This window comes from Gossypium arboreum, chromosome 8, assembly GCF_025698485.1.
Source record: "Gossypium arboreum isolate Shixiya-1 chromosome 8, ASM2569848v2, whole genome shotgun sequence".
Taxonomy (NCBI): Eukaryota; Viridiplantae; Streptophyta; class Magnoliopsida; order Malvales; family Malvaceae; genus Gossypium; species Gossypium arboreum.
This window is the reverse complement of record NC_069077.1, coordinates 80,259,345-80,331,433: the sequence shown is the minus strand read 5'-3', so window position 1 is coordinate 80,331,433 and position 72,089 is coordinate 80,259,345. Positions and strand designations below refer to the sequence as shown.

General features: G+C 34.4%; 2 protein-coding genes across 9 annotated transcripts; one reads left to right on the top strand and one right to left on the bottom strand.

Moving 5' to 3' along the window:
• Window positions 1-24,398: 24,398 nt before the first annotated feature.
• On the top strand, window positions 24,399-48,595 carry LOC108461970 (NADH dehydrogenase [ubiquinone] 1 beta subcomplex subunit 10-B-like). Of its 8 annotated transcripts, none has more exons than XR_008269414.1 (4): window positions 24,399-24,773; window positions 25,134-25,188; window positions 34,953-35,036; window positions 35,800-36,035. XR_008269414.1 is itself a non-coding variant. In XM_053017942.1 (3 exons), exons 1-2 carry the CDS (start codon window positions 24,485-24,487, stop codon window positions 25,163-25,165), a joined length of 321 nt encoding a protein of 106 aa, XP_052873902.1. In that variant the 5' UTR covers window positions 24,399-24,484; the 3' UTR covers window positions 25,166-25,188; window positions 35,800-36,035. The 8 variants fall into 8 exon arrangements, 6 of the variants coding, with proteins under 6 accessions (XP_052873902.1, XP_017617495.1, XP_017617463.1 ...); XR_008269415.1 differs by lacking the exons at window positions 34,953-35,036; window positions 35,800-36,035 and adding exons at window positions 28,159-28,227; window positions 28,809-31,085; XM_053017942.1 differs by lacking the exon at window positions 34,953-35,036.
• An 11,149-nt stretch (window positions 48,596-59,744) lies between these two features.
• On the bottom strand, window positions 59,745-60,317 carry LOC108466396 (uncharacterized). Its single transcript, XM_017766721.1, has 2 exons — window positions 60,228-60,317; window positions 59,745-60,056 (listed from the first exon to the last, which is right to left on the bottom strand). The coding sequence occupies exons 1-2, from the start codon at window positions 60,315-60,317 to the stop codon at window positions 59,745-59,747; spliced, it is 402 nt and encodes a 133-aa protein (XP_017622210.1).
• Window positions 60,318-72,089: the final 11,772 nt, after the last annotated feature.

The window sequence follows — 72,089 nt, the reverse complement described above, 5'->3', positions numbered from 1 at the left end:
AAGTAACATTATCTATATTTTTTTATTATTTACTTTTATGAATACTCAAGCTGTCTATCTGTGTCATAATCACTAAATTATTCATATCTGGAGCTATAGAACTCCAAATTAAGATCCGATAATTTTCCCTAAAACTATACTCATATATATCCTTACCATAAAATTTTAATAATTTTTTGTTTATCCAATAAGTACATTTTATTCTTTAAAGTTACCCCTATTCTGCTGTCTGACAGTTCTAAACCTTCTTCACTAAAAACTAATTATCTCCTCATACAAAATTCAAATGAAGTTTTCGTTTGTTTCTATTGAAAATATACTCATTTATGATTCTAAACATATAAATTTAAGCTCATAATTATTTTTATCCAATTTTTTATGATTTTCCAAAGTCAGAACAGAGGAACCCGAAATCATTCTAACCTTGTCTCACAAAATTTATTATATCTAATGATTTACAATTTCATTGCTTACATAATTTATTCTATAAGAAACTAGACTTAATAAGATTTAATTTCATATTTTATTCATCCTATAATTAGATTTCTAAAATTTTGATGATTTTTCAAAGTTAGACTACTATCGCTATCCAAAACTGCTTTTAGTACAAGATATTAATTACCATGTTATAACACCCTTATTTTCTTTTTCTGCACCATTTCTCATCACTTTCTCTTATTTTCTCTTCACTAACATATCAACAACATAGGACCTTATGTAAGAAAACTCTACTATAACATTATTTCCATGCTTTGTCAATAATAACAAACTTAAAAACATATTGAAATCTTGATATACTTACCTTGTTCTATTGATACTAATCTTTAACTTGATTTTCTCTTTCCTCCAGCTTCTATTTCTTGAAACCAACTTGATATTTTAACTCCCCATGGTCTCCTTAACATTTTTCTCTCTTGGTAGCTATGGAAATTCTTTTGATTTTTGGGTGAAAATGGTGAATTTTTTATAAAAGGACCAAATTGTAAATAAAGTAAAATTTTCTTTCTTCCTCTCTTTCTCTCACGTTAGTGCATGAGAAATATGGATGAGAATTTCTCATCTTTCTTTCTTTATATACTAATAAAATAATAAAAAATATATCATTAAAATATTAATAAAATAATATTTATCTAATTAAATAATTATAAAATATCAAAATATCTCTAGCATCATTATTACTTTCTAGATTTCTCTCTCTTCTAATTGACCATTTTGCCCTTCATTATCTTTTAAAATTCCATCCTTGAGTCATCATTTAATTTGGTAAAATTGTAGTTTCGTCCCTCATAGTTATTCATCTATTCAATTTGGTCCTAATTCATCCATTTTCCTTAGTTTCTAGATCATTCCACCCTTAAAATATTTACACTATTGGTCCTTCAACTTTTTCATATTTACACTTTAACCCCTCAAATTTTGAGTATTTACTCTTGTGCAACAAAACTTTTCACTTTTACAATTTAGTCCTTTCTTGAATTAATATATCATAATATACTTCCCAATATTGACATAACTCAAAATTTCCCTTTTTGTCACTTTATTTCCTTATTTTACTATATCACGGATAATATTTTACTGTAAAAATTTTCGGAATATTACAGATACAAAATGATGAAGACAAGCTTAATCCCCGTAAACTATGTTCTTACCCCGATCAAGACCTGAATCACGTTTCTCTTGATCTAAATTAATAAAATTCATTTATTTCATCAGCATATCAATCTAAATGCCTGAAAGTTCATAACTGGGCAAAATGACTATTTTGTCCCTAGACTTTCACAAAATGACCATTTTACCCCTATGCTCAAAAATTGATTTTTATCGAATTTCTTCATATTATAAACCTAGCTGATTACTTTATATACTAGAAGCAATAAAAAATTTCTATTATTTCACACATTTATTATCTATTTTACAACTCATGCAAAATAGTCTCTATTAGGGTTTTCATGAGAAATTCCTTCACAAAAGTTGTTTATTACTCACCAAAGGATCATATTCTTCCATAAAAATTCAGAAAACAACCTAAATTCTCTCAAGGAAAAACCTTAAACCTTCAACATTTTGCAAAATAGTCCCCTCATTTAAAAGCTCTTGCTTCAAGGGGTCCAAAAATGTAAAAATCATCAAGAAAAGTTATGAAAACCACTTACTTGTGAAGGCTTAAAGTAGCCGAAATTTTCAAGCTTCAAAAACCCTTCTAATGGCCAATTTTTTGGTGGAAGAAGAAAGTGTGAAAAAAAATGAAACCTGTTGTTGTTTTATTTTATTCAAGCTAGTCAAAATTGGTGACCAAACACCACCTAATTTTGACTTTCCCATCAATTTGTCCCCTATGGCTAGCCAACCTAAGAATTAGGGTGTCTAATTGCTCTTTACGGCCCCCAAATTAAGTTCTTTAGCTAATTGACACTCTTATCTAGCAAAATAGGACTTTTGCACTTTATGCAATTTAGTCCATATCGCTAAAATTACTTCACCAAAATTTTCATATACTTATCTAATCATGCTACAATACATGAAATAATATTTTAAAAAATTTCCTCGACCTCGGTTTAGTGGTTTTGAAATCACTATTCTGACAAGCCCCAAAATCAGGCTGTGACAATTCTCCCCCTTAGGGATTTTCGTCCTCGAAAATCTTACCGGTAAAAAGGTTTGGGTATTGGCTTTTCATGATCTCTTCGGGCTCCCATGTCGTCTCTTCAACCCCATGTCGCTGCCATAATACTTTCACAAGGGGAATGCTCTTATTTCTCAGTTTCTTAACCTCTCGAGCTAGGATCTTAACAGGTTCCTCATCATAAGATATAACTGGATGAATCTTAACCTCTGTTGGCGTAATCACATGCGAAGGGTCTGATCTATACTGACGTATCATGGACACATGGAACACGTCATTTATCTTTTCCAATTCGGGTGGTAAGGCCAATTGATAGGCAAATGGCCTTACTCTCTCGATAACTTCATAGGGTCCTATGAAACGAGGACTCAACTTGCCTCTTCTACCAAATCTGAGAACTTTTCTCCATGGGGATACTTTCAAAAACACACGATAGACAACTTGAAACTCGATCTCTTTCCGTTTCAAATCCGTATAGGATTTCTGCCTATCCGAGGCGGACTTCAACCAGTCGCGAATCACTTTAACTTTCTCTTCAGTCTCCTTAACTAGATCGACCCCGTGAATCTGACTTTCTCTAAGCTCGGTCCAATATAAGGGTGTTTGACACTTTCGCCTATATAAAGCCTCAGAAGGTGCCATATTCAAACTTGACTGATAGCTATTATTGTAGGCGAATTCATCCAATGATAAGTACCTTTCCCAACTACCTTGAAATTTGAGAACACAATGCCACAACATGTCTTCTAAAATCTGAGTCGCTCTTTCAGATTGACCGTCGGTTTATGGGTGAAATGCCGTGCTGAAACTCAACTTTGTTCCCAATACCTCTTGTAACTTTTTCCAAAACCTCGAGGTAAATCTTGGGTCCCTATCCGAAATAATCGACAAGGGCACCCCATCTAGTCTCACAATTTCAGAAATGTACAAGTTAGCCAATCTCTCAAGGGAGTAGTCGGTACGCACTGGTATAAATGTGCCGACTTTGTTAGCCTATCCATAATAACCGAAACAACATCCTTTTTCTTTGGGGTTACCGGCAAACCTATCATAAAATCCATAATAATCCGATCCCACTTCCGCTAGGGAACCGTGATACGCTGAAGGTGACCCGAAGGCACTTGCTGTTCAGCCTTCACTTGCTGACACACAAGACACTTGGAAACGAACTCTGAAATGTCTCTTTTCATTCCCGACCACCAATACATTTTCTTCAAATCGTTATACATTTTTGTACTCCCGGGGTGTACTGATAAATAACCACTATGTGCCTCATCTAATATCTTCCGAATCAATTCAGTGTCCTTAGGAACACAAACCCTATCCCGAAATCTCAAGTAACCATCGGAACTGATCTGAAAATCTGATTCAACATCCGATTCGCACAGGGTTTTCTCAGATAGTAATTCGTTATCACTCTTCTGAGCCCCAAAAATTTCTTAAAGAAATGTCGGTCTAGCTTTTAACTCTGCTAGAACCGAACCATCCTCTGACAAGGTCCATCGGCCATTCATTGCTCTCAAGGCAAACAATGATTTTTTACTTAATACATCAGCAACCATATTCTCTTTCCCCGGATGGTAATCTATAATCAACTCATAATCTTTTAATAGTTCCAACCATCTATGTTGCCTTAGATTTAAATCATTTTGGGTTATCAAGTACTTAAGACTTTTATGTCGCCAGATCTTTAGAGCAAATATTATGGCGGCCAACTCTAGGTTGTGTATCGGATAGTTCTTCTCGTGAGGTTTCAATTGTCTCGAGGCATAAGCCACAACTTTGCCCTCTTGCATAAGTACACATCCCAACCCATTCAAAGAAGCATCGCTATAAATCACAAACTCTTTTCCTGATTCGGGTTGTACTAGTACGGGAGCCTCAGTCAACAACATCTTCAGCTTCTCGAAACTCTGTTGACACTTATCTGACCATTCAAACTTGACTCCTTTTTGAAACAACCTTGTCATAGGAGTCACAATCATAGGGAAGTCCTTTCCAAATCGCCTGTAATAACCAGCCAACCCTAAAAAACTCCTAACTTCAGTCACACTTTTTGGTGGTTTCCATTCAATAATAGTAGAAACTTTGTTGGAATCAACCCTAATATCATCACTCAAAACAATATGGCCCAAAAAGCTGACTTCTCTAAGCCAAAACTCACTTTTACTAAATTTGGCATACAATTGATTGTCCCTCAGAGTCTGTAAAAGGGTTCTCAAGTGTTCGGCATGTTCTTCCCTGTCTCTAAAGTATATCATGATGTCATCGATGAATACAACTACAAACTTATCTAGATATGGCCAAAATACTTTATTCATTAAATCCATAAACCCGATGGGAGCATTTGTTAAGCCGAAAGGCATGACGAGAAACTCATGTGGCCATACCGCATCCTTAAAGCGGTTTTAGGCACATCTGCTTCTTTAACCAGTAGTTGATAGTAGCCAGACCTCAAGTTTATCTTAGAAAACCATTCTGCTCCCTTCAGTTGGTCAAACAAGTCGTCAATTCACGGCAAATGGTATATTTTCTTGATCATCCTCTTATTTAACTGCCAGTAATCTATGCACAACCTCATAGATCCATCTTTCATTTTCACAAATAACACTAGAGCACCCCACGGTGAAAAGCTTGGTCTTAGGAAACCCTTGACGGTTAATTCTTACAACTGTGACTTTAGTTCTTTCAGCTCAGTCGGGGCCATCTGATACAGAGTAATCGAAATAGGTGTGGTCCCTAGCATTAACTCTATACGAAATTCCACCTCTCTGTTAGGGGGTAACCCAGGCAATTCTTCTAGGAATACATCCACATAATCACTTACAACCAGTACTGACACAACCTTCAACTCTGATTCCTTAGTATTCATTACAAAAGCTAAATAAGCTTCACATCCTTTCCTAAAACACTTCTGGGCAGACATGGAGGATATCACCATAGGCGAGTTCTCTGGGTCACCTGATTCAACCCAAAGGGTTTCACCATTTTCACATTTTAATTTAATAGTCTTAGTTTACAGTTTACTACAACATCATGGAATGTCAACCAGTCCATACCCAATATGACATCAAACTCATCGAATGGTAACAGCATCAAATCGGCCAAAAAACAATGACCATTAACTACTAAAGGACATTCCTTACATACCTTATCGACTATCACATGTTTGCCTAATGGGTTTGACACTTGAATCATAAACTCTATAGACTCAACAAGCATATTAATGCTAGACACCAACTTCATGCACACATACAAATGAGTAAAACCAGGATCAATCAAAGCAATAACAGTATTACCATAGAGAGAGAATGTACCCGTGATCACATCAGGAGAGGATGCAGCTTCACGTGCATGTATGGCATAGGTTCTAGCCAGAGCACTAGCTTCAGACCTTACGGTAGTGTTTCTCTTCACATTCTTGCTACCAGTCCCAACTCTATCATTCTTCTAAGGTGCCACTTAGCCTTGTACCCTAAAATTTTTCTTTATCATTCATCTTAGGGCAATCTTTAACAAAGTGGTCTTAAGAACCACATCGAAAACAAGATCCATCATTCATTCTACACTTGCCGAAATGATTTCGACCACAATGCTGGCATTCTGGTTTGAAATATCTAACATTGCCCACGCTAGCCACTGATGTAGCCTGAGACTTAAAATTCAAATTTTGCTTCTTACAATCTCAGTACGAATATCCAGTAGATGCGTGGAAACGAGAGTAGACGTATCTAGATTTCTTAGACTAAGAAGGAAATGCCTTGCTCGCATGACTCTTCCTTGCATCTCTAGTTTTAGCTTCGTTTTTCTTCTTTTCCTTGATTAATTCCTTGGCTTTATAGGCTCGATAAACAAGTACTACAAACTCTTTCAACTCAAAGACACTCACTGAAAGTCTAATGTCCTCATTAAGTCCGTCTTCGAACCTTCTACACATCTTAGCCTCGGAGGATACACACTCCCGAGTGTACTTACTAAGTCGGACAAACTTTCTTTTATATTCAGTGACCGTCAAGAGGCGTTGTTTCAAGTCGGGAAATTCCTTACATTTGTTATCCATCAATCTTTCACTGATGTATTTCTTCGAGAATTCCTCTTGAAAGAATTCCCATGTGACCCTTTCTTGAGGCACCACTGAGACTAATGTATTTCACCAATAGTATGTCGAGTCCCTCAAAAAAGATATGGCACACTTTAAGCATTCTTCGGAAGTGCAAGATAATTCATCGAATACCCTGATGGTATTCTCAAGCCTAAATTCTGCCCTTTCAGGGTCATCATCTTTATTAGCATGGAACTCCTCGGCTCCATGCTTTCGGATCTTATCCACTGGAGGTCTATTCCGCCTCTCAAGGTCCATACCCTGGGGTACTACGGGGATAGGTTGAGGGATAGGTGGGGGTGGAAGGATTGAGCATTTGGGTTCGTTCGAACGAACTCCGTGTACCACTCATTCATCATGTAGAGAAAGGCCTCTCGAGGCTCTTCTCCTACTCCCTGACTAATCGTGGAAGGCCAATTATCGGATGGCACTGCCTCTTCAGCAGGGGCTGGCGCATTACTTTCGACGTCGTTAGCCATAGTTCCATCGGGATCCATTACTATATGAAAACACAATTTAAAAGGTCAGGAGTCGTCACACTATCACAATCTATTTATGGCATGTATAGCTAGACTCGTACAAACGCTACGTCAGTCCAAGAATCGACTAAACCATAGCTCTGATACCACTAAATGTAACACCCACACTTGTACCCCACGCTGGGTCAGAGTATGAGGCATTACCTAACTTGAACTTATGCATATAGACATTTTCATAACAACAAAACATGGTCAAACCAAAACTCTTTCAATTTTATTTATAAACTCTTTAATAAAAGCCTACTAAACCCAAAACATCTATTGGAACCCATTCAGAAACAACCTGAGTCCTTTAAAGAACTCTGAAAAGAACTTTTAACATAGGGGCACACACCCGTGTGGGAGGGGCAACACGCCCGTGTGATATTTCAACATGGTCGTGCCATTGGCCCATGTGGCTCACACGGCCTAAGCAATACAGGGACATGCCCGTGTCATATACCCGTGTGGAATTAATTCTAAATGCACACCTACAGAGGTTTTCACACGGCTTGGAAGATGCCCGTGTCTCAGGCCCATGTCCTTCACACGGCCAGGACACGCCCGTGTCTTAGCCCGTGTGTAAAAACTTGGACATTCTATTTCTGACATCAGCAATCCTTAAGGGCCACATGGCCAAGGCACACGCCCGTGTGCTAGGCTGTGCCCTTCACACAGTTGGGACACACAGTCATGTCTCTGCCCGTGTATTTACTACCATGCATGCTGACTTACAATTCTTACGTGCAGGGGACACATGGCCATATCACACGCCCATGTGGTGAACCGTGTGTCACACACGGCCTAGACATAAGCCCGTGTGTCTACCTGTGTGGACAAAATAAGGCTATTTACCAGCTTTTTGTCAACCTTACTTAAGTAACCTGCACAAAAATCACTCTATACTAACATAAGGGCACATCACATAGCCAAAATAACCATAATGTACAACATTTCATTTATGCAATTTACTCATCCAAGAAAATATCATCTTCTATTTATAAATCAAAATGGGTATTGAACATTATCCATGGCCTCATACAAAATGAGTATCATATTCATCATATGAGCCAACACATTATGGCTAACTAACAAAACACTAAACAAAGACTCGAGTCCCTATACATGCCAGAAAAAAAATAATGAAACTAACTATACCAAGGTCTTGAGTGATAGTGTGATCGAAGATTTTTCCTCGATGCTAGCTTGGCGGCACTATAAGGAAAGAAAAGAATGGAGGGTAAGCGTGGAAGCTTAGTAAGTACATATATGCAAATAAACTGTAATTATAAGAAAATCATATTCATCCAACGGTAGCTTGTCATGCTCGAAAGATATAAATCACTTAACGTCTCTATCTTACACTTCTTTTCATTCATGTATACTTAATACACCCAGTTCTTTACTCAGGTCCTAACCATGAGCTCGATACACATACCTCATCAAAGTATTCACCAACTAAATCTTTGGGTTACCTGTTGAACTCTCAAAATAATATGGATACGTGAGGACTTTGTGTCTAAATGCCTTATAACAAATCAGGGCTACCTCGTGCTATGAAATGCTCACATTTGAGCTACTCATGGGCTGTTTTATCAAGTCAAGACCCGAACCCATAGCTACCATGTAACGTATGCTCATTGAGCCACTCATGGGTCTGTACACAAAGTCAATACCCGAACCCGCGTTACCCATAGCATTTATCTCATGAACTCAAACTCAACTCATGAGTTCAAACCACATAATTTTCATAACATGCCCCTTTGTATCCTATACTATGTCTAAGGTTCAACGGAATTCATATCTCATCGACTAGCATCGCATTTGCTCACATTGTAATTTACTCGCATAACATGTCATTTAAACATTTATGGCAACAATTAGAATTTAGATACATAACAATAATAAGCTAATTACACCTGTATATTATTAAAATATACCAAAGTAAGCTTCAATAACACATTATTTACATATGTACTTACGTCAATACAAAATGATGAAGACGAGCTTAATCCCTATAAACTTTGTTCATACCCAAATCAAGACCCGAATCACGTTTCGCTTAATTTAAATTAATAAAATTCATTTATTTTATCAACATATCAATCTAAATGCCCAAAAGTTCATAATTGGGCAAAATGACTATATTTGTCCCTAGACTTTCACAAAATGATCATTTTACTCCTATGTTCGAAAATCAATTTTTATCGAATTACTTCATATTATAAACCTAGCTGATTACTTTATATACTAGAAGCAATCCAAAATTTCCATTATATCACACATTTATTATCTATTTTACAACTCATGTAAAATAGTCCCTATTAGGGTTTTCATGAGAAATTCCTTCACAAAAATTGTTTATTACTCACCAAAGGATCATATTCTTCCATAAAAATTTAGAAAACAACCTAAATGCTCTCATGGAAAAACCCTAAACCTTCAACCATTTTGCAAAATAGTCCCCTCATTTAAAAGCTCTTGCTTCAAGGGGTCCAAAAATGTAAAAATCATCAAGAAAAGTCATGAAAACCACTTACTTGTGAAGGCTTAAAGTAGCCGAACTATTCAAGCTTTAAAAAGCCCTCTAATGGCCAATTTTTCGGTGGGAGAAGAAAGAGTGAAAAAAAAAATGAAACCTTTTGTTGTTTTAATTTATTCAAGCTAGTCAAAATTGGTGACCAAACACCACCTAATTTTGACTTTCCTATCAATTTGTCCCCTATGGCCGGCCAACCTAAGAATTAGGGGGTCTAATTGCTCTTTAAGGCCCTCAAATTAGGTTCTTTAGCTAATTGACACTCTTATCTAGCAAAATAGGACTTTTAAACTTTATGCGATTTAGTCTTTTTTCACAATTAGGCAAGGAATCGCTGAAATTAATTCACCAAAATTTTCATGTACTTATCTAATCATGCTATAATACATAAAATAATATTTAAAATAATTTCCTCGACCTCAGTTTAGTGGTTTCAAAATCACTATTCTGACTAACCCCAAAATCAGGTTGTTACAGTCCCTATGCAAATAATAAGCATCATACCCACACATTTAATATACAATTAACATGATGAAGATTAGCTTAAATGTTATTAAAATCTCATAATCATAACTTACTCAATCATAATCCTACCAAGATTTCTTCACATGTCGAGTCATTACTTATGAGTTTTACGTACATACCTGTAACACCCCTTACCCATATCCGATGCCGAGATAGAGTTCGAGGCATTACCGGACTTAAACATAAACAAACATACAAAATCGAGCCATAAAATTTCATCAAAATCTAAAACCTTTCAATCATATGCAAATTGTCCCTTATAAAGGCCTACAAGGCCTAAAACATACACCAAGAGCGGTTCAGAACTGAACCGAGAACTTTCGGTACCTTTTTGACACTTAGAAAATTTTCTTGTTTTAGTGAGTCACATGCCCGTGTGGATAGGCCGTGTGGCTACGCACACCCGTGCAGATTGGGACACGCCCGTGTCCTCAGCCCGTGTAACTCTTTGACTATGATGTCATCAGTAAAATGAGGTTACACGGCCACAGCACATGCACACGACCTGGGTACACGCCCATGCCCTAAGGTCGTGTCCTCCTCACGGTTGAGACACACGGTCGTGTCTCTGCCTGTGTGTTTACTACTGGGCATTCTGTTTTGCTTTAATTAGGGTGCAAGGGACACACGGCCGAACCACACGACCATGGGGCAGATCGTGTGTCACACACAGCCTAGACACATGCCCGTGTGTCTAACCATGTAGACAAATCTTAATCTATTTTCCAAGCCATTTTCCACCCTTAAACACTCATCCAGCTAAACTATCTTCATGGCATGCAACATGGCACATTGGTTTACTCAAGCATTTACTTCCATGGTTGGATTATATCTATAATGTCTCATAATATATATATTTAACCTATCATGCCTTCTTATAGCATTCCACATCAATTTCATATTTATTCACCCTTATAAATCTTCTTTCAATCTGCTCAATCCTACCAAGTTTATTGTCATACACATTAATCATATTCCATACATTAAATATACATGCCATCCACCACTCTCATTAACATAAATAACCACATCAAGCATAAACACATTCACATGCATGTATAACTAATTAGGGTTACAACCCAATTAATCAATATGAGCCACCTCTTATGGCCATATACAAAATGAATCATAACACCATCATGAGCCAACACATTTGGCTAATCAATATGACATAAAACCAAAAAGACCAAGTCTCTATACATGCCATATTCAAAATGTTGAATTTAACTATACCAAATTTTCCAATTGATAGTGTGATCGAAAACTCCGGTATCCTCTGATCCCTGAGCTAGCTTGGCGACACTATAAGGAAAGAAAAGGAAAGAGGGTAAGCTTTAAAGCTTAGTAAGTTCACATGCAAATAATAAGCAACATAAATTATAAATTAACATAAGGCTAAGTTTCATAAATGTCATCAAGTCTCATAAGCATAACTTTCTCATATGCATTCTTACCACATGTTCATAGCATACTGAGATCTTTAATCATAAGTTTATGTACATACCTTTACCAACTTGCACATAAATACTTACTTTCTCGTCTTTGACATGTTCATTTAGATTACCCATGGAACTTATCTTTGAACTACCCATTGAACACTTGGAATACTATCAGATACATCGGAGTCTCGCACCTAAGTGCCTCATATGTAGCCAACGCTACCTCATATCACATATCACATGTTGCTCACTTTCAAGCTACCCACGGGTTTGCTCACACAAGCTATCGGTCAGGATGTAGCTAGTCGGGTTGCTCACACAAGTTGTCAGGTATCCCCAACACATGCTGGTAGACATACAAGACAAGAATCCGAAACGCCAAAACATGTGTCACATATATCATGAACTCATACCACAACTCATGAGTTTAGATCACATATTTCATGAGCTCAGACCACAACTCATGAGCTCAGATAACAAAGTTCCTAGTGACATGTCACTTGTATCCTAAACTATCCCAAAGGTTCAAACGGGATTCTTCGATACCACATTTCTGTCGAACTTGCTCGTAACGCTGATTTCAATATCCATAGCACCGATCATATACTCATGGAACAATCATGGCATCATTCATAATAAAATTTCAGCATTAAAGACATAATACAACATCACATTTAAATATATATATACTTACCATACATGCAATATTAAAGCATTTAAAGCATGGTACACATTGCATATTTTGCAAATGAACTTACCTCAGTACAAAATATTGAAACGAGCCTAATCCTCGTAAACTTTATTTTTCCCCCGATAAAGACTCAAATCACGTTTTTCTTAATCTATAATGTCAAATTTAGCTTTTTTAATACATAGAGTATTCAAATCGACCCATAACACACACTTTGGTAAAATTACCTTTTTACCCCTAATTTTTCACTTATTTACACTTTAGTCCCTAAGCTCATAAAATAAAATACATGCATTTTCTTGGTTATCCAAGCCTAGCCGATTCATATACTAACTCATATCAGCCCAAATTTCTCATTAAATTACATTTCTACTACCCATTTCTACATCTTTTTACAAATAAGTCCCTTTTAGGTGTTTTCAATAAAAATCACTTAGTAAAAGATGCTTATCACACATCAAACATTCATGTTCCTCCATTAAACATCAAAATACATGCATGTCACACATGGGTAAGTTTTTGAACATGAACCCTAGCTTAAAATAATGGTAGAAATAGCTAGATCGATAGATAACAACTTCAAATATGTAAAGAACATTAAAAACGGGGCTTAAGAGCACTTACAATCAAGCTTGAAATGTTGAAAACCCTAGCTATGGAGACTCCCCAAATTTCAGCACCCTTAGAGAAGATGGACATTATTTTTGCTTGATTTTTCCCTTTTTATTCTTTTATTTACCAAATGACAAAAATGCCCTTTAAGCCTTTCTTTCTAATTTTTCCTATTCATGCCCATTTTTGTCCAAAATTTTAGAACTTGGTCAAATTACTATTTATGGACCTCTAATTAATAATCCTATGCAATTTCATGCTTGAAGGTTCTAGAACAAAAGTTTTACAACTTATTCAATTTAGTCTCTAAAGTCAAATTGAACACCTTAGGCATAGAATTTCTTCATGAAAATTTCACACAAGCATGGAATCATATCATGGATCATCAAATAATCATAAAATAATTATTTCTATTTTGGATTTGTGGTCTCAAAACCACTGTTCTGACTAGACCCTAATTCGGGATGTTACAATACCATTACCAACTCACAAAATAACCATATCCTTTCACAACTTTGTCATTCCCGTTGAACACTCGAAATATTAATGGATACTAGGAAATCTTGTACATAAGTTCCATATATGTAGCCGAAGCTACCTCATATCTCATAATACATATGGGCTCATTTTCGAGCTACTCACGGGCCTGCTTACACAAGCTGTCTGTCAGGATGTAGCTACACAATGCTGCTCATACAAGCTATTAGGTATCTGCAACACATGCCGGACTACCTAGCCACTGGTAGGACGTACGAGACTAGCATTCGGATTACATAATCGCTTATACACATGGGTTCCTATTGACATGTCACTCGTATCCTATTCTATTCCTAAGGTTCAACTAGGATTTCTCGCTTGTCAAAACTTTGTTGAATACATCCAAAGAGTCAATCACAATTCATACAATATTAAATCATTTAAAACATAATTATCACAATGCATTATTTACATATGAACTTACCTTGATACAAAAATAGTAGAATTGGACTTAATAGTCAAACACTTTGTTTTTCTACTGATCTAGGTCCGAACCTCGTTTTTCTTGATCTATAATAACAAATTTAACTCATTTAATACTCACATTATTCAATTTAGCCAAAAATTCATATTATGAAAAAGTTACATTTTTGCCCCTAATGTTTCACATTTTTACGATTTAGTCCCTAGGCTCGTAAAATAAAATGTATTCAATTTCTTCATAACCCAAGCCTAGCTTAACCATTTTCATACTTATACTTGCCCACATTTTCCACTTAATCACACTTTTACTACTTATTTTATAACTTTTACAAATAAGTATCACTTAGCAAAAGTTGTTTATCTAACACCAAACATGCATTTTCTACAATTAGACATCAAAATACACAAATATCTAACATGATTAAAATTTTAAACTTCATCTATCTTTCTAATTAGTCCTTAAAATAGCTAGATTAGGTTACAAGGATCTCAAAAACATGAAAATCATTAAAAACGGGGCTAGAACGGACTTACAATCAAGCTTGGAAGCTTAACAAACCCTAGCTATGTCTTCCTTTTGTAAATTTCAGTGATGGGGTAGAAGATGAGCAAAAATTGGCTTTTATTTTGCTTATTAATTCATTTATTAACCAAATGACCAAAATGCCCCAACTTAAAACATAAAATTTCTCTTACTTCATGTCCATTTTTGTCCACTAACTTAACAAATGGTCTAATTACCATCTAAGGACCTTCAATTTAAAATTTCATGGCAATTAGGCACCTCTAGCTTTTAGAACACACATTTTGCACCTATTGCAATTTAGTCATTTTTGCTAAATTAAGTGCCCAATCGATAAAATTTTCGAACGAAATTTTCACAAAATCATCCCATAAAATTGTAGACCATAAAAATATAATAAAAACAAATCTTTCTACGTCTGATTCGTGGTCCCGAAACCACTGTTCTGACTAGACTCAAAATTGGGCTATTACAAAAAGTCCCTAAGAAGAACTCCCACTTAATCAGTCCCCAATAGCTCCTTGCTTCACGGTATTCCACCAAGAGTGAGCTTCACCGATGAGTAGGGACATAGTGCACCTTAGCTTCTCTTGATCAGTATGTGCCATTTGCTCAAGGATTTTCTTAACACCCTCAAGCCAATATTCAGCATTAGTGTGGTCAGCTCCTTGAACACTATTAAATTCCCTACCACCGAAAGCTCATAGATGCTTCAGTGGAAAACCATGGCTTGCAGGTGTAGGATTGGCACCAGCAACTCATTGACAAGCTCCAATCATTGCTTGAACCAAAGGTTCCTTGCCTTTTTCCAAGATGTTCACCTTGTGGGGTCGCTCGTGCGTAGTTGAAGCCCAATTACCTTATAAGGGGTTAGCAGCTTCATTCACACGGTTTGTATTCACTTTACGAGGAGGCATTCTTGCTCACTCTAAATGTACATTAGATACTGACTTAGGTAAAACTTCAAACATACGTAACTGGGTATCCATAATTTAACAGACAGACTTGTGAACATAATTTGCCAAACACAACTTACACGTGAACACAGTTTGTACAACTTACTTATTGGATTTAAGAGTAGTAGAGGGATGATCTGAAGCGTAATCCTGCAAAAGATATGGTTAAACCAAAGGTGATGTTGTTCCCAGTCCTACCCTAAATAAGTAATTTCACACACATAACACTTCAAAATCTTAGTGAACTTACTTTATCAATTTTGGTGGACTCACTTTGCCAATTTTGAAGAACACACATTGTCACCTTGGTGAGCTTATTAGTCAGATGATTAGTCCGGCAAACACAGCTCTGATATCAACCAATGTAACACCCCAAATCTAGTCGAATAGGTTCAACCCACATTTGGTGTGCCATATTAGCCCCCAAATTGACTCTTAATTAACTCCCAAACTAACCTCCAACACACCACTTAATTATAGCATGTAAAATGCTAAGTCATTACATAACAGCGAAATTTACTCAACAAAATAACATATGAGTTCATGGTATAACATAAAACACAAGTTCACAGAATAATTGCAGTTCACATACTTTTCTAAGTTCACATAAAAACACGTAAATCACGAGTTCACAACTTAACAAGGTTCATAATTTAGCAAACTTCGCGTGTAAAAAGGAATCATGCATGCATGGTTTCCATACTTCAATAGGGTTCGCATAACAATATGGGCTTGCTAGGTCAGGGGTATGCATGTAATTTTTTGTGGTCGTCAAGAACAGTACTTTAAAATAAATCTAACTCGTATATTAAGGCAAAACACAACGTAATAAATATGCATAAAGAAACATCAACTTTATTAATAATAAAAGACAATAAAGTATTTTAGGTCATAGTTCACTAAACAAAATAGCTAAAACTTCAAAATAACTATTCGGATAATAGAATCAAAATATAATAAGTCTAAAGCCCTCATAAAATGAACCCCATCGCCTATGTTCCCAGGTTCGCCAATATCTAGTCCAGAATGAGCCTCGCCAAGTCATCTACCTTGCCTCTGCTATCCACGACCTACTTAACTGTGAAGTAAGAAAGGACTGGGTGAGTTCATTTTGAACTTAGTGAATAATCAATAATCATCAACATGTGCTTGAAAACCAGAGTTTTTAAAACAGAAGAGGAACTAGTCTGAAAAAATCATTTTACGTGTTGGGTTTGCAGAGGAGTTTGCGAGACCCGATTCACAGATTCTATCAGAAAACATAAGCTTTGTCAAGTAGTTTCACATGTTTTTTTGAAAATCATAGTTGAAAACTTAGCTTGTTCTTATTTGAAAATAGATATTAAAAATAGCATAAAAAAAGCTCTCACACTTGTCTTATCAAAATGGCAGAGGAACATTAAATAAACATTTTCTCGCCCACACTTAATAGAATGGTTAAGTAACATAATATATGTTCAAGCCCAAACTTATCTTAGTCTCGTTGGATATGCAAATCTCCTTATAACACCATAGAATAACTTAAACAGTCCTTATAACATGTCTTAAAAATGCAGCGTGAGGCAATACACTCTCTTGTATAGCAATATGTCCCACTAAATGGAGTGCAGCTCGACAATCCCTTATCTCTCCATATGCCCTAAGGTATCAACACCCTAAAATCATAAAAACAGTGGGTGAGTACTTGCAATCCTTTTGTATACCAATATATCCAACATAGAGCTTGCAAAGGAGCACGCACAGAGACTTATCATAGAGAACTTGCATAGAAAGCTTACTTGAAAACACTTGCCCACGTAGAGCTCGCATCAGAGTACGTAAAAACACAATTTATAAAACCATACTTCAAAAACATATCTTAAAACATAGGCTCAATTAAGAGCACACATAAAACATATCTTTAAAATCATAACTTATAAACATCTCTTGAAAATAGAGTTTTTTCGAAAACTTACTTTTAGAACATAGCTTAAAAACAAAGTTCTCTAAAATTATAACATTTTATACATGAGATATGGACCATAAACATTCATGCTGAAAAATATTAGTTAACACACTTATGGCAATTCTTAACCACTTACTGATAAAGCGGATAAACTAAGCAAGCTTGGCTTTGCCTTTATCCTTGTTGGTAGATGGTCTGACTGGTTCACAATATAAACAAACACACAGATTACTAAATAAACAGAACTTACAGAATTCACAAATGCAAGCGAAACTAGCTTTTCTGGACAATCAAACCTAACAGGATAAATGCTTACCTTATTTGCTCTAAACTTGGTTTAGAAACAATGACTTAATAATAGAATATTTAGTGAGAGAATTATCATGAACTAAGGGTCGATTTATAGATCTAAGTGTCCTAAAAATCTTAGGATACCCTACTTGAATTAGGAAATCTGTTACTTGCACATAAAGTATCCTTAGATATACCAGATCTTTATTCCTTAATTCAAGTCTAACTCAATATTTGGCTAGCAAACCCCAAGTTCGCAACTCAACTAGTGAACACCAGTTCTTCAAACAAATTGCAAGTTCGCCAAACACACTAGTGAACCCTTTTACCATGTCTTTTGGCGTATATAGTAGTGTTGAAATACTTGGCAAACTCATTATGTCGAGTACTTCTTCATCGCAATGTGAACTCTATTTTGTCTTTTCCTAGCATCTGTCTTCGATGTCACAACTTCCATGATTTGTTGTCAAGACATTGGTAGCAGTTTTGACCCCAAAATTGCTTTTGTAGCTCCCGATCTATCTTACATAACCACATAATCTTTATTAGTTGTAACATAACCTAAAAACTACTAAAAATCATACTAGTACTACTTAGACTCTAAAAACATAAAATATTACTACATTGAATTGATTTTATTATTAAACATGCTAGAATTATGTAAAAAGGGATAATAAATAACATGATAAATCATGGCAGGTCACCGAACAGAAAGATGATGACCCATTCATTTGATGTAGCTATGCAAAGTACTAATTCCAAGCTCTAAGAAATAACTATGAAATCTTAAATGGATTTTATGCAACCCAACTTAGTATATAAACTTGTAAACTTACCAAAAAGGATAAAACCTATATGGTGTAAGTGGATCTACAAGAAAAAAAAGAAATGCGGATGGAAAAGTGGAAACTTACAATGACAGAATTGTAGCAAATGGTTATACTAAAAAAGAAGGTACTGATTACAAAGAAACCTTCTCTTCAGTTGCCATGCTCAAGTCAATCTTCATATTGTTATCCATTGCTGCAATTGTTGATTACGAAATCTGGTAAATGGATGTCAAAATAGTGTTCTTGAACGACTATCTTGAAGAGAGAATCTACATAATGCAACCTACCAAATATATAGTTAAAGAAAATGACCATAAAATTTTGCAAATTACTTAGATCTATATATGGACTTAAGCAAGCATTTCGCTTATTGAATCAATGGTTTGATCAAACGATAAAAAATTTTGGATTTGAGCAAAACGTAGATGATCCTTGTGTTTATAAACATATTGAGATTAGAAAGGTGGTCTTTCTCATTCTATATGTTGATGACATTTTACTCATTAGAAATGATGTAGGGATAATATCATTGGTTACATGAAGGACTTGGGAGAAGCTAACTTTGTTCTAGGTATTCAAATCCTAAAGGATCTAAAGAACAAACTAATAGCATTATCACAAGCATCATACATACACAATATGTTAGAATATGCAATTACCAATTCAAAGAAGGGAACTCAACCTTCTATATCAGAATTTCATCTTTCTTTGAAGGACTGTCATAAGACAATAGAAGAAAGAGAAAACATTTAAAAGATTCTTTATGCTTCTATAGTAGGAAATCTCATGTATGCCATATTATATGCATGTCTAGATATCTATTTTGTTGTAAGTTTAGTGAGTCGATATCAAGCAAATCCCGGTCCAAGATACTAGCAAGTAGTTAATCATATACTCAAGTATTTATGAAGAATTGGGGACTTTAAACTCGTGTATTCCGGAAGAGATCTTACTCCTATCGGCTATACTAATTTAGACTTCCAAACACGTTGGGATTTGAGAAAATCGACATTGGGCTGTGTCTTTGTCCTAAGCGAGGGGTTCGTAGTTTGAATAAAATTATTAGTACAAGTTCAAATATGAATTGTTTATAGACTAAAATTAAACTATCAATTAAACTAACTAATTTAATTTTCTTCCTTGTTGTTTTAGAAAATGTAAATGATAAAACAATGGTTGATTGATTCGTTAATCACAAATTGAGTTAATAAATCTATATCGATTATAATGAATGTCACTCTTAACTAGGAATCTTCTCTTGATCTCATCCTAAACTAAAAGATGCCACCTAGTTTCTCCTCTTAGTCTCACCTAAGGATATAGATCTTCTCTCGGTTTCACTATTCGACAGAATTATATCGAACTATCTAAGGATAAACTCTCCCCTCGGTTTCATTTATCTAGATTTTCCACTAGAGGCATCAATTATAGAGTATTAAGCATTTTGATATAGTCGAACAATCAATTAATCAAACATAAACATAAACTTAAACTAGCAAATAACTGATCAACCAACCATCAACAAATTTAGCCCATAATCAAGCTTAAATTCCAAACAAGCATTTTATCAAACATATGAGAGGTATAAATACAGGTGAAAGGTTTAAGAAAATGCTCATTCAATTTATTGGAATTTATGAAGCCCAAGAGTTTGATCCTTTCCCTTTTACACAGTATTCAACAAGAAGAAAAATATAAAACAACAAAAAGAATATCTACTCTAAAAAGAAAAGAGAAAATCTAATTTAAAAAAGAAAAAGAAAAGAAAAGAAAAGGAAACCAAAGGACAGTTGTTCAACCACAAAAAACTTAAATCAAAGGCTTATAATGTTGTATTTGTAGCCAACAAGCATTTAACCTAAATTGACCATTATACCCTTAAATGAAAAAAATAGACTTAAGCTTGTTAAAGATAAAATTGCCCTTATGGTTTTTCATATGTCATGTAGTAGTATAACGATACCCATAGCAGTCTTGAAATTGGGGGGATTTGAGTGTCTTGGTATTGCTATACCAATGTATATGGCCTCAATTTTCCTCATTTCAACACTGTTAAGGGTATTCCGACTTCCGTGCTTCGACATCACAATACCTACCTTCTAAGTGATATTTTCTTTATATTCGAGCCAACATCAACTCCCTACAACACTCAATCACAATTTTAGGTTTCCCACGGTACCGTTTGGCCAATTTGAGTCTAAAAAAAGTGCAAAACAAAACAAAAAAAATTTATTAATAGTTGAAACTAAAATTGATAAAAAATATAAAAATACTTAAATTGCTCACGAATAAGCTCTTCAAGTGTATTGGAGAGCCTAAGTTGGCTATCAAATTATGATAAATTAGTATAGTTAAAGTGTGCTTGAAAACTCATCCGAGATTCCCAATAGTAGGGCAACTTTGTAGGCTTTGGACAAATGAAGGAGAGAAAGCGCACCCAGCTAGACATATTCTTTACTGACATGTCAGGGAAAACACACCCAATTGGATGCATTTCTTCAAAAATATCATAAAAAATGTTTAGCTAGGTGCGCTTTCCCTGACAGGTCATCTGGGCACACTTTCTCTTCTCCACTTGTCCAAAACCTATGAAGATACCTTGTGCCCGAGAATCCTGGGTAAGTTTTCAAACATGCCTCGAACATACATTATTATTCGATGAAAACAGGCCTAAGACGACGCATTTTTAATGTATCCCTCCCTTTGTCCATTTTTTTCTATTAAACTACCCAGCATTCCACCGAAGTATTCAATACTCAAACACCAGCAAATTATGTTTGTTAAAGAGTTGCATTTCGAGTTTCATCTCCTATTTCTTTAAATAACCATCTAAAGATTATTTTTTTCTAAATATTTATTTCATTTTAAATTGAGAACCTGATTATTGTAGGGGAGGAGATAAGTTGATAAGTCAAATCTGTAATTTATTACAACGATCAAATTTGCAATATGGATGTCGGGGTTGTATTTGTAGGAGCCCAATCAACAGACTTGGCTTTCAATTATAGCATTAAATTTATGAGCTACGAACAAGAATGAGGAGGAAAATGGGGGGGTTCAAGACAGAGAGGAATTTTGAGCTTGAAATGTAGATATTTGGCCTTACTAGACCCTTTTAAGTATGAGCTCTTTAACGTGAAAGGCAAGATAAAGATCAAAGCAGTGTTGGATTCATATTGCTCAAGTGGAAATGTTATACTTTAGTTATATGTCAAATTTTTCGAGGTTGATAAAGTAGTATTTTCATCAATATACACTTGTAATTTTTCAATTAGATTGCTTAACAGAACAAATTCATTAATTAATATTAATATACTTTGTATTATTGTCCTTAAATGGTTTTTGCACACAAAGTAGAATGGAAGCAAATGTTGCTCATTGGTTGTCTAATGTTTAACTAGTATTTAGTGATATTACGTGGTTGAATCCTAATACAAAAAGACAACTAGTATTAGTAGATGAACCTAAACATGTCGTTAGTCAAATAAAAAATGAGCAAACCAATTGAAAGACTAATATGTCTTCTATCAAGCCCAAAGGGGGAGATACCTTGTCTTTGGCATTGGAGCAAATGACTTCTAGAAGATGAAGACATAGATATGATTGATTGGCTGATAGTACATCATATAGGACCCAAGCAGAATAGATCCTGAATCTATTTACGGATTTATTCACTTAAGACATTCATAGTGTACCATACCTAAATCCTGAGTGGATGGCGGACTATGTATGGGTGACTCGTACACTTTAATGTAAGTAAAAGCCTAAGTTCAAATAGATAAGGAACCTAAAACTAGTGTGTTGGGTGTACGACTTCTGTAGTATGTAGTGTCATTCACAGCAGCGGAATTCATAGCCCAAAACATGGTTAAATAATATCCTCTCATTGGTATTTCATGGTTGGTGAAAAGTAAACATGGCCATGAGTCATCTGTCTTTGTGATGGATGACTTGATCACTAATTGATAGTGATTGACTTTTCATGAAGGAAGATGTCATGGTTACCATAAGATAAAAAAGGATAATATTAGGAGAATGGATATTATCCCAAAGAGATCAATGATATCTTATGAGGGTAACACACTAATGACAAGGTCATTGGACGAGCACTAAATAGTTGTTGTCATAATGGTATGTCGTTGGGGAAAGCTCAGTCACGATACTATAGTGGAATGACTTCGTGACTAAATGAGTTTATAATTAATAGGCGAAAAGTCAAGACCTATTTCTAAATCATTTGAGCCTCAACTTCACATGTCTAATTGATCCCTCTGCTAGCTCATTGAAACCAAAAATGAATTGTATGTTTGAATAAAAATGAACAGAATGAATAGAAAAAGAGAAATGAGAAACATTTAAGAATGATTATGGTTTTCTCCAAAATGGAGAAATAGAATCATTTGGAAATGAATGTAGGTTTTCAAAAATGGAAATGGAAATGAAAATAGAAATTTGCAATCCTATATCAGATTACTTAAAAAATAGAAGAACGAGTTTATGTTTTTGGACTATTTTGAAGCCTAAAAATGAAAATAAACCATTCGGTCATAATGAACAAGTTAAGTTGTGACATATTGAACGAAATTTCTCCAAATTTTATCTAGGGTAAAATTGTCAAAATTTTATTGGAGTAAAATTGGGATGAAAAAATTATTTAATATGTAAATATTAAAGTTTATTTTATGAAATAGAATAACTGAACTAGGTTGGATCACATTATAGAATACTGGGTCAAAAAGACTCAAGAAGTGCTCGTAATTAGACCTGATGTGAAAGAGACCCAAAACCCCTCATATAACATGAAGGAGGCAACAACCCTTTTAGAAATATAAGGGTGAGTCATTCACCCCTCTCCTACTCTTAGTAGAATGTTGTTTTTCTATTTAAAATAAACTTTATCATACAATATACTTTTCAATATTATAAAAACTAAACCTTTATTCGTTAAACTAGCTTAAATATAGTATACCATAACATACAATCACTACTTTAATATCGACTACAACTTACCTATGCATCCCATGAAAATGCACACTAGTATTTTAATATACTACTTATGTAAATTGAAAACAATAAAAATTAAAAACTAATTAAGAATTAAATTTATATATAATATATTAAAAATTTTAACTTATATGCTAATTGAGTTAAAACTCAATCAACAAATTATTATATATTAATTTTTATTGTTTATGACATTTAATATTAAAATTTTAATCATATTATTTTTAACAAATTTAATTTTAAACAAAACTTAAATACAATAGATGAGACTCACGTCATTATTAAAGTCAACCTAATAGTGATATGAGAAGAATTAATTTAGAGCTAAAATTTACCTTAATTATTTCAATATTTTGCTTATATATATATATATATATATATATTGTAGATATTAGATATATGTAGTATTTTTCTTTACTCTCAAATTAAATAAAAAATCATTTTAGTTATATATATTTATATTATGTATAAAATGATTGATTGAGTTAATGCCACAATTTAACTTGAAATTAACTCAATTGTAAAATTATTAGGTAATTAAAATTATTATAAGAATAAATTTATCTTTTCACACTTCTTTATAGTTTTAAATAAAATAATTAAACCATATTATTTGAGAATCGAATACAAAATTAATAAATTTATATAAAATTTATTGTCATTTCACCAATAATTATTTATTAAAATAATTTTATAATAATATAAAATATTTTCATTCCTCCATGTCATGAACTTAGAAAACTTCTGAACAGTTAAGAGTTGGGTGGAAGAACTTATCATGTTTTAAGCCCAACAATAAATAAAACAACTGAGCAAAAAATAATTATGTTTAAGCCCAACAAGAAAATCCCAAACCCCAAATACGAGACTTAAAATCCCCCGCAAATCTGGAGGAAGCACAGCGCAAAACAAGAGCATAGAGAGAGATGGGGAGAAAGAAGGGAGTGCTAGAGTTCGAAGAAACCGGGCCAGATGACTTCGACCCGGCCAACCCCTACCAAGACCCAGTTGCCATGCTGGAAATGAGGGAGCATATAGTTCGAGAGAAATGGATAGACATTGAGAAGGCGAAGATCTTACGAGACAAAGTCAGGTGGTGTTACCGCATCGAAGGAGTCAACCATCTCCAGAAGTGCCGCCACCTCGTTAGCCAGTACCTTGACGCCACCCGCGGCATTGGTTGGGGCAAGGATGGCCGCCATCCGTCCCTCCACGGTCCTAATCTTTTTTATTTTAAATATATGCTACTTTTATTTTCTTTATTTTATTTAAGCTCGATTGATTGTTAATTTTATTACTTGCTATTTTACTTCCTGAATAAATTTGAAAAAAAAAAAAAGATGAATAATTTTCGCCTATTTAGCTCGTTTTCAATTGATTTTTTTTTTCGTTTACTACTTCCTTTTAATTTTAACAAGGTTTGAGGAAGTCAAAAGCAACGCTAGGGGTAAAAGTAACGAAACGATTGAATGTTAAACCATTATTTTATTTGTTTTGGAATGAGTCAACATTGTTGTTTGGGGGAGGGAATGTCTGAACTGTATTGATCATTGTGTTTAATGATTTCGGATATAGGTCCGAAGGTTGAGGAGGTTGAGTCAGAATGAGTGGCTGCATTCAGCTAAGGAAGGTAATCTGAGGCCCTAATTCATTCTTTATATTATCTATTGAACCTTCTTTTTACCATTGTCTTGATCAAATTATTTCTTACTATATTGTTGTTTGTGAAACTGTTTGGCTGAATTATGGGATTTGTGTAAAGAAAAAGCCTAAACCTACTTAGCTGAATCGTGCGACAAGTATATGCATTCTAAAGCAGAAATAGGTGGGAAAAGGAATGATTTATGTGGTGGCAAAAGCCCTTAGGAAATAACCAAATTTAGATGTTTTCTTTTTTCTTAATCATCTTTGTGAGCGATGACTGTTCTGAATTCGGATCTACTTTGAGAAAAAGAGAACTGCAAACTGGCTTATTGAGACTCTTGTAATATTGACTATTATTCAGTGTGAGGCTACTACAACTACAGAGATGTTCATTCACTTAAACATGATACGTAGTTTTATTAATAAGTCATTTTGCTTTTGGTGGGATTGGGGGTTTAAGGACTCTTGCAATGAGCTTATGTAATCAGTTAGGTGCAAACTGTAAGAATCTTTAATCATCTGGTAGTAGGACCAATGCATTATTAAGTATTAGGCCATTGAACCAAATAAGCTCATAAGTCAGAAACCTTAAGTCTCTTCTTATTACTTTTCAAGGTTAGTGAGCTCCAAATATTTAATGTAATCTTTGGGGGAACATCACATGGGTGTGATAACTGTGCATGCAATTGGAATGGCTTCAATATACGTGATGTGTGCACTAGGTGCAGTAAATACATCTAGCAGGTTTGAGCAAATTATTCGGGAATCATTTTCAAGAAAGTTCAAGCTGCGATACTGTTCAGTGTGGTTTTTTGTCAATGAGGATTGAATTTGATTACTAGGACATTGGTTGCTATAAGCTTTGAGAACGGAAATGCAGGTTGCAAATTGATGGAAAGGAGATTCATACATTTGAGAGTTATCTTAACTTCATGGACAGACTTTAGAGGATGTAATTCATGTAATGGAGTAGTTTGGATAAATTGAACTACAGCAATTGAGAATGTAATTTGATACTTGGTGCATGCATGGTCTTTTATATGGATCACATAATTAGAGACTTAGGTGGGTGCATTGAAACACCATATTTTTGTGTTCATAATTTGGTTGTATATGTGCCTAAACTTTGCATAACGTTGCTCTTTGGACAAGTTTGTTTTGCGGAAAATAGTTTTCATAAGATCATTTATGCATTTTTTGGTGTTTCTTTTGAGGAAGGGTTGAGAAAAAATGAATTTCGAGTCAATGAACAGCATAAGACATCGTCTAGAAGTGAGATGTGATTTCCATTCTATTTCAGCAAGGGCATTCAAATTCCATCCATAAGGCATTTGAATGCCAACCCATTTTCTAGAAATTATTTTAAAGATTATCAAGAAAATAGAAAGTAAGTTTTCATAATCTTGGAAGACTATTAGGATCATCAAGAAAACAATATAGTTTTAGTACTCCTGCACCATTCTCCCCGGTTTGGAAGTCTACCCTAGCAAGAAAATTTTACCACTTCCAACATAAGTTTCCAGATAATCTCTCTTAAGCTCTTCTTCAACTATTTCAACAAGGGCATTCAAATTCCATCCACAAGGCATTCAAATTAGTTTTAGTATTTTTAGGATCATCAAGAAAACAATATAATTTTAGTACTCTTGCACCATTCTTCTCGGCTTGGAAGACTCAACCCCTCCGTTACCCAGACTCAATAGTTGGGGGTGTTATACCAATGTCGACACGATTTGACATGGATTTTAACATCGAATACGAAATCAGATCCGACGAAAATCGACGGACGTGGTAGCAGGCAAACTGAGAAGAAAAACTAGGAGGAAAAGGAAACAAAAGGAGGAGGATACACGGCAGCAGCGGAGATGATCGTCGGCACGTTTTGATCAGGTAGGTGTTGGTAGAGGAAAAGAAAAAAAAATGATAGGGGAGACAGCCTAACGATGGCCAACACTCAACAGTAACAGGGAAAAAGAGAATGTGTTTAGTTGTTAGGGTTTTCCTTTACAAGGCTTTTTTTATTTTTTATTTTATGTTGGTTGGACCAATAGTTATTAATAGGCCAAAATAATGTAAAGGTGAAGCCTTAAAAAATTTTAATTATTATTATAAACTGGTTATTACATATTAGGTTATAAAATATTAATATAAAGTTGAGGTTAATTTATATAAATATGCTGAAAAAAAATTATTTTAAAAACTAGTATGAATTTCTTTAAATTTATCGATTTACGTTGTTTTTTTGAGAGAAAAAGGAAAACCTGCCACATAAGATGTGTTTTCAGGAGAGAACAAAAGCGCGTCCTATAAGACGTTTTCATTGAAGCGCGTCCTATAAGACGTTTTCATTGCCTCATCAATGAAAGCACGTCTTATAGGATGCGCTTTCCTTTCAATGGTACTATTCCAACAGTAATTTTTCCAATGACTAGTAGGTCACTTAGCTTCACGGCACCACTGTAAATCAGGTTATTTGTTTTTTATATATGTTATAGATATATTTGATGATGCTAAGGTAGGTATGACAACGAGTCTTCTAATAAGAAGAGCATGTTTCATAAAACTCAAACATTGGTGCGAGGAAGGAAAATGGAAGGGGTTTTCTAGTATAATCAAGTTATGTGTTGTCTATCTCCATCTAATGAGGTGGTCCTGTTAGTTTAACTTGTTACACCCGAATGCTGTCACAAGTTATAATAACGAGGCCACCGCCTTCGGTGGTGGTGGATAAGATGCATTACTTGATTGTACTAAAACGTCACTATGTTTTTCTTCTTTATATTTATGTTTTGAGTTTTATAAAGTATTTACTTTTGATAAAAAAACTCATTGTCATGCCCACATAACCACTGTCAATTACAGCTCCATTTATGTTCCATCCCTTAATAGTTTAACATTTGTAAATTTCAAGCCTTAGTTACACGTCAACCCCAAATCATATAATTATCGTCAACAGGGACCTTGAGTTGCTACGCGATTCGGCTTTCCGGGTGATGGTTCCATACTCACATGGTAAATGAATTTTGTAAGTCACCCAGCTCCACGACACCACCATAAATTCAAACATTCTTTAAAATTATAACTATGTCTATCTAAAACATGGACAAAAATAAATCTACAAACTTTTAATTTCCAGTCACAAGAAAGAGAAAAGAAAAAAGAAAAAAACAATTTTTGTCAAAGTGAAAATGTGTCTTACAGAGCACGTTTTCACTAACACATTAGTGAAAACATGCTTTGTAAGATGTGTTTTTCTCTCTCTCCAAAATAAAGCGTAAATTGGTAAATTTTCAAAAAATTAGCTTGGTTTTTCAATTAATTTTTTTCAGTATATTCACATAAATCAGCCATAAAGTTGATACTTGTCGTAAAAAAAAGAATTTAAAATATTAATATACTTTGCATAAAATTAGAGAGTAATAAATTTTACAATATAAACTTTCCAAATTTATTGAAGTGAATATGATTGTATTATTTTTCTCAAATTTATTATGCATTTGTCTTTTACCTTATGATTCATAACAAAAAAAAAAACCAAGTGAAATCATTGATAAAAAAAATATAAAGATGTTAGCAACCAACGAACTAACACTGCTGTGGAAGCAGGTGGAGCTGATAGAAAGAGCCAAATTTGGTGGTAATAAAAAGTTTTGTTGCCAGTATTGCGGTGCTGTGAGAGCAGGATCATACACAAAAGTGAAAGCTCACTTATTGAAGATTGCTAATCAAGGCATTGAATAGTGTAAATTTGTTATTGATGAAATACTTCAAGAGCATAGAAGAGAGCCTGCAGCTGTTGAACGGAAGAAAGCAAACATAGTTATACAATCAAAACAGAAAACATATTACATGTCACTTCCCCAAGGTCTGATCTAGTTCAGCCTAAAAAAAGGAGCTTTGGAGTTGTCTTTCACCGCAACAGACAAAGATAGAGTAGATAAGGAGTGTGCCCGAGCATTTTACACTATTGCCATACCTTTTAATTTCGTAAGAAATCCTTGGCTTTGAAGTTGGGTTCTAAAGTTAACAACTACAAATTTTGCCGATTATGTACCTCCTACATTTGATCGACTTCAGATGACATTATTAACTCAAGAAAGGACACATGTTGATAGGCTTCTTTTACTTATACGAGACACATGGAGAAAGAGGGGAACTTTTATATGTTTAGATGGGTGGTCTGATCTTCAACAAAGGCCTCTAATTAACATAATGGCAGCTTCTTTGAGTGGTTCAATGTTTATCATGGTTGTTGATTCAAATGACAAAACTAAAGATGTTGAATATATAGCAAGCTTGTTCATTGAGGGCATTGAAGAAATCAGAGTAGAAAATATCGTGCAACTCTTATCAGATAATGCATCCAATTTCAAAATGCAGGTGCGTTGATTGAATCAAAGTTTTCTCATATTTTTTGGGCTCATGTTGTTCATTGCTTGAACATGGCATTAAATGCTATTTGTGAGCCTTTTGATAAATCATCTCATTATTTGGAATGTAAATGGGTGAAAGATTTGGTGGTTGAGGTGCATAAAGTGAACTGCTTTATCCTAAATCATAACTTGTCAGGATTTATTTTCAATAGATATTCAAATGTGAAATTATTGAAGGTCGTCGAGACTAGGTTTGCTTCTAACATTATCGTGGTTGAGTATTTGATGAAAGTGAAAGAAGCTTTGGAAAAAACGATGACGGACCTAGAATGGAAAGAGTTTAAGGTTAATGGAAAAAGCCTTGTTGAACTGAATGTAATGAAGATTAGAGATTTATTACTTAGTGAAACATGGTGGGACAAAATTGATTTTTTGTTAAAGTTCACATAGCCTATGATTGATTTTTTGAGGGAAGCTGATAAAGATGGAGCTATATTGCATCTAATCTATGACAAGTCGGACTCAATGATAGAAAAAATTAAGGAAATAATTTTTTACCGTGAGGACCAAGACTTGATAATTGGGCATTCAAAATTTTTTGATGCAATCCAAAAATTTCTTGAGAAGAGGTTATTAGATGTAAACACCTATTCCCTACATGACTCACTCGCTAGTTCCTAAAATTATACTACAAAATGGCTTCAAGTGGGAAGTAGTGGCTTTCCAAGAAAAGCTCCAAATGAAGACGAAGAAGTCACATTGCTTAGAGATAAATGTTTTTGAGAGTTCTTCACTGATGAAGTTGATATTCGAAAGGTGTGCTCTAAATATGGTGTCCTTTCTTGTGGGCTGGGTTACTTCAGTTAACCTCATGTCATTCCAACGAGAGGGTATGGAGACCTTTTGTCTTGGTGCGCTAACAATGGTGCAACCACAACCTTGCTTCAAGGCCTTGCTTTTAGGCTTCTTTCTCAACCTGCATTTTCTTCTTATTGTGAAAGAAATTGGGGTACTTCTTCCTTGATACAAACGGTCAAGAGGAACAAATTGTTATCATCTACCCTTGAAGATTTGGTTTTTGTACATTCAAATCTTCGTTTTCTGTTGGTACAAAATAGGTCCAATTTCATTTTGGGATATAGGAATGCAAATCATTTTTATAATTAATTATATTTAAGCAAATTATTAAACTATTATTACTAGGTGGAGATAATATGAAGAGAATTTGCTCGAAGTTGTAGATCTTTCATTGAATGATCCTAAAATAGAAATTGTAGCTTTCAACTTAGTAGGGAAGAAAGAAACGACGATGACTGTGGCAAGTGAGTTGAATAATTTTGAAGACTTGTATATTTTTATTAGCTTAAAATTTTAGTTTATTATATTTTTTTTACTTTTACCAAATGTGTTATGCTATTATGATACATTAAATCTTTTGGGTTTTGGTATTTCAAACTTTGATCATATTAAAATGTTTAAATTTAAATGTTATTAAAGTATATTTTTTAAATGTTAGATGTGTCCTATTACCGTGTCCAACTTTTGGTAAGTGTCTCCGTGTTCGAAATTTCAAGAATTACTATGTTCGCCACTTGGATTCGTACCTGTGTTGCAAGTCTAATTAACATAGCTCGACCCTGATAAGAAAACTTTCACCATTTCATAAATTTCTGGATAATCTCTCTTGAGCACTTTTTTCAACTATCCAACTGCTTCATGCTAACAAGTTTACCCAGCCCTTTCACCAAAAATCTCCTATACTGATTACTTTAGTTTTTTTAACAACGAATAAGTCTTCAAGAACATTTATTTAGCCTTAGGAAACTGCGGAAGCTTATCTGAAATTTCACCAGCATATGCACCAAGACCTTTACAGATAAAAATTACAAACATGGAAAAATAGGTTGCCATTCAAATAATCATTTGTCCTTGGGTAAGTATCAAAAAGTTCACACTAGTGACCATATTTAGAAGTTGAGCATCAAGTTGGGCATTCTATTTCAGAAGCAAGATGCGACTGCCATTTTATTCAGCAAGAGCATTCAAATGCCATGCATAAGGCACTTGAATGCCAACCCATCTTCCAGAAATTAGTTTCAAGATCATCTAAACCAACAACAAAAAGTATTGTTATTGGTCAAAATAGGTAGTTGTGTTGAAATATGTATATATTTTAAATTTATTTAGGTAGATAAATCTTATTTAGGTAGATAGGTTTTATTCATATTCTAGGAATATTTTATTTTATCTTTTAGTAGTTTATTAGAATAAGGGAATTATTTTTCTAATTAGGATTAGAACTCTTCTCTCTATTTAAGTTAAGTTTTTTAGTTAATAATAACAGAACAGTTTTATTAAATGCTCTCTTGAAAACTTTCATGGCAACTGAGTTAAGTTTTCTTTAGTAGCATCATGGTTAAAACAATCTTCATTAGAGATAAGAGATCCAACAATCAAACAGAGGAAGAAAGTTTTACCGTTGAAACAAGTAATGAAAATTATGAGAGCCAAAGTTCTCTAGAAGGGTCTCCATTGACTAAGGAACAACTAGAGCATCTACACCAGCTTTTTCAATCACTACAATTTCAGATGAATTCTTATCTTTCTAACTCATCCAATAATCTTCTTCCTCCTTTGCCTAATCAGGTACTAATTTTTCTATTTTTTTAGTGCCAAGCCTTGTAAAACAAACACGTGGATTGTTGATTTTGGAGCTAGTGATCACATGACTAGTAGTTATTTTCTTTTTTCAACTTACACACCTTGTGCAGGAAATAAAAAAAATCAAAGTAGTAGATGGGTCATTCTCGACAATAGTCGGGAAAGGCATTGTTAAAATTTCGCATTCCTTGATTTTATGTAATGTTTTAGATGTGCCAAATCCAGCTTGTAATCTCATATCGGTCAGTAAATTATCTCAGTCCTCGAATTGTCATGTTATATTTGACTTCTCTATGTGTAAATTTTAGGACATAATCTCAGGGAGGATAATTGGCAATGCTAAAGAATCTGGTGGAATTTACTTTCTTGATGATGACCATCTAAGTCAACCAACAACTATTTTATGTTTAAATTCTGCTTCTATTTTTGATAAGGTTATGATTTGGCATTATAGGCTTGGACATCTTAATTTTTAATATTTAAGATATTTGTTACCTAATCTATTTAAAAATAAAAGTCCTTCATATCACTGTGAATTTTGTGAATTGGCTAAACATCATCAGTCATTTTTCTCACCTTAAAAATATAAAGCTTCCAAACTTTTTTCGTTAATTCATAGTGATATTTGGAGACCTTCAAGAGTCTCAACTTTTTCAGGAAAACGTTGGTTTGTCACATTTATTGATGATCATACTCGCATTTGTTGGGTGTTTTTATTAAAATATAAGTTTGAAGTTAAAAATGTGTTTCAGTTTTTTATGCTATAGTGAAAACACAATTTAGTGTGGAAATAGAAGTACTTCGGAGTGACAATGGTGAGGAATTTTTTAGTGATCAATTAGGTGTTTTCTTAACCAAACATGGTATAGTCCACCAAAGCTCTTGTACAAATACACCACAACAAAATGGGGTTGTAGAAAGAAAAAACCGACATCCTTTGGAAGTAACTAGAGACTTGATGTTCACTAGTCAGGTACCACATTATCTTTAAGGCGAAGCCTTGTTAATAGCTACATATCTTATTAATAGAATGCCTAGTAAAACTCTAAACTATAGAAATCCTTTTAGTCTCTTTAAAGGTAACTTTTCTAACTCTAAATTGATCACAGATTTATCCCTCTGAATTTTTGGGTGTAGTGTTTTTGTTCATTTTCACAACCAAGATAAACTAGATCCTAGCATAAAAAAATGCGTCTTTGTTGAATAAGTTTATAATAAAATGGGTTACAAATGTTACGATCCAATTGATAGGAAGATTATTGTTATCATTAATGTTACATTTGTTGAAACGCAATCTGTGACAGCCCAAAATTGACCCTAGTCGGGAAGTGGTTTCGGGACCGCTAAACCAAGTCACCGAAATGTTTGAGCGTAATATTTATTGTCTAGAATATGTAATTATGAATGTGTGAAAATTTCAAGCTTCGATTTAGTCGAGTGCATGTGAATTCAGTTAGTAGGACTTGTGTGACACTTTTGAAAAGTGATAGGCTAATCTATAAGGACCTAATAGTGCATGTAGTCAAAAGGGAGGACTTGCATGTCAAATTTCCCCCCCCCCCAAGTGCTAGTGGCCGGCCATGACAAGGGATTATGGGCAAAAAACATGTCATAAAACATGTTGTGACAATGGGGTATGTAAGAAAAAAATAAAATAATGAGCATGGGAATTGAATAATGAAAGGGAAGAAAAAAAAAAGAGGATGGTGAGTGCCCCCCCCATTGCCGTGAGTTGAAGAAAAGAAAAGAAAAATTTTTTTTCATCCTTTCCATTCTCTCTTGACCGAAAATTCTAAGGAAGAAGAGGGAGTTCTTGCTTCATGCTTGGTTTGGAAGAGGATTAGGAGGAGGTTTGGCCATACTTGTGTCTAGATTAAGGTATGTTTGAGGTTGTGCCATGAAATTCATGCATGTTTTTAGTTGCTAGCTTGATGTTCTTATTAGCCCATGGTTCAAATCCTTGCTATGTCATGGGGATGATATTCGGCCAAGGTGGATTTTGTGTTCATGCCATTGCATGCTAAATATGAAGCTTGTTGATGATATATGTGATGGTGGGTTGAGGACTCTTGGATTTTCTTTTAGCATTTTTGGGTGAGACATTAAGTTCTTTGGTTAACCATGACCAAAATTGAAACGGTATGGTGTTGTGGTGTATTCGGCCATGGCATATCCATAAGTATGATTTATGCATATTGCATGGTAGGTAAGATTTGAGCTTTGGATATATGTTTATATTTGGATATAAGCAACTTGAGATTGACCCTTGCACCTACATGTATATATGTTTGCACATGATGTATTGGTATGACATATATACTATTTCAAGGTATATATTTGCTTGTGATGATGTTTCGGTTATGAAGTAAATGATAGATGTGTATTGAGCTACAATATGTAATGCATTAGTTAGTAAAATGTATGCCATTTATGTGTGGTATTAAACATGTAATTGGCCTCAACACCAACATGCATAATCGGCCACATGAATGAGTACCAAGGTTGATGTGTTGTTCGGCCATGAGTAAGCATGTTGAAGGCTTTATCTTGACTTAGAAAATTCGGCTAAGGAAGAGTACTAACTAATGTGTTGAGTTTGATTCGTGATTTCCGTACATATGTGACTTTAAGGTCTAATGAATATATGTGGGCTAAGTACCTTGAATTCCTCTTTTCGATGCTCAAATGATTAAATCAATTTATTTGTTAAATTAAGCTCAAGAGCAAAGGGGAGCTAAATCCGATAAAGGGAAGGAAAAAGTAGTCGAATAGCCGTCGAAATCGCTCGACCACGTCCGAGGTAAGTCTTCGAGTAATGACCCTACTTGAATTATATTGAAATGATTTGTCATATTATGGCGGATAGCCGAATGTGCGTAGGGACTACGTTGTAAAGTCAATTGAAATCATGCTCTTTGTGTGTGGCTATTGAGTCGAAATTGGAAAGGTTGGATAAATGTTTTGTGTTTGAGCCTTAGTAACGAAAATGAAATATGGATGTGTCGTGATTATTGATATATGTGTACATGAGCATTAGAATGATACCCGGGCTAAGTCCGAAGGCATTTATGCTAGTGATTATATCCGGCTAAGACGAAGGCATTCGTGCGAGTTGTTATATCCGGGCTAAGACCCGAAGGCATTTGTGCAAGTTACCAAATCCGGGTTAAGACCCGAAGGCAATTGTGCTTGTGGATTATATCCGACTAAATTCCGAAGAAACTCGGTTTGAAGGTGAGCGTTTTGGTGCTGTAATAAATTCAATTAATACGCTCGAAAAACCCATACGATAAGGTATGTTTACATGTGCATCGGAAAAGTCGATTCGTTTGATATAGTATTCGTTCAATCGACTAACGAACTTTCAGCTCTTAGATAGGTTGATACCTTGTGTGTGTATATACTGATGATGTGTGAAGTAAGTATGATTATGAGAATGTGTATTACTAAAGTGATTCATTTAGCTATGTGAATGTAATACTTTAGTCAAAGCTGATTTCATTACTTGAGACTTACTAAGCATTAAAATGCTTACCCCGTTGCTTTGGCTCTCTGTTTTATAGATTTTGCTCGTTAGCTATCGGATTCGGGATCATCGAAGTCGAAGTCATCCACACTATCAAAGCCCTTTTGGTACTCTTTTAGTTGAACTCTGGATATGGCATGTATAGGACTACCCTTTGCTGTTTTTCAAGTACGTTTTGTGATGTATGTGTGTACAGCCATGCGAAAATGGCTCGTAAAAGTGGAGTATGGCATTAGATCATTTGTGTTTATGTATATAAGTATGGTTTCAGGATGTGACTACGGACTGAATGGAAGTGTTGGGCAAATGATCAGCCATTGGAATGGCTAAATATGATTATATGTGGACCTATGTATGACAAAACTCTAGTTGGTTCATGGAAACCACGAAATAGGTAAAATTTACCTTGAAAACAGATGCTGACAGCAGCAGTGGTGTGGATTTGAAAAATCACTAAAATTTGTAGTAATGGAATTAAATAGTGAATAAATTATTTAAATGAACCTTGATGAATCTACTTTCATATGGAAGAAACGAAACGGTCATATGAGTTATATGTTAAGAGATATTAAAGTTCTCATGAAACAGGGCCAGAACGGTTTCTGGATCCCCTGTTCCGACTTTGGAAATTCATTATAAATTAACCAGAGATAATTAGGAGTCATGCCATATATGTATATATTCCTCTTTGAGTCTAGTTTCTATAGAAACAAACGGCATCAGTATTGAAGCCCTGTACAGGGAGATATCCAAGTCGTAATGCGCGAAGGTCAGTGTAGTCGATCCCTGTAAAAGGTGAGACTTTAACTAATAAACTGTACTAATTGGCCCGACCAAAAATTCTAGGAAAAAATATGTAGATGGACATATGAGTCTAATTTCAGGGAAAAATTACGAAACTGATTTTCGAGCTTTGAAACTCAAGATATGATTTTTAAGGCGACAGTGATGCAGTAACCAGCTTGTCTGGAAAATTTTAAATGGATTGTGAAAATAATTAAGTTAAGTCTGTGTGCACCTTGTGTTCGACTCAAATAACAGACTCGGGTACGGGGTGTTACAATTTTATTGGTATTAGAGCTACGGTTTAGTCGATTCTAGGACTACCGTAATGCGTTTGGGTCTAGCTATACATGCCATTTTATGTGATTATTTGATAGTGTGGTGATTTCTGACAATTGCAAATGTGTTTATTTATAGTAATGGATCCCGATCCCAACCGAGCGATAGCTGATGATGTGGAGAGTATGGCGTCTGCTCCCGCACAAGGGACAGCGCCGGCGGACTCTCAACCTATTGCTAGCAATCCGAATGATGAGGCTAGGCAAGCTTTTTATAGCGTGATGAATGATTGGTTCAACCAATACATTCGAACTAATCTACTGTTCCACAACCTCCATTCCCGACTAATACAACCCCCGCACCTACAATACCTCCGGTAACTGACCAAATAAGGTCAAATAAGCCCCCAGTTGACAGAATCCGAAAACATGGGGCTACCAAATTTAAAGCTACGGATAGCGATGATGCCGAGCAAGCTGAATTTTGGTTGGACAACACTATCCGGGTACTCGATGAGCTATCTTGTACACCCGATGAATGCCTAAAGTGTACTATCTCCTTGCTACGCGATTCTGCCTACTATTGGTGGAGTACTCTGACTTCTATTGTGCCCCGAGAGTAAGTATCTTGGGAATTCTTCCAAACCGAGTTTCGAAAGAAGTACATCAGTCAGAGGTTCATTGACCAAAAATGGAAGGAATTTCTTGAACTCAAACAAGGTTCTATGTCGGTACACCGACTATGAGCGAAATTTGTGAGGCTTAGCAGATGCGAGAATGCATTTTTTCGGAAGCGGTGATGTGTAAACGCTTCGAAGATGGGCTGAATGATGATATAAAGCTGTATGTTGGCATTTTGGAAATCCGAGAATTTGTGGCACTTGTCGAGCGAGCTTGCAAAGCCGAGGAGCTCAGTATGGAGAAAAGAAAAGCTGAGGCGGGAGCAAAGGAGTTTCGTAAGAGGTCTTCGGGAAAGCCCTTCCCACAGTCATCAAAAAAATTTAGAGATGGCTTAGGCCGGTCTAGAGACACTTCGGGCTTTTCTAGACGAGATCACGATCGACCCCCTGTGAGCACACGAGTCACTTCGATTGCCAGTGTTGGAAATGATCGTCGAGACAGAACGGAATGTCGATATTGTGGTAAATGACACTTGGGGAATTGTAGATTCCATGACCGCTCCTGTTACAAGTGCGGGTCAGCCGACCACTTTATCAAAGATTGCCCGAGACTGTTTGAATAGAACGAAAATCAGAGTGGGAAACCTGGTGTTGCCACTGCTCGAGGTAGACCGTCTAGAAACACGGGCAACCCTAGTGGCGGTCAAAGAGGATCTAGAGATGCTACAACCAGATCTGAGGCTCGTGCGCCTGCTAGAGCTTATGTTATACGTGCCCGCGAGGATACTTCTTCGGCAGATGTTATTACGGGTACTTTCACTCTCTTTGATACTAATGTGATTGCCTTGATTGACCCTGGTTCTACTCATTCTTATATATACGAAACCCTAGCATCCAGTAAGACTTTACCTATAGAGTCTACTGAGTTCGTAATTCGGGTATCAAATCCCTTGGGTCGCTACGTGCTTGTCGACAAAGTATGTAAGAAATGTCCCCTAGTGAATCGAGGTTCCTGTTTTCCGGCGGACTTGATGCTTTTGCCGTTTGATGAATTTGACGTTATCCTCGATTTAGATTGGTTGATCGTGCATGATGCGGTTGTGAATTGCAAAAGCAAGACTATTGATCTGAGGTGCGCAAATAACGAGATAATCCGAGTTGAGTCTACGGACTTAAAGGGGTTGTCAGCTGTAATATCAGCAATGTTGGCCCGAAAATATGTAAGGAAGGGGTGCGAAGCATACCTTGCGTATGTACTTGATGACAAGGAATTGGAAAAGAAACCCGAATCTGTGCCGGTGGTTTGTGAATACCCAGATATTTTTCCCGAAGAATTACCGGGTTTGCCACCTGTTCGGGAGATAGAGTTTGGTATTGAGCTTGTACACAGGACCACACCGATTTCGATAGCTCCGTATCATATGGTACCAACGGAATTAAAGGAGTTGAAAGCTCGATTGCAAGAGTTGGTGGATAGAGGTTTTGCTCGCTTGAGTTTTTCACCTTAGGGTGCACCGGTGTTGTTTGTGAAAAGAAGGACGGAACCATGAGGTTGTGCATCGACTATCGTCGACAATAAAGTGACAATAAAGAACAAATATCCGTTATCAGCGTATCGATGATTTGTTCGATCAACTGAAGAACCTCGGTGTTCTCAAAAATAGATTTGAGATCGGGCTATTATCGATTCTTAATTCGAGATTCGGACATACCCAAAGCGCCTTGAGCGAGATATGGTCACTACGAGTTCTTAGTGATGCCGTTTGGGCTCACTAATGCCCCTGCGGTATTTATGGATTTGATGAATCGGATCTTCAGACCATATTTGGATCGGTTCGTAGTTGTGTTCATTGACGACATCTCGGTCTATTCAAGAGATGAGACCGAACATGCGGAGCACCTGAGATTAGTGTTGCAAATTTTATGGGATAAGCAGTTATATGCTAAGTTCAGCAAGTGTGAGTTCTGGTTAGGCGAGGTTAGCTTCTTGGGTCATGTAGTATCTGCATCGGGTATTCGAGTCGACCCGAGCAAAATTTCAGCCATACTTAACTGGAAGCTTTCGAGAAATATTACTGAGGTTCGGAGCTTTTTGGGACTTGTCGGTTACTACCGACGGTTTGTAAAAGGATTCTCGATGATAGCCACACCCATGATAAACTGCTTTGAAAGATGTCAAGTTGAATGGACGGAAAAGTGTCGAAAAGTTTCGATCAATTGAAAACTCATTTGATTGAAGCTCGGTATTAGTGCAGCCGAATCGGCAAAGAGTTTGTCATCTATAGTAACGCCTCCTACTTGGGTTAGGTTGCGTATTGATGCAAGAAGGTCGAGTTGTGGCCTATGCGTCGAGACAATTAAAGCCACATGAGAAAAATTATCCGACCCATGATCTCGAATTGGCTGCCATCGTATTCGCCTTAAAGATATGGCGACATTACTTATTTGGTGAGAAGTGCCATGTGTATTCGGATCACAAAAGTCTCAAATATTTGATGACTCAAAGAGACTTAAATCTGCGACAAAGGCGTTGGCTCGAGTTGTTAAAAGATTATGAGCTTGTCATTGATTATCACCGGGAAAGGCTAATGTGGTTGCGGACGCCTTAAGCGAAAATCACTTTGTTTGCTTTACGAGCAATGAATGTACACTTGTCTATTCTACCCGACAATGTGTTAATAGCCAATTAAAGGCCAAACCATTATTGACTCATCAAATTCGTGAAGTTCGAAAGTTGACGATGAGTTGGTTGCAAAATGGGTGAGTGTGTTCGAACAAGGAATCGGAGTTTCAAATTGATGATGATGATTGTTTGAGGTTGAAGTCGTCGTGTGTTCCAAGGAATTGAACTCATTTCGATGATTCTGAACGAAGCCCATTGTAGCCGAATGTCAATTCACCCGGGAGTACGAAGATGTACAACGATTTGAAACGTCGGTTTTGGTGGCATGGTATGAAAGCGAGACATCTCCGACTTTGTTTGAGATGTTTAATATGTCAACAAGTGAAAGCGGAACATCAAGTGCCTTGAGGTTACTTGACCGATCACGATACCCGAGTGGAAATAGGATCGAGTCACAATGGACTTTGTGTCCGGACCGCCATCGTCGACAAGTAAGAAGGATGTGATTTGGGTTGTTGTTGATAGGACCGACTAAGTCGGCTCACTTTATCCCCGTCTGCGGATTTTTCAATGGATAAACTAGCTGAATTGTATGTTTCTCAGTTGTGAGATTACACGGGTGCCTATTTCTATCGTGTCGGATAGAGATCCGAGATTCACCTCACGATTTTGGAAGAAATTGCAAGAAGCTTTGGGTACCAAGTTGCATTTCAGACCGCCTTTCACCCCCAAACCGATGGTCAATCCGGCGGATAATTCGGATACTTGAGGATATGTTGAGATGTTGCATCCTCGAGTTCGGTAGTTCATGGGAGCGGTATTTACCTTTGATTGAATTCGCTTACAACAACGGTTTTCAAGCAAGTATTAAGATGGCACCTTACGAGGCTTTGTGCGGCGTAAATGCCGTACACCATTGTTTTGGACCGAGCTTGGTGAAAGCAAAATTTTGAGTGGATTTGATTAAAGATCTTTGAGCAGAAAGTAAAAGTAATCCGTGAAAATCGAAGATAGCCTCCGATCGTCGAAGTCGTCGCGGATCTGAAGCGAAAAGACATTGAGTATCGGTGGGAGATAAAGTGTTTCTTAAAGTTTCGCCTTGGAAAAGATACTCGATTTGGCGCAAGGGCAAATTGAGTTCGAGGTTCATCGGGCCATATGAGATATCCGAACAAGTCGGTCCGATTCGCGTATCGTTTGATTTTGCCCCGAACTTGAAAAGATTCACGGCGTCTTTCATGTTTCGATGCTTGACGCTATAGATCGATCCATCGCACATAATTAGTCCATCGAGGTCGAAATTCAAGCCGATATGAGTTATGAAGAAGAACCGATTCGTATCCTAGCACGTGAAGTGAAAGAGTTGCGAAACAAAAGGGTTCCGCTAGTGAAAGTGTTATGGCTCAAGCACGGGATGGAAGAAGCTACTTGGGAACCCGAGAACTCTATGAAAGAGCGTTACCCAAACCTATTTACCGGTAATATTTTCGGGGACGAAAATTTCTTAAGTGGGGGAGAGTTGTGACAACCCAAAATTGACCCTAGTCGGGAAGTGGTTTCGGGACCGCTAAACCGAGTCACCGAAATGTTTGAACATAATATTTATTGTCTAGAATATGTAATTATGAATGTGTGAAAATTTCAAGCTTCGATTTAGTCGAGTGCATGTGAATTCAGTTAGTAGGACTTGTGTGACACTTTTGAAAAGTGATAGGCTAATCTATAAGGACCTAATAGTGCATGTAGTCAAAAGGGAGGACTTGCATGTCAAATTTCCCCCCCCAAGTGCTAGTGGCCGGCCATGACAAGGGATTATGGGCAAAAAACATGTCATAAAACATGTTGTGACAATGGGGTATGTAAGAAAAAAATAAAATAATGAGCATGGGAATTGAATAATGAAAGGGAAGAAAAAAAAAAAGAGGATGGTGAGTGTCCCCCCCCATTGCCGTGAGTTGAAGAAAAGAAAAGAAAAAATTTTGTTCATCCTTTCCATTCTCTCTTGACCGAAAATTCTAAGGAAGAAGAGGGAGTTCTTGCTTCATGCTTGGTTTGGAAGAGGATTAGGAGGAGGTTTGGCCATACTTGTGTCTAGATTAAGGTATGTTTGAGGTTGTGCCATGAAATTCATACATGTTTTTAGTTGCTAGCTTGATGTTCTTATTAGCCCATGGTTCAAATCCTTGCTATGTCATGGGGATGATATTCGGCCAAGGTGGATTTTGTGTTCATGCCATTGCATGCTAAATATGAAGCTTGTTGATGATATATGTGATGGTGGGTTGAGGACTCTTGGATTTTCTTTTAGCATTTTTGGGTGAAACATTAAGTTCTTTGTTTAACCATGACCAAAATTGAAACGGTATCGTGTTGTGGTGTATTCGGCCATGGCATATCCATAAGTATGATTTATGCATATTGCATGGTAGGTAAGATTTGAGCTTTGGATATATGTTTATATTTGGATATAAGCAACTTGAGATTCGGCCCTTGCACCTACATGTATATATGTTTGCACATGATGTATTGGTATGACATATATACTATTTCAAGGTATATATTTGCTTGTGATGATGTTTCGGTTATGAAGTAAATGATAGATGTGTATTGAGCTACAATATGTAATGCATTAGTTAGTAAAATGTATGCCATTCATGTGTGGTATTAAACATGTAATTGGCCTCAACACCAACATGCATAATCTGCCACATGAATGAGTACCAAGGTTGATGTGTTGTTCGGCCATGAGTAAGCATGTTGAAGGCTTTATCTTGACTTAGAAAATTCGGCTAAGGAAGAGTACTAACTAATGTGTTGAGTTTGATTCGTGATTTCCGTACATATGTGACTTTAAGGTCTAATGAATATATGTGGGCTAAGTACCTTGAATTCCTCTTTTCGATGCTCAAATGATTAAATCAATTTATTTGTTAAATTAAGCTCAAGAGCAAAGGGGAGCTAAATCCGATAAAGGGAAGGAAAAAGTAGTCGAATAGCCGTCGAAATCGCTCGACCACGTCCGAGGTAAGTCTTCGAGTAATGACCCTACTTGAATTATATTGAAATGATTTGTCATATTATGGCGGATAGCCGAATGTGCGTAGGGACTACGTTGTAAAGTCAATTGAAATCATGCTCTTTGTGTGTGGCTATTGAGCCGAAATTGGAAAGGTTGGATAAATGTTTTGTGTTTGAGCCTTAGTAACGAAAATGAAATATGGATGTGTCGTGATTATTGATATATGTGTACATGAGCATTAGAATGATACCCGGGCTAAGTCCCGAAGGCATTTATGCTAGTGATTATATCCGGGCTAAGACCCGAAGGCATTCGTGCGAGTTGTTATATCCGGGCTAAGACCCGAAGGCATTCGTGCGAGTTGTTATATCCGGGCTAAGACCCGAAGGCATTTGTGCAAGTTACCAAATCCGGGTTAAGACCCGAAGGCAATTGTGCTTGTGGATTATATCCGACTAAATTTCGAAGAAACTCGGTTTGAAGGTGAGCATTTTGGTGCTGTAATAAATTCAATTAATACGCTCGAAAAACCCATACGATAAGGTATGTTTACATGTGCATCGGAAAAGTCGATTCGTTTGATATAGTATTCGTTCAATCGACTAACGAACTTTCGGCTCTTAGATAGGTTGATACCTTGTATGTGTATATATTGATGAAGTGTGAAGTAAGTATGATTATGAGAATGTGTATTACTAAAGTGATTCATTTAGCTATGTGAATGTAATACTTTCATATGGAAGAAGCGAAACGGTCATATGAGTTATATGTTAAGAGATATTAAAGTTCTCGTGAAACAGGGCCAGAACGGTTTTTGGATCCCCTATTCCGACTTTGGAAATTCATTATAAATTAACCAGAGATAATTAGGAGTCATGCCATATATGTATAGATTCCTCTTTGAGTGTAGTTTCTATAGAAACAAACGGCATCAGTATTGAAGCCCTCTACAGGGAGATATCCAAGTCGTAATGCGTAAAGGTCAGTGTAGCTGAGCCCTGTAAAAGGGGAGACTTTAACTAATAAACTGTACTAATTGGCCCGACCAAAAATTCTAGGAAAAAATATGTAGATGGACATATGAGTCTAATTTCAGGGAAAAATTACGAAACTGATTTTCGAGCTTTGAAACTCAAGATATGATTTTTAAGGCTGACAGTGGACGCGATAACCACTTTTGTCTGGAAAATTTTAAATGGATTGTGAAAATAATTAAGTTAAGTCTGTATGCACCTTGTGTTCGACTCCGGTAACGGACTCGGGTACGGGGTGTTACACAATCTTACTTTGATTCTAATCTTCAGGGAGAGAATTATAGTAAGGAAGATTCTATAATTGATCAAGAAAACTTTAGTAATATACAATATAGGGATTCTAATAATGGGGAAAATGAATTTATGATTAACACAGAAATTAATGATGTTAATGTTGTTAATGAAAAGGACTATGAAGATGTAGAGTTTGATCATGAGAATAAAGAACAAATAAATGAGTTAATTGTTTACTCAAGAAGAAATCGAAATCAAGAAAGTGGAATCCACTAGATTCATCACCAAGAATCTGACCCGTAAGATCTTGTCAAAAGTCCAAGTAAAGCTCATAATTCAACCAATGAATTTTCTTATTTAGATATTCCAATTGCTAAATGAAAAGGGGTTAGAAATGTTGTCAAATATCCCATGTCTAACTTTGTGTCCTATAAAGCCTTGTCTTCGACATTCTCAACCTTTGCTTCATGTCTTGATACTGTGAAAATACTCAAAAATGTGAAAGATGCTTTACAAATTCCTGATTGGAAGGAGGCTATTTTAGAAGAGATGCGCACTCTTGAAAAAACAGGTACATCGGAAATAGTGGAATTACCTATAGGGAAAAAAACTATGGGCTATAAGTGGGTGTACACAACCAAATTCAAACCGAATGGATCTTTAGATAGATACAAAGCTCGACTAATGGCTAAAGGGTACACTCAAACATACGGGATAGATTATCTTGAAACATTTGCTTCAGTAGCTAAATTAAATTCTGTTAGAGTTCTTTTATCAGTTGCTGTTAATTTTGATTGGTCCTTACAGTAGCTAGATGTGAAGAATGCTTTCCTAAATGAGAAACTTGAAAAAGAAGTTTACATGGATCCTCCTTCAGGTTTTGAAGAAAAATTTAGAACTCGAGTATGTAAACTTAAGAAAACTTTGTATGGTTTAAAGCAGTCTCCTCGAGTTTAGTTTGAACGGTTCACTCAAGTTAAAAAACAAGGTTACTCAAAAAGGCAAGCTGATCTACAATGTTTTATCGACACTCACAAAGAGGTAGAATAGCAGTTATTATAGTTTATGTCAGTGATATCATTATTACAGGAGATGATGTGGATGAAATAAGACATCTCAAGGAGCATCTAGCATTGGAGTTTAAGATCAAAGACTTGGGTCTTTTGAAATACTTTCTTGGAATGAAAGTTGCTCGAACAAAGAAGGATCTTGTGGTCTCTCAAAAAAATATGTGATTGATATTTTAAAAGAGGCTGGGATGACTGGTTGTTGCTCAGTTGACACACTAATTGATCCAAATGTAAAATTCGAAAATAAAGAAGGTTAATTAGTTGATAAAGGGCAGTACCAAAGATTAGTTGGTAAGTTAATTTACTTATCACATATAAGGCCAGACATAATTTTTACAGTGAGCTTAATGAGTCAATTTATGCACTCCCCAATGGAGGAACATGAAGAAGCAGTGTTTCGAATTCTAAGATACTTGAAGAGTTCACCTGGAAAGGGCTTATTCTTCAAGAAATCTGAACAAAGAGGAATTGAAGCTTATATAGATGCAGATTGGGCAGACTCAATAACAGATAGAAGATCTACATCAGGATACTGTACATTTGTTAGGAGAAACCTTGTGACTTGGCAAAGCAAAAAATAAAGTGTTGTAGCAAGAAGTAGTGCAGAGGCTGAGTTTAGATCAATAGCTCAAGGAATTTGTGAAATGATGTGGTTAAAAAGAATTATGGAAGAGTTGAGGAAACCAATAACTTCGCCAATGAAGTTGTCTGTGATAGCAAAGTTGCCATTAGTATTGCTTACAACCCAGTCCAGCATGATGATAGACACTTTATCAAGGAGAAGATTGAAGAAGGCCAAGTGCGCATGTCGTTTATTCCTTCAAAACAACAAATTGCTGACATACTTACCGAAGGGCTCTTTAAGACAAATTTAATTTTCTTGTAACCAAGTTGGGCATAATTGATATATATGCACTAACTTGAGGGAGGGTGTTGAAATTTGTATATATTTTAAATTTATTTAGGCAGATAAGTTTTATTTATATTCTAGTAATATTTTATTTTATCTTTTAGTATATTAGAATAAGGAAACTTTTTCCCCTTATGTTTTAGTAGTTTATTAGAATAATGGAATTATTTTCCCAATTAGAATTTTAGTTAATAATAACAGAACAGTTTTATTAAATGCTCTCTTAAAAACTTTTAAGTTGACCTTAGTGGCAAGTGGTAGTTTGGTAATTAGTACTCCAAAGTTTGTTATCTAATTGTATATGCACTATCTTATGGTATGAGAAATGAAATGAAGAAAGTATTCTTTCTCATGTAATCTTATTTTCTTCTATTTTCTTTTCTCTTTCCTCCTTTCTCTTTCTTGTGTAATTCTTCATTGTAAGTTTTAGGCTTGCATTGTTGGTACTCGAGCTAATCATCATGACTCCCAGCTACAATCATGTGGTGTGAGCAGTAATATTATTGCAATGTGCGCCTAGGGTGATTAAGCTAGCTCAAAGCCAACTAGTGTGGGTGCGGGGACTGTAGAGTGTAGTGGATTGTTCAATTGCAAGGTGTGGGACTTGGATCCCACAAGGTTATGGCATTTCCTAGTGGAGTTTATATGGATTTAGGTTCTCCAATCTCAATAGCTAGTTTTTGAGGTGTGGCTCTCTAACGGTCTGTATCAATTGGTATTAGAGCCATCACTAGGAGTTTTAAAAATGGTATTTTCCAAGACAAATGAACCACTACCACGAGCATAAGATGTCCTATGAGAAGCCACTTTGCCTTTCACTTTAGTATTTCTACAAAATTAAAGATACCGAAATTGTCTTAGTGGCTTATGCTGAAAATAATGCCTTCAAGCTGGGGCATCTTGTTGATACATGGAGTGCAAGTTGTATTATAATTGAGATAACTACTTCAAAGGCTCCTTGGATCCAACAAAGTCAAGAGCTTGATGCATTCTTCTATGCCCATACAACAAAGTCTCGTTTACCTACTCTAAAACAGCTTTCTTTGAAGCAAAAGGTTTCCACTACGATGTTTCTACCATGCTAGAATGTCATCCTTGAGGACAAGGATGTTTTGAAGAGTGGGGTATTGTTATGGGTCAAAATAGGTAGTTGACTTTAGTGGTAGTTTGGTAATTAGTTGTCCAAAGTTTATTATATAATTGTAGATGCACTATCGTATCGTATGAGAAATGAAATGAAGAAAGCATTCTCTCTCTCGTTCTCTTATTTTCTTCTCTAAAACACTCTCCTTTGCTTTTCTCTTCTTCTCCTCCGGAAAATAAGTTATTTTTTTTTTCAAATTTGAAAGCCATTTTTTATGGACCAAGTCAGTTCATAAAACAACTTTCTTTTATGTTGCTGAATGTACTGTTTGGTCTCCTTTTGACATTTTCAAATTCAGTTTATCTGCTGTTACTTGATGCCTGTGTTCTCTTCCTAGTTGATAGAAGCTTGATGATTAGCTCTGACATCCTGTGTGGTTTATTATATAAAGACTATTCTTTTAGGAGAAATATCTGGTTATGTTCTATATATCATTCCAGTTTCATTTAAATATTTCTTTACATATATCCTTAAAGATATGCTTCGAAAGATAAGTAGATACCGTTGGTGCAAAAGAAATTAAGTTGCGCAAGTAATGTGGCAAATAGACCACACTCTTATTCATTGTGCCCCTTGGATTCGTTGATAATACACAGTTGGAACTCCTTTGTCTTTTCTGAATATGTCAAATGGTCAGTTCAGTCTCCATTAATTTTATGTGGTATGATTACTGAATTGTGTATTTGTGATCACAATGATTCAAACCGATCTCCATACATGTCAGTATGACTTCTTAATGGTACAAGGAGTAAAATTCCCTTTTGTGTTAACTTGAAGAACTTGCAACAACAGAATTAATATAGTGTTTCATTGTTGCAGGGACTGAGTTTGGCATGCAGAAGTGAGGGACCTGAATAACTGTTCAATGATATGGCTGTTATTGTTGTTTTTATTGTAAAGAGTGTTTAGAATCCAAAATCTTGCTATCCATAACCGTACATCAGGTAATGAAATAAGTTTGTTGTCATTTCCCTGTTGGATAGCTGATGTGATAAGATTTAGAAGACAATACATATTTTTTCTGCTATATTTGAGTGACTATTAGAATTTGACTGTTGCAGCCTACTGCAAAATGAGATCTGATGCGACCTTAATAAGTAAACAGCTTCGAATCTTAAGATGCTCTCAACTTGTAGTTTGACCAGGTGTAGATACATGATTGGCTATTTATATATATATATAAATATGCTTCGAGCTATTGCAGTTATCTTTTTGCTTGGTATGCATACTATGAAAGCATTAGGAGGATTCGAGATTTTGAACTTGGACTTGAATTTATCACCCAAGTTCGGATATATTTGATGGGGTAATTATATTGGTTTAACTTATCTTTGTTTTCATCTTAAAAGAATTTATTTAAACTTTATTGAATTTTCTACAGTTTTCTTATTTATCCTGTTGATTTTAATATTTGGATTACATATCATGAATGAAATTGATAGAAGATAAAGACAGATAAAATTTAATAAAAGAATAGTGAAGATAAGAAATATGACGTAAGAGGTACTGACTACATCGTTTGTATTACATTTATTTCATGAAATGCTTCACATAATTTTCTTTTCAAGAAAATGTTTTCGAAATATATGATGTTTGGATTGTAAGATTGATTTTTTTGTTCGGTTATCTTGAATTTTTATATATATATGATCATGTGACATTATCATTAATATATAGTTTAAATGCATAAAAATAGAATTATTTACCCTAAAATATTAATATAATTAAACTACTATTTTTACGTTTTATAATGTGTGAATTGTACTAGAAAATTCAACATTGGTACAATTTGAATTATTTATTGAGTTTTTATATAATGACTAGAGAACTCATAGATACTGGTTTTGAAGTTGATGAATCATTTAGGCATTATTGCTTTCTGTATGTGTAGCCAGAATAGAAGTGAATATTCCAACTTTGTCTCTTTCCTTTTGGGATCACTTGTTTTCCAGTTTGTTTTTGAAGCTTTCGAGTGTATTGTAGATTTTATGGTTTTAACCTTTTCTTAAACATTTTTATTTGTCTTATGCTATTTTTACGTGGGCATAAGAATTTTTTTTATCATTCCTCAATATAGTTTAAGATAAAATATACCGTGGATCATTTTAAAATAGTTTATTTCTATTTTGGTTATTTTATTTTTTATTAATAAAGATAATTATTGAATTAGTTATTGTCCTTACAAATTCTATTAATTCATTAATGGATTGCTGATTTGACTTTTTTATTTTACTGAAGTTAGGGTTTTTTTTTATAATTAATCTAAAATGTCTTGTTTATTTGTGATTATATTTTTTACTCTTTTAAAATAACCCAATCCCAGTCTCACTTCCAACTGGACAATTTGTGATTATATTTTTTACTCTTTTAAAATAACCCAATCCCAGTCTCACTTCCAACTGGACATCTTCATCACTATTTATCTCATCTTGGTTCTAGCTTATTGTTTGTCACGGGATTCTTTTTAGCCATTGGTAATCAAGTTTCTATTGCAAATTCAATTTTTTAGGAAATCAAACAAGCATTAACAATTTAATAATATTTACACAATCAAATTCATCTTGGCAACAAGTTGCACCAAAATCAACAATTTTGTTATAATTTAAAAGAAATGAAATTGTCAAAAAAAAGTATTGATTGGCAATGGAGAAAACAATATTAATATCAAAGGTTTTGACATTGAAAACGTTGTTGCTATTATTGAATTGTGCGTAACAATTGATAAATGATAATTTTGTATATGATCTCCAACTACATTCTCAATTTTTTTTATAATTTAAAAATTAAAAAAATTGACAAAGTTGAAGATAAATCGAAAGATTTTTTCTTCATTTTATTGTTGAAATATTAATTAAAGAAAAAGTTGAAGGTTTAGTAATTTAATTTTTGTTTCCTGCGTTTGGAATAGTAAGAGTAGTAATAACCTTGTTTACTAGCTATTGCCCATAAGTGAGGTTTGGTTGTTTTAAAAGAGTCAAAATTATTCTCATTATTCTCTATTATTTTTCTCGAGAAACAAATAAGAAAAATAAGGAAAAACAGAATATTTAAAGACTTTAGTCTTATGTTGCAAATAACAAAAAAAAAAAAAAAACTGTTTTGGACTAATTATAAAGAGGTCTCTAAGTTTAGTCAAAAGTAAAAAAATCGTCATGTTAATAATTCGTTAGTGGATTGATTACTATATTTTTTAATGGCAACGACTAATTTAAACAATTATCTTAATTAGAATAATTAAATTGACAATTTAGAGTGACCAAAAAAATAACGCTATTTTAGAGTCACGTTATCCTATAATTTATTGTAAAGTTATTTTAATTTGAATAACTTATTTGACTTCATCTTCTCTTCACTTAGTTTTATTTGTTAAAATTTAGATTAAATTTGATTGAACTTTTTAAAATAAAATTGTGGGCCGACTTTGATTGTATCCTAAATACAAAGGTCATAATTAGGTGTAAATTTTAAAGAAAAATATGATATAATAAATTGAGCTTTCGAAATAATTTAAAGTTAAAAAGAAGAAAGAGGTCGTGTAAAATTAAAGTGTCCAAAAATGGTTTTAATATTGAAGATGGTATTATTGGATATAATAGGAAAAATATATTGTAATTTTAAAGGGAGATGTAAATTTAAATATTAAATAAAACATTATTAGAAAAGATAGCAGTAAACCCCAAACAACTTTGAACGTAACACGTAAAATGTTAGATGTTAAAGAAATACTGCAGAGAATAACACAAAATAATTTTAGAGTCATCTTGTTGAATAATAAAATACATACAAGCACTTATTCTGCTAACAACCAAGACTAATTCAAACTATCTAAAATAACACTAACAAACTTTAAAGAATAGTTCAAAAACTTCCAACAATCCCTCCCTTGAACTTATTGCCTAAGCAAATTAGTTCAAAACTGCAGCAGCACAAATACCCAGTTTCTCACGAAACTTCTCAAGAGCATCTAACTTGATGGGCTTAGTCATTAAATTTGCAAGTTGGTCTTGAGTCCTACAGAAAACTAACTCAACAACACCACCCTTAGGAAGATCTCTGAGAAAATGAACCCTTACTCGTATATGCTAGGAACGACCATGTAAAACTGGATTCTTTGACAGTTTTATAGTTGAAGTATTATCACACATTAATGTATTATAATCAGTCTGCACGTAACCAATTTCTTTTAAAATTCTTCTCATCCAAATAGCTTGGCAAGCACACGCAGCTGCTGCTACAAATTTAGCCTCAGTGGTTGATAAAGTGATTATGGGTTGCTTTCTTGATGACCAGGCTACTCCTCCCCCACACATCATGAATACACAACCTGAAGTGCTCTTGCTATCCTCCTTGTCTCCAGCGCAATCACTATCTGTATAAGCCACCATTTCACTTGCTCCTCCTTTCTTGTAAAATACACCATAATCCGTAGTTCCTTTTAAGTACCTCAAAACTCTTTTTGCTGCTGCAAAAATGTAGTTGTGTAGGATTCGCCATAAAACGACTAATAAGACTCACAATAAACATAAGATCGGGTCGAGTAGCTGTAAGGTACATCACGCTTCTCATCATTTGCTTGAACTGTGTTGCATCTACTTTGATTCCTTCTTTATCCGCATCAATCTTTTGGCCAGGACCAATTGGATTTCGAACATAATTGCTTTCTTCCATGCTAAAACGACTTAAAACTTCAGTTGCATATTTTCTTTGGCATATAAAAACATCATCAGCTCTTTGCAACACCTCAATTCCAAAATGAATCTCATCTTTCCTAAATTTGTCGTGTCAAACTGCTTTTTCATAGAATTTTTGAACTCATACAGCATCACCTCATCATCACTAGTGAACAACAGATCATTTACATAAATACTTGCAATTAGAATTTTACCTCATTTTCTTTTAAGGAAAAGTGTGTGCTCATTAGGACTCCTTTTGAATCCTTCATTGATGAAATAGGACTCAATTCGACTAAACCAAGCTCTCAGTGCTTGTTTTAGTCCGTAAAGAGCCTTTTGCAATTTATAGACCATATGTTCACTCCTTTCTTTTCATATCCTTTTTGCTGCTCCACGAACTCATTTTCCTTCAATTCCCCATGCAAGAATGCTGATTTGACATCTAACTGGTAGAGATTCCACCCTCTTTGTGTAGCAAAAGTAATGATCATACTCACTATATCCATCCTAGCCACAGGTGCATATACTTTTGTATAATCTATTCCATGCTATTGGGAGTAGTACACAATTCACACTTTTATAAAAAACCACATCATGCATAAAAAACCACGTCACGGCTCACAACAATTTTCTTTGCAACTGGATCATACATTATGTACCTCACTGAACCCGAGTAGTACACAATTCACACTTTTACCTTCAAGTTTTGTTCTCTTAGCATCTAAGTATTTGGACATGTCTCACATAACCAAACACTGGAAAATGCTCCATTAAAGGTTTTTTTCCACTCCATACTTCTTTTGGGTCACATCCTTCACAAATAAAGTAGGTGATTGATTTAAGACATGAACCGCGCACCTAGCTTTTGTCTAGAAAATTTTAGGTATTTTCTTTTGGAACATTTTAAATATTTATAGTGTTCTAATAACTATAAATAAATGAGTGTAATTAATCAAAATTTATATTATTTAATTTTTGAAATTGAAAAGAATTATAACTATTTAAATAACATTATTTAAATAGTTATAATATTAAATGAATAATTATGTGTTTATTTTAAAGGCATCATTATTCAGAAAGACACTTATTGAAAGATGTCTCTATGAAGAGGCATGAAAATTCCTATAAATAGTAATGTGATTTCATTTGGAAAATACACCAACAAATTCTAATATTCTTTATTTCCTTCCTTCATTTTCTAATATTATTAAATTATTTTATAAAGTATTACTGCAGAAATCCTTTGTAGAAATTGAGTTTCTTGTTATATATTGCTCAGTGCGTAGTGGATTATTCTCATCAATGCAAAACGCAAATAGTTATTGGCTTCATTGTATCCTTGAGGTTAATTTGCTTGGAACTCATTTGCACACCGAAGATAGGTGGGGGCGAATATAACCTTAAATATAGTGGCTTGATACACGCCTTGGAGTCTTGTCCTATTTCTTCCTTTTCTATTTGAGTTCCATTCGTGTGTTTGAGATTTTCCTCACCGGAGACTTGTACTAACAATTTTAAGGTTATATTTCATGATGACTAACACAACACATGAAAGTGAAACACTAAGGGGGTTGGCTTCCAACTTTGTCAAACTTGATCAATTTGATGGTGACAATTTTCGACGATGGCAAAAAAAGATGCACTTCTTATTATCAACTTTAAAGATTGCTTATGTTTTGGATACTCCAAGACCTGAAGAGAATGAAAACGAATTTGTTGCTACAACCCAAAAAAGATAAAAATGGGACAATGCTGATTACATATGCATGGGTCATATATTGAATGGTTTATCTGATGGTTTGTTCGACACCTACCAAAATGAGGTCAGTGCTAAAGAATTATGGGACAAGTTGGAGACAAGATACATGATTGAAGATGTTACAAGTAAGAAATTTCTTGTCAGTCGTTTCAATAATTATCAAATAGTTGATGGTCGTTCTCTTATGGAACAATTTCGTGATATTGAAAAGATGCTGAATCAATTCAAGTAGTATGATATGAAAATGGATGAAATGATTGTTGTATCCTCCATAATAGACAAACTTCCTCCATCTTGGAAAAACCTTAAAATAAGTCTAAAATATAAGAAAGAGGAAATATCTCTTGAGGCTTTGGCAAATCATCTTCGTATTGAAGAAGAACATCGAAAGCAAGATCAGAACTTAAATTCTGAAAATGCCAAAGTGCATGTTACAGAGAAAGTACAAACTACTAAACCATTCGAGAGAAAGTTCAAACAGATTGATAGAGCATCTAAGTTCAAAAAGAAACAAAAGGGCTCATGCTATCATTGTGGTAAGCCGAGACATTTCAAGAATGAATGTCTATTTTTAAAGAAGAAATCATCTTCTAAGGCTAATAATAACAAAAAGTTCGTTGTAATGAATCTGAAATTAATATGGCATAAGATGATATTACATGGTTGATTGATACCGAAGTAACCAAACATCTGTGCAAAGACAAAAGCATGCTCACAAAGTTCACACAATGTGAAAATGACAATTTCTTATACATGAGAAATTCTTCCACCGTAGTAATCAAAGGCAAAGGGTCTGTTGAACTACAATTCACTTCTAGAAAGGTTTTAACCTTAAATGATGTATATTATGTACCAGAAGTTAGGAAGAATTTAGTGTCTAGAAGTCTGTTGAATAAGTTTAGTTTCAAACTTGTTTTTAAGGCAGATAAGTTTATTTTGTCTAAAGGAGGAATTTTTGTAGGGAAAGGGTATATGTATGAGAGTATGTTCAAACTCAATATTATTAATAAGAATAAAAATACTATTTCTGCTTATATGGTTAAATCTTTTTGTTTATGGCATTATAGATTAGGTCATTTGAATTATAGAAAATTGAATGACATGTATAAGTTAGATTTAATTCTGTTTTTAATAATAATATTGAAAATGCAATACATGTATGTTGAATAAAATTACAAGAAACCCTTTCCCTAAGGTTAAAGGGAAAACAAAATTGCTTGATTTGATACGTAGTTATTTATGTGACATGCATAATACTCCTACATTAGGTGGAAAGAAATGTTTTGTTACTTTTATTGATGATTGTTCTAGATAATGTTATGTATATTTATTGCATTAAAAAATGAAGCACTTGATAAATTTAAAGTTTATAAATCTCAAGTTGGACTTCAGTGTGAATCATTTATCAAGTGCTTAAGATCGGATAGAGGTGGAGAATACTATAATCCAAGTTATTTTGAATCCACTGGAATCGCCCATCAAGTTTCAACCCCTTACACAACATAATAAAATGCTGTAGCTAAAAAGAAAAATAGAGTCTTGACTGAAATGGTAAATTCAATGTTATCATATTCAGGTCATGAACAAGGTTTTTGGGGAGAAGCTGTTTTAACAGCTTGTCATATATTGAATAGAGTTCCTAATAAGAAAACTAAAATAACCCCCTATGAATAATGGAAGAAAAGGAAACCAAACCTTCATTATTTAAAGGTTTGGGGTTGTAGAGCTATTTTCAAAGTTCTAACACCTAAATGTAAAAAGTTAGGCGAAAGAGGAATTGAATGCATATTTATAGGATATGCACATAATAGCAAGGCATACAGGTTCATGGTAATTGAACCAAATGATTCAGTTTCAATTAATATTGTTATTGAATCAAAAGATGTTATTTTTTATGAAAATAAATTTAATTCTATATCAAGACAATTATAACTACAACAATTGATTCAGTCTTCAAATAAGAATGAGATTCTATTGAAACAAGTTGGTAATAATGATGAATCTTGTCAAGAATTAAGAAGAAGTAAGAGGATTAAAAATGTTAAAGATTTTGGACCAGATTTCATTATGTTTCTTGTAGAAGGAAAGGGTGAAAGTATATGCAAAAAGATACCTTATTGTTATAATACGGGATTTGATCCTATTACATTTGAAGAGGCAATGAAATCTTAAGACTATGCTTTTTAGAAAGAAGCAATAAATGATGAGATGGATTCAATAATGGGAAATCAAATTTGGATCTTAGTTGATCTTCCACCATGTTCCAAACCAATAGGTAGTAAATGGATCTTCAAAAAGAATATGAAGGTCGATGGAACTATTGATAAATTTAAAGCAAGGTTGGTAGCCAACGGTTTTACACAAAAATAAGGTATTGATTACTTTGATACCTATGCTTTAGTAGCAAGAATTGCTACAATTAGACTTTTAATATCATTTACCTTTATATATAATTTGTTTGTTCACCAAATGGATGTTAAAACTGCATTTTAAATAGAGAATTGGAAGAAGAAGGGCACATGGAACAACCGGAAGGATTTGTTGTTCCAAAACAAGAGTATAAGGTATGTAAGCTTATTAAATCTTTATATGGACTTAAACAAGCATTAAAACAATGGCACTAAAAGTTTGACAAGGTTGTTTTAGCTAATGGCTATAAAATGAATGAATCTGATAAGTGCATATATGGCAAATTTGAAAATGGAAAATGTGTCATAATTTGCTTATATATAGATGACATGCTCATTTTTGGCACGAATTTGGAACAAATAGAAAACACAAAGAAATTCTTTTCAAACAACTTTGCTATGAAGGATATGGGTGTAGCAAATGTTATTCTTGGGATTAAAATAACTCAAGATGAAAGCACTATAGCTTTATTACAATCACATTACATTGAAAAAGTACTTAAAAAGTTTGATCTTTTCAACTGTATACCAGCATCTACACCCATGGATCCTCAAATAAAATTAGTATCTAATGTTGGTAGGAAAATTGATCAATTGAAATATGCAAGTCTAATTGGTTGTCTTATGTACATAATGACTTATACAAGACCAGATATTGCATATGCTGTTGGAAAATTGAGTAGGTACACAAGCAATCCAAGTAGTTTGCATTAGCAAGCTTTGAATAGAGTACTTAGGTACTTAAAGAAAACTATTAACTATGGATTGTGTTATAATGGATATCCTCCAATTTTAGAAGGGTATTCGAATTCTAGTTGGATTACAAGTTTGGAAGATCATGCATCTACTAGTGGATGGATCTTCATTCTTGGTGGAGGAGCCATTTCTTGGGGTTTCAAGAAACAAACATGTATTACTGATTCCACTATGACAGTAGAATTTATTGCATTAGCCGTTGCATCTAAAGAAGCAGAATGGTAAAGAAATTTGCTTTATGATGTATCTTTATAGCCTAAACCAATTTCACCTATTTCTATCTGTTGTGATAGTGAGGCTACTCTAGCAAAGGCATGTAGCCAAGTATATAATGGAAAGTCTAGACACATTGGATTAAGACATAGTAATGTCCAACAATTAACCTCTGATGGAGTGATCGCTATTAATTATGTGAGGTTAAGTGAAAATTTGGAGAATCCTTTGACAAAAAGTCTTACTAGAGATGCAGTAAAAATGACTTCAAAAGGGATGGGATTCAAGCCCATTAATTAGAGTCACCCATGATGGAAACTCGACTCAACGCTTGGTATAACTTCAAATATTGAGTTCAATGAGATAAAGTACATCATTAGTATGTGACTGTTAGCACTATAGATAAATCAATCCTAAGATTAAAGTGCTAGATACCCATAATGATAAGGGAAGAATGAGTAATGTACTCTTAATGGACCCATATCATAAATATGTTAGAGTGTTATAATTACAGAAACACTCTTGATGGGATCTACTTATGTGAGTGGAAGTGTGGTCGCTTCTAGGAGCTCAAGGGCTTGGCTCTGACAGCACTCTTAAAAGAGTACACAGACACATGACCATAATAGTATCCCTAGATACTATGCATTGACCGATGTTAAAATCATTGTGTGAGATGTGTTTGGTTAATCAAATGAAATAGTTGGTTCAAAGCTTAGTCTACCATGTAATTTCGATTAACTTTAACATGTTTTTACCAAGTAAAGGTTTAATCGTAAGAAACCTTCATTTATGCAAATTGATTTTCAAGAATATCAAAATCTAAATATTTTGAAAATGGGGGGATATTGTTAGAATATTTTTAAATATTTATAGTGTTCGATAACTATAAATGAATGGGTGTAATTAATCAAAAGTTATATTATTTAATTTTTGAAAAGAATAATAACTATTTAAATAATATTATTTAAATAGTTATAATATTAAATAAATAATTATGTGTTTATTTTAAAGACATTATTATTCGAAAGACACCTATTGAAAGATGTCTCTATGAAGAGACATGAAAATTCCTATAAATAGGAATGAGATTTCATTTGGAAAATACACCAACAAATTCTAATATTCTTTATTTCCTTCCTTTATTTTCTAATATTATTAGATTATTCTATAAAGTATTACTACGAAATCCTTTGTAGAAATTGAGTTTCTTGTTATACATTGCTTAATGCGTATAACTATTTAAATAATATTATTTAAATAATTATAATATTAAATGAATAATTATGTGTTTATTTTAAAGACATTATTATTAGAAAGACACCTATTGAAAGATGTCTATATGAAGAGACATGAAAATTCCTATAAATAGGAATGAGATTTCATTTGGAAAATACACCAACAAATTCTAATATTCTTTCTTTCCTTTTTTCATTTTCTAATATTATTAGATTATTCTATAAAGTATTACTCTAGAAATCCTTTGTAGAAATTGAGTTTCTTATTATACATTGCTCGGTGCGTACTCGTCAGTGTAAAATGCAAATAGTCATTGGCTTCATTATGTCCTCGAGGTTAATTTGCTTGGAACTCATTTGCACACCAAAGATAGGTGAAGGCGAATATAACCTTAAAGATAGTAGCTTGATACACACCTTGGAGCCTTGTCTGATTTCTTCTATTTCTATTTGAGTTTCGTTTGTGTGTTCAAAATTTTCATCAAGATTTGTACTAACACTTTCTTCTTTGATAGCATGGCCCTCACCAAATTCATCATTGTACGATTCTTGCACTTGACCACTCCATTTTGTTGTGGAGTGTAGGCTGTTTTCAGTTGTCTCTTCACACCTTGTTGCTTATAAAAATCATTAAATTCTTCAGAATTAAACTCCCCTCCTCTACCTGTTCTCAAGTACTTAATAGACATTCCAATCTTTGTTTCTACAAGAGTCTTGAAACATTTAAAGTGATAAAAGGTTTTTGACTTCTCCAAAAGAAAATAAATCCACATCTTTCGAGAAAAATTATCAATGAAACACAGTAAGTACCTTTTGTGACTACTATAGGCAGGTGTAATTAGACAGCAGAGTTCTGCACGAACTAGTTGTAATCTCTCTATTGCTCTCTAGTGGCTCCTATTGGGAATGGGAATCTGGTGTTTCTTGCCTTTCATACATGCATCAGAAATGATATTTGTATCTACAATTAGTGACAAACTAACCGCCATTTCTTTATTTTGTAATTTATGCAGACCTTTGTAGCTAAGGTAACCATAACGATGATGCCAGAACTTGGACTGATCTGTGGTACTGATATGCAAATACTTTTCTTCTTTTACTTTAACATGTGAATCAATAATCAACTTAAACATCTTGTTTGGAGCCATGATGGATTCCGTCATTTTTCCGTTTTGTGGATAGTACATGCTACACACACCATCTTTAAACAACACATGTAATCACTTTTCTTGCAACTGACCCATGCTCAAAAGATTGTTTTTGAGTGTCAGTACATAATACACATTACCAATAACACAACTAATGCCTTTCAAAACCAGCTTCACAACTCCCTTTCCAATCACCTTCATTTCTGTATTGTTTCCTAGCTTGACAACATGAGAGAAAGTTGTATCCAAGCTTGCAAACATACCTTGATTCACACAAATGTGGTTTGAGCAACCAAAATCTAAAACCCACACATCACTTCTTTTGTCTTCATGGAGCTCCTCATATGCCATTAGCAATAACTCATCTTCATCTTCCTTTTCTACCTTTGCATAATTTACTTTTTTATTCAATCTCAGACATTCATACTGAAAATGTCCTAAATTGTGACATTTATAACATTTAACAGTTGCCTTGTTGAAGGTTGTTCTTCCTTATTCTCGTCCTCTACCTCTGGATGATCTTCCTTTACCCCTTGTTCCATACTCTGAATTTACCTTCAGAACTTGATCCTCATCGTCACTACATACCCTCTGAAGCTTTTGTTCATGTACCACCAATGAACTCTGTAGTTCATCAATGGACATGTTATCACTATTCTTCGATTCTTTGATGGACAGCACAACATATGTGAACTTCTCTTTTAAAGTTCATGGAATTTTCTCAACAATCTTTGAATTAGACATATCTTCTCCATTACTCCGTATCTTATTAGAAACAATCATCACTCTTGCAAAATACTTAGTGATGGCTTCATCTTTCCTCATTGTTAGAACCTGGAATTCCCTTCTTAGTGAATTAAGAACATATTTCTTTACCTTGTCATTTCCCCTAAATTTTCATTTCATCGGATCCCAAACATTCTTGGCTGTACTACGATCCAAGATTTGTTCGAAAATGGTACGATCAAGTGCCTGAAAAAGATAATGTTTCACCTAATAATATTTGGTTTTGGCATCATCAAGCAACTGCGCCTCTGTCAATATTGTCCCATCTACTAGCCTTTCAAAGCCATTTTCCACCAACTCCATAGACCCTTTGCTCTAAGCAGGTTCTCCATCAATTCACTCCAATGGTCACAGTGACCGTAGCAGTGAGGGATCTTTGTTAGAGTATTTTCACCATTCATTCTCTTAGTATCTGCTCACTTGAATACTGTACTTCTCTCTCTAGTCTTTACAAGCCCAATGATGGCTCTGATACAAAAAATGTTAGATGTTAAGAAATACTGCAGAGAATAACACAAAACAATTTTGGATTCCATCTTATTGAAGAATAAAATAGGCTTTTATAAAGCCATACAAGTAAAATATTTAACAAAATTTCAACTCACTAAGCCCTTATTTTGCTAACAACCAAGACTAATCCAAACTAGCTAAAAAAAACTTTGACAAACTCTGAAGAATAGTTTAAAAAACTTCCAACATAAAACATACATGTAGAATATAAAAAATAAAAAAGCTTGCCTAAAAATGGTACACTTATTTTATTTTTAAATGACAACTCTAAAGTTGATTGAGTTCTAAAAAAGAAAAAAGAAATCATAGGATAAAAATAAACAAAATAAAAGAGACGAGTACCATGGACAGAAAGAAGGCTACAATTTCTTGGGTCATATTCAATATGAGAGTTAGGGGTGAATGTTCGATCGAATCGAGTGAAAAAATTTTGAGTTAATCGAGCTGACGAGTCCTATTTTATAATCCTAACTCAGTTTGGAATTTTTTTCAAATTGAGTTGAGTGAAATGAAATTCGAGTCGAATTAAATGAAATTGTTCGAGTTAAATTAAAAAATTAAACATGTCAAATTAAAATTTAGTTCTGATATAACTAATTTCATGTTAGAGCATATAAATTTGAAACCATATATATTTGAAAACTTTTTCAAAGTAAAATAATAATACAAAATAAACTTGAATCATTAATTAACTTACTTAGGTCCCCAAAAATTTTTATTCTAGAAATTTTTAATTTTCTAACTTTCTTTAAAAATTTTAGAATTTTTTATTTTAAAAATATGATTTTTGAAATTTTTATAAATATTTTGAATTTTAAAATTGTTTTGAACTTATGAAAATTATTTTGAATTTTTTCTAATTTTTATTGAGAGATAATTTACTCATTTTCAAACTTTAACATGGGCCAAAAGAATATTTACATCAATCTATTAATTGAATTATTCGAGTTAATCAAATTCTAAAATTCAACCCGATTCGAACTCAAATTACTTATTCGAGTTGACTCGAATAATTTGAATAACTCAATTTAATTAACTCAAAATTTATTTTTTTTTAATTTTTTCGAATTAAATTGAGTCGAATCGAATTTTACTCATCTTAACGAAAGCTGTGGTAATGAATGTGTCTAAGATTTGGTGGAACCACAACTTGTTAGCTAAGAAGGAAAAAAGGAGGCCAAGTCTAAAATGCAGACAAAATCCATTGCAAAAATATTGACAATGACTTCACGTTTTATTTCCGCAAGGAGTTGGAACTCTGCTGACCATAAATGAGAAATGCCATATTTATATAATCATATATACTAATTATAGAAGTATTGATTAAGTTCCGCCGTGTTAAAAACACATTAATACTTGAATAATTTATCTTACTATTTATTGTTTTGAATTAAGTGAAATTAAAATCAATCAAATTAATTGCTTTCGTTATTTCATTAAATGTTTTATTTCATTAATTCAACACTATAAATAATGCAATATCTTTTCTTATTTTTTTTATCTTTAAAGGATTTTGTTTAAGTTTTTCAAGAGTTATGATTATTTAAATGAAAAAAATAATTTTGGTGGAGTTTTTACTTTTTAAACTTGCCAGGTTAGCAAAGTATATAATGTGTGACCCGGTTTATTGTATTTTAATATTCAATAAAACTTTTTACACAAGTTATAATTACTGAGAGGACATATATCATCTCAAGAGAGTGGCTTAGTTTGTGCCTCATTCTTTGCCACCCTATTTTTGACCGTCAAAGTTGTGATAGTTTGTAGCGATAAATTAATCTTAACTCTTATTTAAAAGAATTATTATATAATATTCTCCAATATTCTCCAATAATTTGAGATAAATTTACTTTTAAAAAATGTTGTTGAAAGCTTACCTCAAACTACTTAATGATTTGAGTCGCCCCTTTCTACTATACATTTTGGTGAAAAGAAGTCCAAAAAAAAGAAATATTAAATTTATGATTGACAAAAAAACCTGAAGAAATGGTTGAAGAATTATGACAGCTACAAAAAAATATTTAATCAATTATCTTTTTGATAATTTGTATGATTGTTATGATCAAACTTATTCTTCAACAAAAATATATGAAGCTGAATAAGTTGGATCCAAAAAGTATGCTTGTAGCCGTTACTTTAAATTTAAAGTTGTGGAGAATAAGTTCGCTATAGAATAAGTCTCTTCCATTATTGAAAAAACATAAGTCCTTTCAAAAACAATTTAAGTGTCAATTTAATCAAAGAGAAAACCAAAGTAAAAAGATGCACCAAATAATAAGATAAATGTTAAGTGTTATGTAGGGGTGAGCAAAATTTGATTATATTCGAAAAATAAAAAAATTAAATTATTGGAATTAAATTAATCGAGTTAATCAAATTAACTCTATTTTGTTTTAAATTTCAAGCTTAAATCGAGTTGAATTTTCGAATTCGAATAAATCAAATACCAAACTATTTTACTTCCCTCTCCCTAACCCCCCTCAACCTCTATTTTCCTTTTACTTAACCCCGCAAAACGTTTTTCCTTTTACTTATCCCCAAAAATTTTTACTTCCTCTAAACTCCCAAAAAAAAATTCTTTTGCCTTTCCCCAAAAACTCTCTTTTTTTTTTTCAAATTTATGTCATTATTGATATTATTGAATTAAAATTCACATTTTGTGCTATTTATATTATTGAAATTTTAATCATCTTGAATCTTTAACAATTTCGTTAAAATTGAATTATTGATGATGCCATAAAATATCTTAATTAAAATTTTCTATTGGTATCAATTTCACATTTTATCTTTAAAATAACTTTTATTAAAAGTCATATTTTTACATTTAATATATTTTTAATATCAAAATACATGGTGATAAGAATCATAAGATAATTGAAGCAACTAAGTAAGCAACGAAGCTAACCCATATATAAAAGATTAATAAATAAATTATGAGGAGACGAAAGTTAATAACAAATTTAGTTACGGTGGGTGGCAGTGGCTACAAAGATCCAAAATCAATTTTTTTAATTTAACTTGAACATATATATTTGATTCGAATTTCATCTCACTCGACTCGATTTGAGAAAATTTTAAGTCGAGTTAAGATGATAAAATAGGATTCTTCAACTCAATTAACTCGAAATTTTTTCATTCGATTCGATTCAATCGAACACTCACCCCTAATGTTATGCAAATTGCAAATCCTTCTGTTACCAAGTCCCTTAAAGGCTCCAAATTAAATAGTCCAAGGCAACGAAATAGGTTCCACAACTATCAACTCACCCTGTAACACCCCTTACTAGTATCCAACGCCGGGACAGAATACGAGGCATTACTAGACTTAAACACATGCGTACAAACAATTTCGCTCAAATTTAAAACTTTCAAACTTCCTCTTAACGCCCCTAATATGAACCTATGAGGCCCAAAAAAACACTTTGGAAACGGTTCGGGAAATAACCAAACACTTTGAAAACTTTGAATAGCTTCAATACAAACAAGGGCACACGCCCGTGTGGGAAGGCAACACGCCTATATGTCCTCTTAACATGGCCATGTTGAAGGCCCGTGTAGCTCACACGGCCTGAACATATCGGGACACGCCCGTATCCTTAGCCCGTGTGAATTTATTTCTCAATTCGAACCTACAAGGGTTTTCACATTGTTTGACACACGCTTGTGTCCATGGCCCATATCCCTCACACGGTCAAGGCTCACGCCCGTGTGCTAGGCCGTGTCCTCCATACGGTTGAGACACATGGCTGTGTCTCCGCCCGTGTGGTTACTACTGGGCATTCTGTTTTGCCAAATTTAGGTGCAGGGGACACACGGCCTGACTACACCCCTATGGGGAAAACCGTGTGTCACACACAGTCTAGACACGCGCCCGTGTGTTTACCTGTGTGGACAAAAACAAGGCTATTTACCAAGCCTTTTTGTCATCCTTACTTACACCCACCTACAAAAACATTAAACAATACCAATACCACATAAATACATGACCATATCAGCCAATACCTAGGCATCCATACATCGTTTCCAAGCTATTTCCTATCACATACAACATCTCCTACTTATCAACACAAACCATGCAACAAACACATCCATGAGAATTTTCATCAAATGCATTTAATAATAATCATTATTAAGCAACATCAATAGCCTATACAAAATGAATATCACATCTATATGAGCCAACACTTGTGGCTAAACCATGACACTAAACAAAAAGACCAAGTCCCTATCATGCCACGCTCAAAACATTTAAACTAACTATACCATAAACTTTAGGTGATACTGTGATCAATGCCTTTGATGTCCCTTGATTCCCGAGCTAGCTTGGCGGCACTATAAGAAAAATGGAAAAGGGAGGAAGTAAGCATAAAGCTTAGTAAGTTACAAGTAAATAATTAACATCGCTTTACCAAGTAACATCATACTCATAACATATCATACACTTGCACAAGATTTTCGAATGACTATAGACATAACTTACTCATTTTCATCCTTACTATTCATATACATGACCCGAGCTCATTCTATGAGTTTCGTGTAGGTACCTGTACCACTTGCAACATAATCATAACTTTTCTCAATCATGATATAATCTTTAAAGTACCCGTTGAACCAGTTGGAAAAATAAATGGATACCCGATAAGCCTCATACAAAAGGGTAAGATGCCGATGCCATGTCCCAGACATGGTCTTACACTGGCTCTCATATATCGGTGTCAATGCCATGTTCCAAACATGGTCTTACATTAGCCCCTATGTCAAGGCCAATGCCCTAGACATGGTCTTACACTAGCTCTCATATATCGGTGCCAATGCCATGTTCCAAACATGGTCTTACACTAGCCCACATGTCGAGGCCGATGCCATATCCCAGACATGGTCTTACACTAGCTCTTATATAAATACCGATGCCATGTTCCAAACATGGTCTTACAATGGCTCACATATCGAGGCTGATGTCATGTCCCAGACATGGTCTTACACTAGCTCTCATAACCCTAGTATCACGACATGGATATCTAACCTATTTTTACAGTTTAACCGGGAGTTTTACCACATCAAATCTCGTCATGCATATTCGTAAAAAAATCAAACATTTCATGCAATATCAAGTATTTAATGCATAATAACAATAGAACTGTGATATTTACGTGCAACTTACCTTGGTATACAAAACATATTGAATTAGTCTAGGTTCAGATTTTGTATTTCTTGATCTATAATGATAAAATTCACTAATTTAATCATCACATTAATCAAGAAATTTCATAATTCTTATTTTGGCAAAATAACCGTTTTGCCCTTAGACTTTCACAAAATTACGATTTTGCCCTTAGGCTCGTAAAATGATTTTCATCAAATTTCCACATTAACCAAGCCTAGCTGAAACTACTTTAAGCCTATAGCATCTCAAAATTTCAATTATTTCATACATTTACTACTCATTTTGTAACTTTTACAAAATGGTCCCTTTTTGGTGTTTTCATGAAAATCCCTTTAATTAAAGTTGTTTATTTAACAACCATGATTCATTTTCTTCTATAAAAATTCAGCAACCAACATGAGTACTCTCATGGAAAAACCCTAGACTCTCAACTATTTTGCAAAATAGTCCCCCATTAGTTAGCTTAAGCTACAAGGGCCCCAAAAATACAAAAACCATCAAGAAAGACCATCAAAATCACTTACTTGCAAGAGTCTAAAGTTGCTAAAAATTTCAAGCTCCCATAGCCTTCTTTCTTATATAAAATCGATGGAGAAGAAAGAGAGAATGAAAAAGATGAAAGCTTTCCTTATTTTATTATATTTCTAGTCAAATTAGTCACCAAATTTCACCTAACTTTGACCCTACAAATTCTTTGTCTCCATGTTCAGCCACTAACAAATTTTTGGTCTATTTACTCAATATAGACTTCTAATTTAATGTTCCATAGCTATTTGACACCTTTAGCTTGCAGAACAAAATTTTCGCACTTTATGCGATTTAGTCCTTTTTCAAAATTAAGCATGCGATTACTGAATTTAATTCACAAAAAATTTCAAACACTCATATAATCATGCTATAACACATAAGATAATATTAAAATAATTTCTCCGATGTCATATTTGTGGCTCCAAAACCACTATTCCGACTAGGCCCAAAATCGGGCTATTACACACCTAAATCCTTATTAGTTGGTCTAGGAATATTCAAGATTAATTCTATGATAATAGAAGCCCAACCATCACATGGATAGGTCTTCTCAAAACCACCATTTGTCGTCACAATACTAGTAACATTTATACTTTCAGATTCTTATCTCTTTTAAGAAGGCCACTTTTGTTTCCACTATTTTTTCACCCGAGGCTCCACACAAGGATCTAAGAGGAATCAATACAACACCCATGGCTAGTGACTCTTCAGCTACTTACCTAATTTCAACAACCAATTGATTGTCAGACTGAATAAAATGGTGATTGTTATCCTTGGTAAAACTCTAGTTGCAATGAAAGTTGTAACCATTTGATTTTTGCCAGTGTAGAAAAACACGATTTCAAAACTTTATTTTTTAAATTAAATTCGTTAATATAAAGTAAGAAGATTTATAGAGTTAGTATAAAAATATATTAAACATTAGTTAAGTAATTTAACAGAGAAAATCATTAATTAAAGCTTAAGAACTAAAATTGAAAAGTCCAATCGCTATTGAGTTTTAATTTAAAAAATACTTAAGGATCTAATTGGAAATTAACCAAAGGGACTAAATGGTTATTAAACCATTAATGTGAAATGAGTTAGTGGATTTTTAGGTACATCCACTTAGTTTGATTAAGAAAGATGATAAAAATAGTTAACCATGCTTTAAAGGTTAAAACTTAAAGTTAATTAAGCTAATTAACTAATTAATCATCGTATATAAACTAGAGGGGTGGAGGAATGAAACAAAACACTTACTATCTTTCTTCTAAAATTGTCCATAGCCATAAGAAGGAAAAGAAATTCAAGTTTTCTTAGTTACATTCGACTACCAATTCACTTAGGTAATTAAGCTAGATCATTAGAATTTTTATGGAATTTGAATTATTGGAGCTTGATCTGGTAAGCTCATATGTTAATTTATTCAATTATTTAATGTTTAACAAGTTTCCTGTAACACCCCTTATCCGTACTCGAGACCAGGACGGAGTACAGGGTATTACTGTGCACGAGCATGACATTTCCAAAAAATTTCGGGCTATAAAATTTCGTTCCAAATTAAAACCAATCAATCATATTCATAATGTCCCTATTATGGACCTACGAGGCCCAAAACATACATTGAGAATGGTCTGGGACTAAATCGAGAACTTAAGAAAATTTTAGGAAAATTTTCCAAGTTAAGCCTCGCACGCCTGTGTGGAGGCAATGCACACGCCTGTGGGCTTTGGGGACACGCCCGTGTCCCTTACCTGTGTGAAATTAATTGAATTTATTTTCTAATTTGAACCTACACGGGTTTTTACACGGTCGAGCACATGCCCGTGCCCTTGGCCCGGGTCCTTCACATGGCCTAGACAAGTCCGTATCTTCGCCCGTATCCAAAAACTCAGACATTCTGTTTATGACATCATCATTCAATTTGAGGAACACGGCTTAGATACACGCCCCTGCGCTAGGCCGTGTCCTCCACACGGTTGAGACACAAGGCCGTGTCTCTACCCGTGTGTTTACTACCATGCAAGCTGACCTAAAATTTTAGGTGCAAGGGACACACGGCCAGGCAACATACCCATGGGGGCTGACCGTGTGTCACAAACGGCCTAGACACATGCCCGTGTGGACCTTTTTGGGGCTATTTTCTGAGCCTTTGGTCACCCTCTAACCTCCATACACCCTTATGGTTTCCAATGGTATTTAACATGACTTAATTATACTCTTAAACAACCCTGGGCATACGACATTGCATGTAAGCCTCATCTCATCAGTTTAATACATGCTAGATTATCCCCTTTATATTAAGGATCACCTTATCATATAACATATTTAAACTTGGTTCATTTTATAACTCATTTCCAATTATGACCTATCCATCCCAAGTGATTTGGCCACAATACACATGTCTATTTATGAAATACTACATTTAATTGTCACAATAACATTTAGCCATAATCAAACACCATTAGTAGGTCATAACCTACATCAAAATGAGTCATGTCTATGGCCATATACAAAAAGTGTAAGTTCAATATTTAAGCCTTTACATTGGCCAACCAATGACACATATAACAAAATAACCAAAAGTCTTATACATGCCATTAAATAAAATAAAGATATCTATATACCAAAGCGGGACAAGTCGATAGTATGTTGATTCTCCAACCGTCTTCCAATCTTCACGAGTCCACGAGCTCTGTAAGATAAGGAAAAGAGAATGGAGTAAGCATAAATATGCTTAGTAAGTTTGGATAACAGGAGGGTAAACTTACCAATTATTCAGCATGCAACCTTACAAGGTATTCATGCCAATACATGCATAATATAAATTCCCAATCACATACACTCAATCATCAAGTTAGTTCCATTTCAAGAAATATAGTATTTATCTTAGATGAGCTCATCAATTCAAGCATTGAAATTTTCATTCTTCACTATAGTCCCCTTGAATTCGTAGGAAATCCCGATGGGTATCCATTTACCGTCAAGTCATGTTAGTGATCATTTTAAATTTGCACTCCCGTGAACCTTACTCTCGTGACAGTATTACCAGTCTAGGTTAAATCCCTCATAAAATGAATTTAAAGAGTGTTTTTGGCTTTACCATTCCATGCTAAATCCCACACACGACAATCACTCCAAATACGCTCAAATTTGAAATACCACTCCATGCTAATATCAGTCCTTAATCGTATTACCCATCCGGGCTAAATACATAATGGACATATATTCATCGGGAGGTTTAATTCTTTAAGGAACACCCGTCTGGGCTAGATCCTTACTATACTGAGATCATTGGATTACCTGTCAGAGCTAAATCCTTTTTTGCAACACATTCAGGATCTCATGTCAGGTGAGCTATAATTTATCCATCAGATTTCCCTTTCTATTTCAACCGACACATTTATCGACACAATAATTATCATGCATTATTTCACAACCATTATCAATTCTATAATGCATACATGAATATACACTCTAATGCAATTTAAGTAGTTCACATTTGAGTTACGCGAACTTACTTGGTAATTGCTTTGGGTTTGTGTTTCGGTTAGTCCGAAACCTTTCGTTTCTCACGGTCAACCTCCGGAATTGGTTTCTTGGGGTCTATATCAATTTAGATTATTAATACATCAAATTATCCATTTTAAACCTAAAACTCAACCTCGAGTAAAATGACCATTTTGCCCCTAACATTTCAAAATTTCACAACTTAGTCCCTAGGCTCGTAAAATGAAATACATGAAATTCCTTGGTTACCCAAGCCTAGCCAAATGTATTATAAGCTCATACTAGCCCACATTTTCCTCTATTTCACATTTCTACCACATATTTTGTACCTTTTGCAAAAAGGTCATTTTTAGGGGTTTTTCATGAAAATCACTTAGGAAAAGATGTTTAACACACATCTAACATTCATATTCCTCCATAAATCATCAAAGAACAACCATGTCACATGTGGGTCATTTTTCATACATGAACCCTAGCATGAAATATGGGTAGAAATGGATAGAGCATGTTACGAGGATCTCAAAATTACAAAGAACATTAAAAACGGGGCTAGGGAGCACTTACTATTGAGCTTGAAAATGTTGAAAACCATAGCTATGGAGGGCTTGAAAATTTTAGCTGGTACAAGGGAGAAGATGGCTGATTTTTGCCTTCATTTTCCCTTTTTATTGATTTTATTACCAACTGACCAAAATGCCCTTCCTTACTAAACTTCCAAAATTTTCCATGCATGCCCATTTTTGTCCAAAAACTTAGAAATTGGGAAAATTACTCTTTAAGGCCTTATAATTAATAATCTAAAGCAATTTCATGCAAATTGTTTCTAGAATCCAAGTTTTGCAATTTATTCAATTTGGTCCCTAACTTCCAATTGGACACCTCACACTAGGAATTTATTCATGAAACTTTAATACATGCCTACTTTCATAATTTAGGCCTCATAATAACCATAAAATAAATATTTTAACATCAAATTTGTGGTCCTGAAATCACTATTTCGACTAAGCCCTATTTTAGGATGCTACATTTCTGTTAAAGCATAATTGATGAAATTAGGCTTGAAATTGAAGAGATTGTTAGATAGTAAACTTAGATAATTCTAAGGATGATATTACTGTTGGATTTGGTTCCCTAAGTGTAGTATATTCATTTTTACTCTTGTAATAATTTCGAATAGATTGGTTAATAAAATTATTCATGAATTATATCAATACCCTTTATATATTGTCCTCACGTGGTTTTTGCATGTAAAGAAAAATATAAGCAAATATTAGCTCACTGATTGCCTAATGTTTAATTAATACTAAGAGGTATTATGTGGTCAAATTGTAATACGGAAATAAAATTTATATTAGTAGAAGAACCAAAACATGTCCTTAATCTAATCGGAAATGAAAAACTGATTGAAAGACTAATATGTCATCTATTAAGTTAGATTGGAGAGATGATTTGTCTTAGGCACCAGAGCATATGACTATAAGAAGATAGAGACATAGATGTAACTAATTGAGCTGACAGTACATTAGACTAGACCCAAGTAATATAGATTCTAAATCTGTTTATAGATTTATTCACTTGTGACGTTTATTGTGTGGCGTACCTTAATATTGAGTGGATGATGGACTATGTATGGGTGACTCATATACTTTGATGTAATTAAAGGCTTGAGTTCAAATAGATAAGGAACCGAAAGTTGGTTCGTTGGGTATACAAATTCTATAGCATATAACATCATTCAAAATAGTGGAATTCATAGCCCAAGACATGGGTAAATGAAATTATCTCATTTGCATTACATGATAGATGAAAAGTAAATGTGGTCACTAGTTGTTTGTCTTTGTGATGAATGACTTAATTACTATTTGATAGTAATTGAATTTTCATGAAGGAAGATGTAATGGTTACCATGAGAAAAAAAAAGATCTTATTGGGAGAAC

What these genes read in the sequence shown, in the direction of transcription:
- LOC108466396 (XM_017766721.1), bottom strand. Translation starts at nt 60,317, where the DNA reads ATGTCCATTGATGAACTACAGAGTTCATTGGTGGTACATGAACAAAAG. An exon ending in ATGAGGATCAAGTTCTGAAG is followed by an intron (nt 60,057 to 60,227) that starts GTAAATTCAGAG and finishes AATTATGCAAAG; the next exon opens with GTAGAAAAGGAAGATGAAGA.
- LOC108461970 (XM_017762014.2), top strand. Translation starts at nt 24,485, where the DNA reads ATGGGGAGAAAGAAGGGAGTGCTAGAGTTCGAAGAAACCGGGCCAGAT. An exon ending in CCGCCATCCGTCCCTCCACG is followed by an intron (nt 24,774 to 25,133) that starts GTCCTAATCTTT and finishes TTTCGGATATAG; the next exon opens with GTCCGAAGGTTGAGGAGGTT.